The sequence below is a fragment of the Pipra filicauda genome, unplaced genomic scaffold (assembly GCF_003945595.2).
Source record: "Pipra filicauda isolate LSUMZ 115617 unplaced genomic scaffold, ASM394559v2 scaffold339_size799093_pilon, whole genome shotgun sequence".
NCBI lineage: Eukaryota > Metazoa > Chordata > Aves > Passeriformes > Pipridae > Pipra > Pipra filicauda.
The window spans coordinates 588,531-660,379 of NW_024104464.1; positions in this window are offsets into that span (position 1 = coordinate 588,531).

The following is a 71,849-nucleotide window of genomic DNA, read 5'->3' on the forward strand; positions in this document are numbered from 1 at the left end:
CACACGTTGCCAGTAAATCTCTACATGGTTTTATTTTAGTTTTTTAAAAAACAGAATCTCAGAATGGTTTGAGTTGGAAGGGACCTCAAAGCTCATCTCAGTCTAAACCCCCTGCCATGGGCAGGGACACTTTACACCAGAGTGGTTTAAGACAGGGAAACTGAGGCATGGAAAGAGGACAGGACCTGCTCACCCATCACTCCACAAAAAGCCACATCCCCATCTGGGAATGTAACCACAGAAGGTGGTGGGAAGACTTCCCTGCGCTCCAGCACAGCTCAGACCCCCAACTCCCCAGCAAACCCAACCCCGTGGCAATTCCCATCCTGACAAGTTTAATTTCCCCCCCCGGAGTCGTCAGAAAAAGCCTTGAGGGTGGCAGAGGGGGGAATTCGGCACTTGCCCTTCGCAAGGTCAAGAAAAATCCCTCAATATGTCAGAGAGTTTTGAGAGCCCTAAATGAAGAAATTGCTTAATCTACCTGGGGGATTGCAGCTCTTCCATCCGCTGCCGTAAACAAGCCGCGGCTCCGGCTCCCAAGGCTTGCACGGGCGGAGAGGAGCCGAGGCTAAATTGACAAGTTGTCTCTGCTGCCCTTGAAACTCAATTTGCCGTCACTCACCTCGTTTCAAATTAGCGCCGAGCGGAGCCTCGCCGGCCTCGCTGCTCTTTTGGGGCTGCTGCACCAGATCCCTGCTCCCCACACCGGTGCTGCGGGGGGGGGGGGTTATCCTGTTATCCTGCTGCAACAGGAGCAGGGAAACATGGAGGGTAAATGCAGACCCTCAAAGGGGATCAAAGCTACCTAAAGTGTCCAAGACCAGCTTGGATGGGGCTTGGAGCGACCTCGTCTAGTGGAAGGTGTCCCTGTCCATGGCAGGGGAGTTTGAACAAGATCAGGGAATCCCAGAATCCCTGAATGGTTTGAGTTGGAAGGGACATTAAAGCCCATCTTGTTCCACTTCCCTGCCATAGGCAGGGACACCTTCCACTAGCCCAGGTTGCTCCAAGCCCCATGTGCCCCAGAGGATCATCCAAACCCTCCTGGAGCTCTGGCAGCCTTGGGGCTGTGCCCACTGCCCTGGGGAGCCTGGGCAGTGCCAAACAACCCTCCTGGGGGAAGAACCTTTTCCTGAGATACAACCTAAATCTCCCCTGACACAACTCCAGCCATTCCCTGGCTGCTGTCCCTGGTCCCCCCAGAGCAGAGCTCAGTCCCTGCCCCTCCTCTGCCCCTGCCCAGGAAGCTGGAACTGCAGTGAGGTCTCCCCTCAGCCTCTTCTTCTCCAGTTGGACACACCAAGTGCCCTCAGTGGCTCCTCACACGACTTCAAATCAAGACCCTTCCTCATCTTCGTGGCTTCCTTTGGACACTCTCCAATGACTTCATATCTTTTCTTATCTCGGAGTGACCAAACCTGCCCAGAGCACAAACTGCACACAAGGGGCTCCATGTCAGACCATCTGCCCCTGCACAAAGGGCCCCTTGACAGCTGGGTCAGCCACAGCCTTCAGCCCCAGCCCTCCAGCCCACCCTGCTGCCATGGGCAGCACAACAGGGCTTGTGTTCCCAGGGCAGGAGGGGGATAAAGAGCCAGTGTTGGCTGTCGCCGGCATTCCCGGCTGACCCGCGCCCACCAACACCCGGATCCGCCACTCCCCCGACTCCCCAGCACCCCTTTATCCCGCTGCCACCCGGCCATGGGGCAGCAAGGAGCACTTGGAAGCTGGAAGGAGGCAGGTGCCAAGTTCAGCTCCCTGATTTAGGCTCTCCAGGGAGCAGGGAGAGCAGCACCAGCAGCACAAACCCTTCCCTCGAGCATCGCGGCGTCAACGCTCGGCCTGATCTCCACACCTGCAATCAACTCACAGCTCCTCTCAGACAGCACTTGTTAAGAGATTTCGGGTTGGTTTAGGTTTCCCAGTACCAAATCTTGCACAAAACTGGCATTTTCCTTCCAAAATAAATGACAGAGCACAGGGGGGGAAAGGAAAAAAGGAAAGCAAGAATGCAACTAAGAGCTCCCAGTGAATTCCAAGCTTTTTGGAGGAAAAAACCTGCTGACCAGCAGGTTGCAGCAGCCAGATGGGATTCATTCCGGGTGCAAAGCACGAAGTTGAGGCCAGTTGGTATCTTTTTGTGCTTCCCCCATCTCATTTTTTTTTAAATACACAGCAAAGGCACATTTTGTACTCAAAAATTTATATCAAACTGTTGATTTCCGCGGAAGAAATCTCTATCCTCTCCATCAGAAAACCTTCTTTTCTTCAGTGGCAAAAAGCATCTTTTTTGTCTACTGCAAAGCAAAATTATTCCCCTTTCTGCTCTCCAAGATTTGGACTGTGTATTTATAAGAAGTCTGGAGAGGAGCAGCATTTTGATGGCCTCAAGCAATAGTTTGGCCACTTTTGCTTTGCTACCTTGGTGTCATTTCCTTGCATCTGAACGTGCCAGTCTGCAAACACAAAGGCATGTCTTGTATTGCTCAGCCTTACCCATGGAATCAAAGGAAGAAGGAGGAGTTGAAAGTCACCAAAATATAAGGGATGTTCAAATGTGCTACTTTTGAGAGAGATGAGGGCGCTCCTAATATCAGTGAATAACCAGAGTTAAACCAGCAGAGTCTCTGTGCTGTTTTAACTCCAATCCCTTGCTCTGAGCCCCAACCTGCCCCAGCTCCCAGGTTTCAGATGCATCACGTCCTGCATCCTTTGGATGACAGCACAGCCCAGCTCTTTGGCACAGAAATCCTTCCCCTTCCACCTTCCCTCTTTAATTTATCCCCTGTTCCTGGCACACGGATCTGCCTTCACCCTGCAGCTCCTGCCATGCCAGTGGCCTTTGCTCCTGGCCCAGCAGGTGTGATCTGTGTTATCCACACCAGTCACTGCAGGAGAAGGCAAAACCGTGCCTGCTCTCACAGGTGACAACCCTCACCTTCTGCCACCACATCAAACCAAGTGCAGGAGCAGATGGAGGAGTGAACGTGAAATATCCCCCCACTGCTCCTGTTTGGATCAGCCACAGGTGATTCCTGGGCTCTGCCAGGCACAGGGGATGCCGAGCTCTTGGGGCAGTGGCAACAAGCAGCGAGGGGGGATTAGGTCCTGGAGTGGTGGACACCTGAGAAATAGCAGAGTTATCCATCCCAGAGTGACCAGCACACAAAAAGAACATTCTGTGATTAGCTGGAGAACATGAACATTAACAGAAACATTTGCCTGAGCAAATTCCCTTGGATAGCCACGATCTGAGCGCTGCCGGTGGAGGCAGCAGCTGGGCAGGGCAAGGAGGTGACAGCAGGGCACTGACACCGACAGAAAACCTGGGCTCTGCCAAAATGCCTCATTTAATGACCCCCTACTCCCTCCCAGGGCTTCTGGCCCTGATTCTGCAGCAAAACCCCGAAATCCCGCCCGGGAGAGGCTTGGGAACACGCTGCTCCCACACCCCACAGCAGCCCCACGGCTGCCTTCCCCCCAGCACAGAAAACCCAGGGCCAGATCCACGAGCAGCTTCCCAACCCCCCCGTTGAAACTCCTGCTGATTTACGTCGCTGAGGATCCTCCTACAACCCAACCCCGAATCAAAGCATTCCTGGGAGAAGCCCTGCGCCTCCCCACCAGCAAAAAGAGCTTTTGACCGCAGTGTGTGGTGCAGAATCTGACTTTGAGTGACTATCACAAAGTGTTTTCGTTTTTAAGCTGTTTTATCCCGTTTCCCCAGCTCACGGGGAGTGCACCTTGGTGTCAACAGGACTCTTTTGTCTTTGTAAGCTATTTTGAGGCAAAATATCTGTAAATTACTTCCCCAAACCTCCGCACAAGCAGATCATGCAGAGAAAATAGGCTTTGCAGGAATGCAGTAAATTGTTTCTGTCACACAAGGAAATATAACCAATGGAAATCGTTATGGATGAGTCATTATGAGAAGGACCGAAAAAATTAACCTTCATCCATTTCCTTCATCCCCGGAGCTCGTGCGAGGGAGAAGGAAGGTGGGGAGCACCTCCTAAGTGAGGGCATGATGCTGAGGGAAAAGTGGGATTTGCAAGCAGGTATAAACAGGAAAAACTGGAATATCTGGGAGAGGGTGCAAGGATTGGGGTGCAAAAGGAGCGATGCATCAGCCCACCCCCAAGATGAGGAGGGATGCTCCAGGGTGGGGAAGATCTCTGCTGATCCCATTATGCAGGAGGGGGATGCTCCTTTCCAGCTCTTGCACATTGATTTTGTCTATGCCTGTATTCAAATCCCACGAAAACATCAGGAGGTGAGTGTGTTTAAGGAGGAAGGCAAAGCCAAGCACAGGCTGTCCCCCCCTACTGCCACCAAAGCACGTCCCAACACATCTTCTCCCGCTTGATCCTCTGAAAAAGCAGCTTAAACACGCAGGTTGTGTATTTATCAGAGGGGTTTTTTGGTTAAACACACAGAAAATTGAGAAGAGATGCAGCAGTGTGGGCCAACGAGCGCTGCCTGCGTGGGAGAGAAGCGTCAGCTAGAGGAGGACGTGTGAACACGGCAGAGGAAAACATTGATTCCCACACATTTGGGATGAAAAGTGGTGGTGGTAACTCTGGCTCGTGCACCACCCAGCTCTGGCCCAGCCCCTCGCCCCTAATCAAGGGCTCTGCACGAGCGTTTCGCTCTGTACCTGCCAACATGTGTTGCAGAGGTTACAAAAAATAAGAAGCGAATCCCTGTGCAGAGTGGCAGATAACGATTCCTCCAGCCCCGCCGTGCAAACAAGGCGGTGGGAAAGGCTCAAGTGTTAAATGTTCCCTAATGTGCAGTAATTGATTTCCATGTGTGCAGTAATGGATTTGGTCACATCATGCAACAATGGATTTGACATGGGTTCTCGCTGATATTATAAACATAGTTAAGTTGTTAGCAGAGTGCCCAGGAATTAGGCCTTTAATAGCCTGACCCCCGTGCCCTGTGCCAGCTGCCCGGCACAGGCAGCTTCCAAAATCTTCAGGGCTGGTTCATGCTCAAGGACTCAGCCAGTAATTTAACAGCTAAAAGCCGCTCGGAGCGAAGCAAAACAAATCCCGAGTTCTGTTCCACCCATTTGCTCACACAGACACAATTCCCACCCGCTCTATCTCCTTCCCGGGCTTTTTGCATGGTGGTGGCACAGCCCAAGGTGTTGCCATCCCACCTCAGGGGTGGGCAGGGAGTAGTAGCATAGGATTATGGAATGGTTTGGGTTGGAAGGGACATTAAAGCCCACCTTGTTCCACCCCCTGCCATGGGCAGGGACACCTTCCACTAGCCCAGGTTGCTCCAAGCCCTGTCCAGCCTGGTCTTGGACACTTCCAGGGATCCAGGGGCAGCCACAGCTTCTCTGGGCAACCTGTGCCAGGGCCTCATAACCCTCACAGCCAGGAATTCATTCCCAATATTCCATCTAACCCTGCCCTCTGGCAGTGGGAAGCCATTTCCCCTTGTCCTGTCCCTCCAGGCCCTTGTCCAAAGTCCCTCTCCAGCTCTCCTGGAGCCCCTTTAGGCCCTGGAAGGGGTTCCAAGGTCTCCCTGGAGCCTTCTCTTCTCCAGGCTGAACATCCCCAGCTCTCCCAGACTGTCTCCAGAGCAGAGAGGTTCCAGCCCTGGGAGCATCTTTGTGACCTCCTCTGGATTTGCTCCAGCAGCTTCACATCCTTCCAGGTCTTTGTCTCCTCTAAAAATCCCCTTCCACATCCCAAACATTTACAGATTCCTTCACCTGTTTCAAGCACTGGTGGGAATAGGAGAGTTCATAGAATCAGGGAATGGTTTGGGTTGGAAGGGACCTTAAAGATCATCTCATTCCAACCCCCATCAACCACCCCCGTGTCTCCTGTTGTAGGAAACACCAGCTGGAGCCCCACACCAGCCCCTGTCAGCGAGGGCTCCTCGGGGGGACCGAGGCAGTCACAGAGGGTTGAAATTGTTTTTCATTGGGTATTTACAAGCCTTGCAGTGGTGTTAAAAATCTATTATTTTCACTCGGGCGCTGCAGCAGCGCTCGCCTTCTGTGGAGGAGTGATTGGGCTCCTGTCCGTCAGGACACTGAGCGATTGTACCGAGAAAATTGCATTCAGCAAGGGGGGATTTAAGAGGGTGCTTGTTCTCAAACAGGGCTCCAATTAATTAACTCAGAGGAAGGGGCTGCTGGGGTTTGCTCAGTGTTTTCTGTGTTTTCCTTGGTGCATTTAATTTATTGGCGGGCGGCTTGGTTTGCTTCTTTCTTGCTTTTCTGTTTGTCTTTAAGACTCTTTGTGGGATGATAAAGCACAGGGAATATATTTACTCAGCAGGGGATTAATTGGCAAGCAGGCAGGAGAAATGGCTGGGCCAAGCCCTAAATCCCAACCCTCACTCTGCACCTGCCAGCACCTGGAATGGAAAAGCCATTCCTGGCCAGCTCGTGGGATTTTGCAGCACAAGGGTGTCAAGATCCACTGGAAGCTGTAGCAGGAAAGGATCTTGGGCATGGGGCTTTCACTTCAACTCTTCCAACCCTGCATCAGGCAAAAATAGGGAAAACTAGTAAACAACAACGGCGTGGGCATGAGGAACATACCAGAACCTGGTGTGCAACAAGTGGGAGCAAGGCTGAGCTCTGAAGGAGCTGGGAAAGCCTTTTATTGGGATTGTGGCATCTGCCTGAGCTGGCTCAGCACTGTTCTACAGGACATGATAAGGTTTGCAATACCCTCCACTCTTCCCTCCGTGCTTTGGTCACCTGCTGGACAAGAAACTCCTCAGGGCATGGATGATTCCTTCATTTATTCACCAACAAAACAGGAGGGTTTGACTTCAGATGGAGCCCCATGACACAGGAGATAATGTTCTGTGTTTAAAGAGAATTAGCATTGCTGTGGCACAGGGAGAGTGGTGCACAACTGAGGGAACCACACGGATGGGCTTCAGAGGACAACAGGCTCAGGGAAGCACCACAGGGATGAACATGACTGTGTTAAGGGCAGGTCTCCACAGCTCAGTCCAGGCGTGGGATTTAGAGCAGCACAGCCTCCAGCATGCAATTCCCCAATTTCCAGTGCAAACATCCTCCTCAAGAGCAGATGGAGACCAGGAAGCTGGAGATGCACAGCCCATGGTGAACCACCACACAGCACAACCTCTGCTCCTTGGAAGCCCAGCCCTGCAGGGGAGCCCTCCCCAAACACAAGCACGTCCATAACCACCCGGCCCTGACCTTTCCTTCAGACCCAGACAGTTCCCTGCTGCCATTTCAAGGGGTGACAAAGGTCCCCACCTCGCCCTCAGCCCCAATCTTTCAAAGGAATTAATCTTCACAGCAATCTCGGCCCGGCTGCAGCACAGCCCAAGTTTTGATTTATGAGTCGTGGCGACAGCTGAGCTCCCCTGGCAGGGGAGATGGGAAGTGTTGGGAGGACGGGGACAGTGCCAGGAGGAACCTGCACAGAAACAGGCCCCAGACCACAGCTGGGCCACCCACCACCTCTTTGTCCTTGGGAAATTCCCACCTGCCTTGTTTTCTTCCTTCATCACAAAAAGCAAGTTTTTTTCCTCCCACTAAAATTTTTTAACAAAGAGTCGACCTCACCAGAAGCACAAGCTCATCCAGGGCTTTGTTTTCCTCTGATGACACCACTCCTTACTACAAATTCCAGCATCAGCTACATGGAAAACAAGCGACTGAACCGAGGGGATTTGGCTTCATTGAAATTAAACATTTTGATGGAATTTTAAACGAGAAAATGGTGATGGTCCCCATGAAATGATTTGATTTTGGTGAATCTGTGTTTTCATTTTGAAAACTGATTCATTAGATTTTTTTTTTTTTCAACCAGCTCTAATCAAAGTGCTTTAGGCGTTTCTGAAAATTTCAGTCTGAGCTTCAAAACAATTTAATTTGTGTTATAAAGCAGCGAAGTTTATGACACAGAGATCCAGCAAATGGAAGCACTTTTTGACTTTGCAAACACTTCAACTTCAAGAAATTAAATTAATGGTAATGTGGGAGAGTAATTTCAAAAGTTTCTTTCCCGACGTACAGAAAGTATTTTCCAAGTCATCTGAAGGCAGACTTTATAAATATAATATAAGGTTGTCATCTCCACGCTTACAGCTTGCTTTTCACCACCACCATCCCCATTTGAGTCTCTTCGGGTCGTGAGCAAATGAAATAAAAGAACTCGTTTCTGTTCGTGCAAACTCCGGTGACGGGATCATTATAGAGAGCATTTCCAAAGGGAAAAGGCATAGAAAGGGGAGAGGAAAAAAAACAGAGGGAAAAATGGAAAGAGAGTGAGAACATCACGGGAAATGCTCATTCCAACAAGGGCCCCATTCACCCGCTCTCGTCTCTCCCTTCAGGGTTAGTTCTTGTTTCATTACGGATTAACAGCATCTCTTCTCTCCAGCCTGGAGATCACTCCATCCATTTAAATAGATTTCAAAAGCCAGGACTGATCTATGCCAAGCTGTAATTTTGGATGTTAGCGTGGTGGGTAATTCGCTCCAGCCCTTGCAGAGAGGAGGAGGAGGGGTGTGAATCATTTCCTCGAGGCGACAAAGTCATGAGATAAAGGGACCCCGGGTAACAGGCACAGCACTCACAGAGCACCTGGTGGCACCTGCAGGGAAGGGAGTCACAGCAGGACTCATGGTTTGCATTAGAGCACAGAACTGAACCAAACAGAGTTGCTCAGGGGGCTGAAAGGGAGCTTTGGGTCAAGCACTCCTCCTTTTCCCACCCTGAGATAACCACATAATAATATTCCAACAGCTACTTGGTCCTGTGAACGCCCTCACATGGGAGGCACCTCAGGACACCAACCAGGAAGACTGTGGGAAAAATGAAATATCATGCCCACAAGTACAGGGGGAGCGCGGATCTTGTCTGAAATGCTGTTAGGCAGCTGGTAGGGATGTAAAAACTGGTGCCAGAAATCTGCTCTGCTGTCCAGGCTGGATGCAGAGGGTGGGGCAGTAGGTAGGGATGCACCATGGGCTGTGTAATCCCTGCTGTCCCATCATTTCCTGACACTTCTGTCTGCAAGCAGCAGGATCTCGTAGCTCACTGAGCCAGCCCTCCTCAGCTGGTGTTTAAATCCAGCTCCACTGCCACAGGGAAAGGAGCACGGCAGGCTCTGAGTACCTGCTCCGGTGGTTTGGCTCATGGAAAACCAGGACAGAGAACTAGGAGGATGCTTTGGCAGCCACACAAGTGGGACTAATAAACACTGGAGACTGGAGCAAAGTGATGGAAATCATCAGGATATTATAAAGCAGGAGAGTGAAAAGTGGGAAGGATGCTCTTCTGGAGAAGGGGAAGGAGCAGAAGAGATTAGGGATGCTAAAAACTGGAGAGTTTGGAGGCTCCAGCAGCATCTCCAAAGGCACTGCAGGGAGGCCACACAGAGAAGCCACAGAGCAGGGCCCTGCACCCCAGTGACACTCTGTGACCAGAGAGCAGCAGGTCAGGCTCGAGTTCTTACAGACCCCCTTTCATGAGGACAGGCAGGAGCACCCCCATCCTCCCTGCCCTCCTCCACCCCCAGAGCCACAGATCCACAACAAGCCTGATCCACGCAGGGAGGTGGAACTGGGCACACAGGGATTACCACAGCAGGAGAGCTGCTCACAGCCACAGGGCTGGCAAAGCCTCCCCACCCCAGCAAACGAGCTGCCAGGTTCATTTGGATCTCATGAATCTGCTCAGGGCCAGCTGGTGGTGCAGGGCTGCCGTGGGCAAAGCGGCACCTGACGCCCTCCTCCAAACCCTTGGAAAAGGGGAAAAGGTTTTACATGGAAATGTTCTCCCACCAGGAGCACTCCAGGCACCCAGGTGATGGAAATGTGGGTCCTGCATGCCCAGAGAAGCTGTGGCTGCCCCAGCCCTGGAAGTGTTCAAGGACAGGGCTTGGGAGCAAGCTGGGATAGTGGAAGGTGTCCCTGCCATGGCAGGGGGTGGAACGAGATGAGCTTTAAGGTCCCTTCCAGCCCCATTCTGTGATTGTATGATTCTATATCTGCACCATTAATTCATTTATCAGCTCACAGCTTATTTGGATTTCACGTAAGGTGATGAGGATAATGCAGTGTCTCCATCCAGGGAAAAGTCTTTCCTGCTCTCACTTGATTTATACACTGCTGTTTAAATTAAACATCCACTTTAGTGCAAGGGGATGGTGCTGTTTGATGGATAACAGGCCAGGCTGGGACCTGGGGTCCCCACTCTGACACTGCTTCAGTCGATAACCTTGAGGATGTAAAACCCCCTGTTGTATCCTCTCTGCTTTCTCCCAGGTAAAAGAGGGATGTTAAACAGAATTGAGGTCACCCAGTGGAAAGCACTCCATAATCATTATTTTAGGGATTGAGGAACATACAAAGGGGTCTGCAGCAAAGCCTGAGACACCAAAGGAAGAGACAACAAACCTGGAACCTGCAAGCATCACTTAATCAGCTACACTGCAGGAGCAGTCTCAGCTTAAGGCAGAATCACAGAACAGTTTAGGTTGGAAAGGACCTTAAAGCCCATCTCATTCCACCCCCTGCCATGGGCAGGGACACCTTCCACTAGCCCACATTGCTCCAAGCCCTGTCCAGCCTGGCCTTGGACACTTCCAGGGCTGGGGTAGCCACAGTTTCTCTGGGCAACCTGTGCCAGGGCCTCCCCACCCTCACAGGGATCAAGTTTTTCCTGGTATCTATTCTGAACCTACTCTCAGTTTGAAGCCATTCCCCCTTGTCCTTTGCAAGGACCAAGCCAAGAGCAAAGCTGAGACCACCAGAGCACAGAGAGGCTGCTTCCAGCTGCCACTACCCAAAAAGGACCCCTTGCTTTTGCTCACTGCAGGTCCTCCTGCTCCCTCCACCCCTCTGCTGCACTGATCGACCACGCAGTGCTTCACAGGGGCCTCTGCAGGGCACGAGTTCAGCTTCAAAGCACCTCAAATCCCTGGATGAGAGGGGCTGCTCCCAGCTCAGTGTGCACCGAGTTCATCACAGTTGGGTCCACGTCAATTAAAGATAAATTTAAGTTAATGAGAGTAAGTGTCCAGGCAGGGCTTTACATCGATTTGGTTAAACCAATGTAAGAGAGCAAGTGCACGTGTGGATATGTGGATGTGTGTGTGGATAACTCTATTGCCCCTTGGCACTTTGCCCCCAAAGCTTCCTTGGTTAATTCCCGATGTTTTTCACAGGAAAGCACCAAATTTGCAAATTTTTTTGTTTGTTTTCAAGTAATGATACTCACCCTGGCACTTCTAAACCCTCTGTGAAGCAGCCACTGTGTTCTCTTTTGTACAGAAAAGTTGGGAGATAAATTGCAGATGATTCAGTAAATAACTCAGCCTATGACCTTGATGCTTATTGATTCCTCGAGCTGTTTATCTTTCTTGTGTGCTCCCCAGCAAAAACAATTATCACTTAATTATAAAGCAGCTTGGCTTGAGGGAACCTCCAATCGGCTGGCACGGGGTGAGTTCATCCCTGCACAGCCCCGACCGGAGCAACTGCTTAGGATTCAGAGCCACAAACTTCATTATTTTCTTCCTAGCTCGTGTTTTTCCCCTCGTTTTAAAATCACTTAAGGATGTTTAGCCAATCCGGGCGCTCGACTGCCCGAATACTTACCAGGGAGGGGATGGAAACAGCAAGTGCCAGCACTGGAAAAGGGGAAAAAAAGAACCAGGATGATAAAAAGAAGCGCAAGGAAAAGCTTTGTTGGACTTGGAAATAAAATACCTGGGCTCTTCTCTCCTTCAGTGACCTTGGGAAAAGCATTTTTTTTCCACTGCCACCCCCTCTCTCTGTGCAGAATCCGGCACAAAGGATTCTTCCTGCTCTTCACCCCCAAGTTTCCCAATGCCACTGGGATGGGAAAAATGACAGCTTGGCAGTGCTGCAGCCATGCATGCTTTTGGAAAGCACTTAGTGACATCCATTAGCACGGGAAAGGGAATTAGCATCTCCACCCCAAGGCAGGAGGAGGGGAAGGAACCTCCCCCTTCGCTAGGAATGAAGGATTTGTAATTTTTATGCACTTTTAGGCTGTGCCATCCTCCAGTGGAAGGGGGTGGGGGGATCCACAGAAGGATCTGGACAGGCTGGAGGCTGGAGCGTGTCCAGAGAAGGGAAAATGGAGCTGGAGAAGGGTCTGGAGCACCAGGAGTGGCTGAGGGAGCTGGGGGGGCTCAGCCTGGAGAAAAGGAGGCTTAGGGGGGACCTCTATGCTCTCTACAACTCCCTGACAGGAGGGGGGAGCCAGGGGAGAGGTTATTACTCTTCTCCCAGGTAACAAGTGATAGGATAAGAGGAAACAGCCTCAAGCTGCTCCAGGGGAGGTTTAGGTTGGATAATTCTTGATGGAAAGGATGGCAAAGCCCCGGCACAGCTGCCCAGGGCAGTGGGGGAGTCACCAGCCCTGCAGGGATTTAAAAGCCATGTGGATGTGGCACTTGGGGACATGGTTTAGGGATGGGCTTCGCAGTGCTGGGTTAACAGCTGAGCTCAATGATCTCAAAAGTCTTTTCCAACCCAAAGGATTCTATGATTCACACTCCAGACTCCCTAAATGTGCCTCTGCCCTGCCCAGATACACACGACCCGGAGCAGAGATGTTTTATTTCCCAGCGCTAGAGGTTCTTTCACTGCCAGATCCCCCAAACCTGCCCCCCTCTCCTCCTTCTCAAAACCTCAACAGCAGCAAACTCAGTTCGGGGGCTGTGGGACCCTGACGTGATCAGAGGCTGCAGATGGAGGGATCCGAAACAGCATCAGCAACAGCCGAAAAAAATAAACAGACAAACATCATTACACACCAGAAAGAAATAAGAGACAGGGAAATACATGCCGGGGTCGGCCCTGCAGAGCTGCCTGGGGACACCAAGCCTCTGTCCCTGGGAGCAGGGGCCGGGACGAAGCCACACGATGGCACTGCGGTTGCCAGAGCCCTCCGACTCCAGCAGGTTTTGCAGCAGTGCCTGGCCCTGCCCTTCCCAGGGCAGCGTTTCCCTGCGCAAAACAGCTCAGGTGTGGCAGGAAATCCGTAAAGACCTCAGAAACTGCCTCAGGCTCAGCACAGGGGGCTCGGGAAGGGCTTTGCAAGGCGCCCACCCCCGAGTGCTGGAAAATGCTCCGTGTGGGGTCCCGGCTCAGCAGATTTAATTATCCCAGCTCTGACTGTCTCTCCAAGAGCATCATTTAAATTCCACTTCAGCCCAGGGCAGAGGTGCCCTCTGTCACACCATGGGCAGGAGGGAGCTCTGTGGCAGGACACAATCATAGCAACACGGACTGGTTTGGGTTGGAAGGGACCTTAAAACTCATCCAGTCCCACCCCCTGCCATGGGCAGGGACACCTTCCACCAGCCCAGGTTGCTCCAAGCCCTGTCCAACCTGGCCTTGGGCACTTCCAGGGATCCAGGGGCAGCCACAGCTTCTCCAAGTAACCAGTTCCAGTGGATAACCAAGCAGTTGGCATAGTTGCAGTAGTGTTTTCTAATGTCTCAAGTTGAATAAAAGGAGATTTTGGTCTCACCTGTGGGTACTCCAAGAGCTTTTATGCCTTTAAGGAGCTGCTGGTAAAACTCAGGACATGGATCCAGATTGTCTGCAGTGCCCAGGCTGTTGGTTTTAATTAATTCCTGCCTTACAATTGGAGCAGCAAGGATTGCAAACACATCAGAGCACAGGTTGATATCACTATTTATAATGAGTAGAGCTGCCCATAATTACCCCTATTCCTTACATTCACCAGCCAGGCATCACAAAAACCATTCCTACTCATTTTTTTGGGGTGTTTTTTTATATTTTAAAGCAGTTTAAAGAGTGAAAACAAGAAATCCCCTCCCTCCAACTCCTCTTTCCTCCCCATCTTTCTTCCATACAGCATGAGTGCCTTATACCCATTACAGGCTGGATACATCTTCCCAAAGGTACAAATATCCTCTGCATCTGCTCCTCAGCTGTTCAGCCACATGGCAGGAGGATGTTCCACCTCCTTGTGTTCCCCCAGACAGGGGTTTTGTGGCCCTGTGTTGCCCAGGAGCAATCCAGGATCCAGGGTCCCCTTGCAGGAAGGGATTGTCACATTAAAAAACCTCTAAATGCTTAAAAGGGTTTTCGTTCAGAGTTTCCTGCCATGAAGTGTCTTCGAGAGCCCCGGATTTATTATTTCATCAGGAGATCAGAGAGGGGAAGTTTGTAGGAGATCAAATAGGAATACATTAGAAGAGACACTAAGAGAAGCTGGAGAAACTGTTGGATTAAATAAAGTGGAACAGAATCCCTGCTGACCAGGAGGGTTGTTTTCCCTCACAGCTCCCCACCCTGTGGATCCTCAAACCCTGCCCAGGCACCACTGGCCACAGAGACACCAGCAGGGCCCTGGGGTGGGGAATAAAGCCCCCAGTGTCAGCAGGACCCTCTTCCCATCTCCTGATTCCTCACAGGAAAGGGGAGTGCATTTCCTATCAGATTTCACTAGAGGTGAAATATTTGGAAAACACCCTGAAGGAGGTGATGCAAGGGGAAAAAGATGGATCTTCTGGAAAAAAAAATGCCTTGAGATGGGCCTGAATTTGCTTTGTTGCTCTGCTGCAGATTCCAGGGATTTATTCTTTCTCTGTGCCACAGTTTCCATAATTGCAAGAGCAGCAAGTCTCATAACCTTGTTTTCCCACACTTAAGAGTTATAGAATCATAGAGGTTGGAAAATCCCTCTGAGACCATCGAGCCCAACCATTCCCCCAGCACTGCCAAGGCCACCACTAAGCCATGTCCCCAAGTGCCACATCCACGTGGCTTTGGAACACTTCCAGGGATGGTGATTCCACCACTTCCCTGGGCTTGACAACCCTTTCAGTGAAGACATTTTTCCTGATATCCAATACATTTCATGGGATGGAGATGGAGTTGTCGGAAGCTGGGAGGAGTGGTCGATAATCCAGAGAGCAGCGTAGCCCTCCAGGACCTCGACAGGTTGGAGAAAGGAACTGTCTGATGTTCAACAAGAGCAAATGCAGGGTCCTGCATGGGGAGAGGAACAACCCCAAGTACAGCACAGTACAGGCTGGGGGTGACCTGCTGGAAATCAGCTCCGTGGAGAAGGACCTGGGGGTGCTGGTGGACAACAGGCTGTCCCTGCCCAGCCGTGTGCCCTGGGAACCAAGAAGGCCGATGGAATCCTGGAGAGCATCAGGAAGAGCATCCAGCAGGTCAGGAAGGGGATCCTGCCCCTCTGTCCAGCCCTGGGGAGGCACATCTGCAGGGCTGGGCCCAGCCCTGCTCTTCAGCACGGCAGGGAAAGGGAGCTCCTGGAGCGGAGATGCCCAAGGGATGGAGCAGCTCTGGGAGCAGCAAAGGCTGAGGGAGCTGGGGCTGTTCAGCCTCCAGAGCAGAGCCTGAGAGGGGCCCTCCCCAGGGTGTGTCAGGGGCTGCAGGGAGGGGGCAGAGGATGGAGCAGGCTCTGCTGGGGGGGCACCAATGGCACAAGAGGAACGGGCAGGAACTGATGCCCAGGAAGTTCCACCTGGACATGAGGAAGAACTCATTTATTGTGTGGGTAACAGATTTCCCAGAGAGGGTGTGGAGCCTTCCTCACTGGAGATACTCCAGAACCATCTGGACACAATCCTGTGCCATGTGCTCTGGGATGACCCTGTCGGACCAGATGACCCGCTGTGGTTCCTTCCAACCCAACCCATTCTGGGACTCTGTGATATCAGCTGGTGCTTTGGCCCAGGAGGTTTTGCTGCAGAAAACAGCAACTTCTCCCGACGCTGCTCCGGAGCCTCGACTCCGGCCTGACTGTTGGGAGCTGCTATTCCATGCCGTGCCTTTTCCAACATTTGTGAGTTGAAACACGTCAGCCTTTCCGTCTCCTCGCCCCCCTCCCCATCCCGTGGCAGCTGAACAGGCTTCCGAGCCTTCTGTTCCCATCCCACCCTCAGCACCTCCCGGCTCCTCTGCAGCTGTCAGCTCACACGGCTCCATCTCGGCAGAGCAGTGGGAGGACATGAACACACACCAAATAAATATAGAAATGTGCACAGGAGGGCTCTGCTTCTGCTCGCACGTCTCGTGGGAGCGGGTCGGGAATGGGCTGCCAGCACGTCCCCTCCCTTCAATCCTCATTCACAAGAGCAACGTCACACCTCCGGGGTCAGGCCACGCCGCCTTTTAATTCATTAACTTCTGTGCTGGCTGAGCCTGCAGCCTGCAGGAAATTGCTGGTTTATTGGGGTGGGAATGGGGAAGCTTCGCTTGCTGCTACCGACTCACCGGAATTTGGGTTCCCACCAGCACCTCCTCTGCCGGTCTGGGCTTGGGCACTTCACCCACTCGGGGTGACAACCCCAACTAACACCAAATCTCTGCAATGTCACTGTGCCCACAGGACCAGCTCTGTGTCCTCTGCTGAAAATCAGCCCTTGAAACAGCAGGAACAGCCCCATCCCGAGGAATTCAGGGGTGTGGACAGTGGTGCTGCCCCCCCAGACAAACCAGCTGCTTCCACCTCTTACAGAACCTGCAAAGGAGGTGAGACAGGCAGGAACATCCCTGGGCAGGGCTGGGAGACACAGGGATGCTCCAGAACCTTCAAATGAGGTAACAAAGGCTGCAACATCCCTGGGAAGGGCTGGGATACACAGGGATACTCCAGAAGTTTCAGATCAGGTGAGACAAGCTACAACATCCCTGGGCAGGGCTGGGAGACACAGGGATGCTCCAGAACCTTCAAATGAGATAACAAAGGCTGGAACATCCCTGAGAAGGGCTGGGACACACAGGGATGCTCCAGAACCTTTAAATGAGGTGAGACAGGCTGGAACATCCCTGAGAAGGGCTGGGACACACAGGGATACTCCTGGTTAGGGCTGGGAGACACAGGAATGCTCCAGAACCTTTAAATGAGGTGACACAGGCTGGAACATCCCTGAGCAGAGCTGGGACACAAAGGGATGCTCCTGGTCAGGGCTAGGACACACAGAGGTGCTCCAGAACCTTTAAATGAGGTGGCACAGTCTACAACATCTCTGGGCAGGGCTGGGACACACAGGGATGCTCCTGGTCAGGGCTGGGACACACAGAGGTGCTCCAGAACCTTTAAATGAAGTGACACAGGCTGGAAAATCCCTGGGAAGGGCTGGGCCACACAGGGATGCTCCACATGGTGACGGAGAGTGGCGGGGCAGGAGGGAGGGAGGTGCTGTGACCGAAATACCGAACACAGTATCACCGAGTGACCTCGACCTCCAGCTGCCACACAGAAAAAGGGTGGGGAAAAGGAGTAAAAATAATGTTTTCACTCCTGGCAGCTCGGCAGAGACAGCACCTGCCTCTGCCTGCTCCAGACTCAGCAAAACTCGGCTTCCCTCACCCGCTGGTGTACACGGCGAGCCCACGCAGACACACAGAAATCAATGCCCATCGATCCCTAAGCCAGGAATTCATAAACTCCTTTAAAGGTCAAGGATTGATTTTTCACTTTCTGTAAAAAGACGAGACTCCCGCCATCAGCCTCCTGCCCCCAACAACCCGCTCGTCCGGAGCTTCCCCCTCCGGCAGCTCCAGGCAGCGACACCTCCCACCTCCCTCCGCCTGCACGGAAAACGGGAGGGCCACGGGTGGGAAGGTGTGATGCACTTGTGGTAGCCATCAAGTAGTAATGATGGGCTTGTAGTAAGCATTTAGTAGCAATGCTTGTTATCATTTAACTCCCTGCTTGCTGGAGGTGCTGTTTTTAGGGGCTTTGGGGAGGGATGAGTCCTTGCAGGCAGGGAACAGCCTCCCTTCCCACACTGATGCCCAGGGTCTCATCAAGCAGGGGCTGATTTATTAGTTTAAGGACCCCTATCACTGGTTATTTTAACTCTGTACACCCACAGGGACCTAAAATCATGTCATCCTACAGCAGCTCCTCACTTCTGGAAAACAGCAACAACCTGCTCCTCTCCCCACGCTTGTGTGCATTGAGCTTTGGGCCACGAGGACACCCCCATCTCATGGACACCCCCCTCTCACATGCCAGGGAGGGGTTCGAGCAGCCCACCCCAAACCAATCCAGGCTCTTCTCTCCTCTGCCTCTCCACTTGCTCTCAGCTCCCCTCCAAAAGTCGCAGTGGCAGCGACACGTGTTTGCTGTAAAATAGCTGCTCTCCATTTCAGGGGGCTGCTGTCTTTGCTGGAAGCTGGCAAATCAATCCTCCAGGGAATTATAACCACCCTGCCCTGGCCTTGTTCCCTGGATTTCTGGCCCCTTTCCCTGGCCCACCTCCTTACCAGGCTGGAAGTCCCTCTGCCTCTGCCCAAAGCCCCTTCTCCCTCCTCACACCATCACCTCTCCAGTCAGCACTTTGCACACAAATCCCTCATCCCTTTAGGTCCTGAGTAGCTAATTCCAGGAGGAACTACACTGTAGAAGCCTTTTCCATCCCCCCTGTCCCTGCACAACCCTGGTCCATCTCCACAACACCCACCCATAGTCACAGCCTGCTGCTCTCCACAGCTCCCACTCCACCCAGGTGTGGGATGCAAAGCTCCAAAATGCAAAGAGGTTTCCCCAGACGTGCCTCTTGTGTTGGAGGCACAAAACCCCATATTTTTAAAATGCTGGATTCGATTGATTTCTCCACATTTCCTCGATGGAAGCTCAGCAGGGCAAGTTGGAAGCACAATGGATGCAGAGGAGCAGCTGGGGGGGGGCTGCCCCACACCTTGGCACATAGGCCAGGCTTTACATTTACCTTAGCAAGTGTTAAGACAGTCCTAAAAACCACAGAGGGAGTTTCCCTCCTTGCAAAGCTCGGGGAGGCACTAAAAAAGCAGAATTTAAATGATCCTTGGCAGAAATAAAGGGCTCAGCATCACAACTCTGCAGTTCCCCCGAAGCTTCTTACTGAGACTTTCCTCCCCAAAGGGCAGTTTGTGGCAAAACCTCGAGAAAACTCCCAAATTGGTCTGGTTTATAGTAAAAAAACTCCATATTTAAATAAAAAGCACAAGTGCTGCTTTTTGGCCAGTGCTGATGGGCTCTGCTGGTGCTCATGGTCCTGGTTTGGCTCCTCACACACTGTCCCTCCACATGCACCCTGTGCCACGGCATCGTATCCGTGCCCAGGAGATGATTATATTGCAGGGATGGAAGGGACCATCAGCTCTCCCCACCTGCTTTGGGAGGGATTTTTAATGCAGAAGGAGGCTCGAAAATCGAGGGGACCATAAACACCCCTAATGAGCATAATTAGAATTCTGCACCCACTGCTGATGAACAAATAAAGCTCCTGGGAGGTGAAGGGGCCAGGATTTGCTGTGTTGGTTTTGTGTCCACGGCCCCAGATCCCAAATGCTGATGGATCTGGAGGGGAAAGATGCAGGAGGGTGTTTGGTAGGACATAAGGCAGCTTCAGATCGAGCACAAGCCCCACACCAGCTGCTGGATGACATTCCCAGTGCCTCTGGAAACTGGGAAGGGATAACCCCAAGGAGATTGTGTTAAAAAAGCCTTTCTGAGCATCACAGTTTGATGGGGAGAATCCCAGAATTATTTGGGTTGGAAGGGACCTTAAAGCTCATCTCATTCCACCCCCTGCCATGGGCAGGGACACCTTCCACCAGCCCAGGTTGCTCCAAGCCCCGTCCAACCTGGCCTGGGACACTTCCAGGGATCCAGGGGCAGCCACAGTTTCTCTGGGCAACCTGTGCCAGGGCCTCCCCACCCTCCCAGCCAACAATTCCTTCCCAATATCCCATCAAAAACTCCCTTCCTTCAGCTTAAGGCCATGAGGAAGAACAGCCACAGGAAAACCCAGCTCTGGCACATCTTCCCACATGACCTTGGCCAAGGCACTGAGTCTTTGGTGCCTCATTTTCCTGGTGCTTTGACTTCAGGCCTAGACTTTCTCTTACAAGGGGTTTGGCTACACTTGAATGCCTACTTTAAAGTCAGTAACTGCCAATTAAATCAACATGTTTAGCATACTTCCATGGGCTGCTTTTTCTTTTTTTTTTTTCTTTTTTTTGGCCCAGCTAAACATGTTCACCTTAATTAAAGGAGTCTGCAAGTCACTGCAAAGCCATCGTGTCCTGCCAGTTCAGTCTCAGCATCGAAGCATTTGTATGCCCAGGAAAGCAATTTTGCATGATTGGCACTAAGGGATGGGACCTCCTGTTCATTAGGGACTTCTAAGTGCCACTAGGCAGGGAAATTAAATCTGATTCAGATGGGAGGAGAAGGATGGATGACAAAGACAAGTATTTTCGGGAAAGGGAAAAGGAATAGGCTGGTTTACACTGCATGATGTGTGGGACCTATTCTGTGGCAAAAAGGGCAAAGTTGGCCGCAGAAGTTACATTTTCAAATCTATTCATAGCTTTTCTGCTTTCTACCACGATGATGTGATCACTCTATTTGTGGTTTATAAGGCACTCGGTGTGTTTGGGATATGATGCTTGATTCCTGCTCCCCAAACATGGGAGACACCCACAAAAGGGACCGACAAGACACTGATTTCAGCTCAGACTCTTTTGTCACATTGGAGGACTCAAATCTGGCAGCAGAAGAGGATAAAGGTGATGAAGGAAGCAGAGATTTACTTGTTTTTCCAAGAAAAACAGCTCACCACCCCATCAGAGCCCTTGGCAAGCCTCCCACTGCACAAAGTTGATGCCATGGGAGCTTGGATCCAGAAATGTGCCCCTTCTTATAAACCATGCAGCCACTTTTTATCTGTCTGTGCTTGGAAATCACTCCAGGAAGCTGCCAGTGGTGAACTGGGCTGGACTGGGAGAAGGCCAGACCCCAGCCAGTCAGCCCAGTGATGCAAAGGGACTGGGATGCAGACAGCAAGGGATTCAGCTGCGTGGGAAGGGTGGTGGGTTGTTACTTGGGGGGCTTTTAGGGGAGGAAAGAAGAAGAAATAACCCATCCTGCAACTGGGGGCACAGGGACACGTGTGAGCAGGGAGCTCATGGAACTCTTGGCTCCTGAACCTCCATTCCGACCTCCTCCAGCCCATCCTGCACAAACATGAAGTAGAATTTGAGTAACAAGAGCAGTGACATTGGGCTGTGCCCCACAGCACCCGTGGGAGTAGCCCAAAGCTGCCCCAAAATCCTGCTGGGATCCCCTTCACTGTAGGGCTGCTGGTGTCTTTTAAGGTAAAACCACAAAACTTTGCAGGAAAAGCAAAGAGTGAATTTTTCTTTTTTTTTTCTTTTTTTTTTTTTTTTTTCAGATTTGTTTCAGAAAAGCTGTCAAAAATGTTTAATTGATGAAAAGCTGGATTTCCAAGGAAAGCCATGTTCGAGAAGTGACACTGATAGCCATGTGAGTAGAGAGTCTGGGGTTGAGTGTGAGGAGTGGGTGGGAGTGCAGGGGATGAATACATTAGAGTTGCAAATGCAGAATTACACAAAGCCTTCCATCAGCTCAAAATCTTCCCTAAAAGTGAATTTTACTTCTTGGCCTGATCAACAGTTCACACAGAGTCAAAATGCAAGGACTAGAGGAGAGCAGCAATCCCCACCTAGTCCCTTAAACTCGCATTCTAAGGTCTCAGGGAGGGAGGACCTGACATTTCCCAACAGCAGCCAGGGCTGGAAAATTAATCCTCTGTCCCAGTGCTGGTGGAGACCTGGATTTCAGCTGCCCCCTGCTCTGAGCACTGACAAAGCTCATGCCACTCATCACCAAGCAGCTTTCCTGCAGATTCCCTGCTCCTGTGGCAGGTGTCACAACACTTTATACACATTACTGGTATTTTACCATCTCTTTTGAGCAGGAGGTGCTCATTCACAGAATTCCAGAGGGATGTGGGATGTATCAGTGCTGTACAACTGGTGAGAGCCAGCAGCCAGTCACAGTAGGATTCCAAATCCTGCAAACAGGTACCAGGAGAGCTCAGCTCCAGCTTTGATGTTGTAAAACTGGAGTTACAATGAGTGAGGGAACGCACTGAGAAAACTAAAGGATCAAAATATTCCCCAGTATTTTCAGAGAAAAACTTCTCTTTTTTTACCCCTGTGGCTTATAAATCATGCAACAAAACTACAAAGCCAGAGATGGCTGTGTTTGACTAATGGGGCTGAGCTTTCCTTGGAGAGGAGCAGTTTGACCTCAGGATGTCAGCATTAAATAAGACAAAACCATCAACCACGCTCTCCTTTTTCAATCAGCATCGTTGCCACTGTGTTTCACCCCTTTCAAAGTGCCTCATCTCTGCAGCTGCACCTCTCCAGGAGGCCTGTTTGCTGTAGGGCCCATAAAATTCCAGGAGTGGGTGCAGGAACTGCTCAGACACCCCCACCTCCATGCTAAGGTGCGGGTCCCAAAGCTCAGATTCCCACTGATAAATTCGTGGAGCATCAATTGAAGCTGAAACAGCCTTGGGATGAAGAGCAATTCCTAGGAGCTGGGATTACAGCCTTTGGCATGGGAAGGGGTTCCTGGCAGGGAGTTTGGGTCCAGAAATGTGCCCCTTTGTCATAAACGATGCAGCCACATTTCATCTGTGCTTGGGTGAACTGGGGTGAACTGGGAGAAGGCCAGACCCAAACCAGTCAGCCCAGTGGTGCAAAGGGTCTGAGAAGTGGGCAGCAAGGGCTGGGGGAGGCTTCAGCTGCGTGGGAAGGGTGGTGGGTTGTTACCTGGGGGGCTTTTAGGGGAGGAAAGGAAGGAGAAATCAAACAATCCTGCAGATGAGCCAGCTGGGGACACAAGGACGTACCAGCAGTGCATGGAACACCTGGGACATGAACCTCCATCCCAACCCTCTCCAACCCTTCCTGCCAGGAACTGTCAGCTGTGACCATGGGATGGGGCAGAGCTCTGAGCAGCCCTCCCTGCAGGAAACATCAGATCTGCTTAGTAAGATGTAGCAAAAATCTTCCAGAGCTGCCTGTAAATAACCAGGCTCAGCACAAAAACATGCCCAGACACTCTGCCAAGGCACCACAGTCCCCACACTCCAGGATTCCAGGTCCTTTCCTATAAGGAGCTGCCAGTTCCCAGTCTCCCAAGAAGACTCATGGGGGTGTGATATGAACCTGAAAGACTTTGGGGGGCAGACAGAGATGTCCTTCAGCTTTAGGTGGCCAAACAGCCATCCAAAGGTGACTCCTGGAGAAGCCAAGTGTTCAACCCCACCCCTGTGGTGACCTCGAGGTTGGTTCTTGTCTGGAAAACAGCTGGAAAACAGCTGGAGCAGGGATGAGCCTCAATCTGTGCAGCAGAAGGGTTAAGCTATTCTTTCAAAGTCAGTGGGTCCTCACATGGAAAAAAATAGCATCAAGATCATGCCTGGGGAGCTGCATCACCCAGGTCTAAATCTAAAGTTGGTCTAAAGGGATCCCTGACAGCGTGTGCAAAATAAGATAGTTCCTATTTTAATGTCTTCCCCTCAATTTTCCCATACAGGGAAGACATCCAGGACATTTGGCCTCCTGCTAAAACTCAAAAGAACAAGCCACCAGCACAACAGGTCAGTTAAAAACAAGTGCCTGTGTTTCTGGGGCTGAAAACATGAGCAGAACAGTTGAACCAGCTGAAACACCTCCCTTTCAGATGCCTTTTTTCTTTCAGCATCCCTTCAAAAAACCCCTGCACAGCCAGTTTTACAGAAAACACGGGCCATTTGGAAACAATTTGCCTCTTTTTTTTTTTTTTTTTTAATTTCTTTTTTCTTGGCTGAAAACATGTGCTGAATCGACCGCTTGGGTCAGCACAAAACCACGTTGAGGGATGAATAAAGTAGTTGCTGGGAGCAATTTGCCCAGCACCACTGCAGGCCAAATTGGAGAGTTAAACTCCCAGGCGCTGCAAGCTGGCCCCAAATTACTCCATGGACTCCAAGACCATTCTCTGGGAGTGAAAAACTAAATATTATTTACCAGGAATAATCCAAGAGGACGGTTGTGTAGCCCAGGCAACCTGGCCAGTGCTCCTGCACAGGCTCTGCAAGGTGAGGGTTGAAGGGGAAGGAAAATCCTGCCTGGTTTTGGTGGCTGTTTAGAGCTTAGAGGTGGATCCCATGGTCAGGTGCATGTGGTGAGGAAGAGTTTGGATGGTGTGTAATGGAAGCACCACCCTTGAAACTGCTTCTCTTCTCCCCATCCATCCCCTCCCTGCCATGAGCATCCATGGGAGGACTCAGCTGGAGCTGCTCCAGCCCCTTTCCTCCTACAAAACCATGGACAAACTCCTTTCAGGCCACAATTTCCCCCCCTTTAAAGCAAATGAAGCATTCAAAGTGCATCAAACCTCACAGCTGCCCACAGGGCAGCAGGGATGGAGAGAAAAGAACTCCTTCAAGGAGAAAGGATGGGTTTCTCCCTATTTTTAAAAGGTGGACCCAAAGCCAGGAGGACAGAAGAACCACCCTCCTCTCCAGGTGATGCTCAGCCCTTATCCCAGATACAAGAAGCCCAAAAAGCCCTTGAGAGGATGTGCTGAGCCAGGTGGGTCTGGGGAGAAGAAATCATCCCTTTTAAAGCAAAAGAGATCAAACACAAACACAGCTCTGATCACTCACCACAGATTATTCAGTTTAGTTCTTTTTACTCCTGTTCGTGCAAATTATAGGGGGGAAAATATTACAGAAAACATTTTGCCAGTGGATTAATTGAATGTTTAGCAAACCTGCAGCCAGTTTTCAAACAGTATCTTCAAAGGATCAATCTTCAACCAAGGGCTGGGCGCTTCCCTCCTGAAAACTGGGTCCATGCACAGGCACCTTAAACAAGATCAAGATGAAAAAGTCACCAAAGCACTTTTGGGCTTCTCGGCCTCTGATTACTCACGACTCATTATTTCTGAGCTCAGCATTCAGGATCAGTTCTGCTTCCTGATTTTCACGTGGCCAGTGAGAAAGGTTTCTCAGTGACTGGCCCTTTGGAGAGGAGCCAAACGGGGGGCAAAGAGGAGGGAAAAAAGAGCCCAAACGTACGTCGGGTTTGGTGCCTCGTAATCTGGAGGAGGAGCTGGATGATTTAATGGAGACCAAAGCAGCCAGATTGGGAAGGAGGGGGCGAAACCCCCCGAAAATGAATTCCCTGCGAGACGCAGCTTGCCAGTATATCTGCTTCGTGACACCTCCTGTAAACTCCAGAAATGCAAATCCCACCTCTGCGGGGAGACCGAGAGGCGACGAGAGCGGGATGGCACCGAGCGGTGCCCGGAATGCCAATGAGGCTCCGCAGGCACCGCTCCCGCAGCCTGTGCTGGGGGTTGGCATGGAGGGATGGCTTGCACAGGACACCAGTGTGCCCTGGCAGCCAGGAGGGCCGACCCTGTCCTGGGGGGCATCAGGCAAAGCGTTGCCGGCCGGGCCAGGGAGGGGATTGTCCCGCTCTGCTCTCACCTGCAACATTGGGGCAGTTTGGGGCACTGCAGTATAAGGAAGATATCAAACCACTAGAGAGCATTAAAAGATGGAGAAGGGCCTTGATTTGAAGCCGTGTGAGGACACTGAGGGCACTTGGTGTGTTCAGCTGGAGCAGAGGAGACTGAGGGGAGACCTCACTGCAGTTCCACCTTCCTGGGGAGGGGCAGAGGAGGGGCAGGGACTGAGCTCTGCTCTGGGGGGACCAGGGACAGCACCCAGGGAATGGCTGGAGCTGTGTCAGGGCAGGCTCAGGTTGGATCTCAGCAAAAGGTCCTTCCCCCAGAGGCTGGTTGGGCACTGCCCAGGCTCCCCAGGGCAGTGGGCACAGCCCCAAGGCTGCCAGAGCTCCAGGAGGGTTTGGCTGATCCTCTGAGGCACAGGGGGTGACTCTTGGGGATGGACCTGTGCAGGGCTGAGGGTTGGACTGGATGATCCTTGTGGGTCCCTTCCAGCTCAGCACATTCTGTGATTCTGTGGTCATGATGCTCTGTGGGGTGGTAAAGGATATTGTGGCTAATGCCTGGTTGAGGGATCATAAATCCTGCAGGACAGACAGCAGAGTGAGGACCACCTGCATGGCACCTCCTTAGGCTGGCAGAGGAGAAACCCCCACTGATTTTGAGAAGAGCAATCCAGGAGCAGGTACTGAGCGTGGTGACCTTCACATGGCCCTTCCCAGCTCCAAGCTCCAGCTTCCAACTGGAGCAAGGGCAGTGCTCACCCAGAGGGGCTGCTTGCACCCACAAAGCTCCCGGAGAGCCCAGCACACAGGGATGTGTTTCTCCAGCTTCTAAGGCACAACTGGAGCTGATTACATCACAAAACACCACCCTGACACCCTTTTCCCTCTAGTAACCATCTGACAAGATCTAGATCCAGCAGATCTCCAGCATTTGGAGATCTGCTGAGTTTAATGGTGAACACGGTGCTGGATTAACAGTTGGACTCGATCTCAGAGCTCTTTTCCACCCTTGATGATTGATTCTACAATGGGAGCACCAAGCAGCACCCACAACCCAAAACCCCACAAGCTCCTTCCTGGCACAGCAAACCCATCACTGCCTCTCCCAAACCCTCCCCATCTCTGGCCAGGGCTGAGATCTCCCCCCATCACGTGTCCACCAAGCCGTGGGGGAGCACAGAAGCCCAACAAAGTGTTAAATATTGCAGCAGGTGGGAACCCAACCATAGACCCTCCATCGCTCCCGCGCCGGCCCCGAGGAGACCAAAAAGTGACTGAATGACTCTGGCAATTAACTCCCTCAGTCTCTAACCCGATTCCTTTTAAGGTAAATTTGCTCACGTTAATGGAAAAGGGTATTTTGGTTTTCCATCACCTGCCAAGTCATTTAAAAAATTGTTTTCCCCCTTCTCCCCTCTGCATTCACGACTTAATTGCAACAGCTCTTTGACAGCAGATAGGTTCCAGTGGGCTGCCACTCCAGATGTCAGGAACATGTTAGCAGGAAGGGGCCCTGTAGGATATTTATGGCTTTAATTCCTCGGTAGAGGGTTTTGTTCTGTCATGCGGTGACACACGAATTGCTACTCATTTGATCCTGTATTTCCACATCAGTGACATTTTATGAAGGGCTCCTGGCTTTGCTGTACTGTCTCCAGAGTTATTGGTCCCTCCTCTGCCAGCACTGGCCTGGACAAGCTGGGTGGCTGGAAATGCCTGAAGGGCTGTTCAGCAGCAGGGCTCGTCCTGTGCAGCGCTGGCAGAGGATGAGAGAGCTGAGAACTTGCAAAAAAAAGACCCAAAAGTGGTTGGAAAGCAGCAGCACAGGTCATTCACCTCCTCCTCTGCATCCCTCTGTCCACAAAACCGAGGTGTTCACAGTGACTCCCTTGTTCAAGTGCCTGAAAGGCTTTCCCAGAGCTGAGCCCTCCTCTCATCCTGCACCAGGAATCTCCAGTCTGGGCTCCACAACCCTGAACGAGCTGAAGCTGAAGACACCAGGCTGCACCTCATAAAGCTACACCTGCAGCTCAGTAACACATAGCAAGTGATGCACAGCCCTAAACTGGTCATAAATAGAGGCAGGATCAACCCCCAGCTCCAAACTGCTGAAATATTGGCAGCTTGATCCCACATCTGGGATCAGCAGGCACGTTAAGCAATTACTCTTCCCACAGCACCACTCTCCATCATCACACTCACACACCAGCCCGTGACAAAGCACTCCATAAAACAGGGGAAGCCGAAGGGAAGGGATTCCAGAAAGCTGTGGCTGCTCCATCCCTGGAAGTGCCCAAGGCCAGGTTGGAGCAACCTGGGCTAGTGGAAAGTGTCCCTAAATATGAGCTTTAAGGTCCCCTCCAACCCAAACCATTCTGGGATTCCGTGATTCCCATTTGGACTGGAAATGGGCTAAAGCAGATTTGACAAAAAGAAGAGAATCCACCCAAAATCCCACCGTAGCAACCACTCAGCATTTTCCCTGTTATCTGACAGAGGGAAGGAGCACAGCTGCAGGAGGGGAACCATGTGTTTTGGGATGGCATTTCCTTCAGCTCTGCCAGAAACCAGCCCTGTGCTCACACAGAAGCCATTCCCGGCCACACTGGGACAGTCTGGGAGCCAACACATCCCCCCAGCTCCTGCTCCTTAATCAAAAGCCACCCTTTAAATTAAGAAGCATCCTGGGAGACAACAGATGGTGTGTGGCTGTGCCCATGCTGTGGCACAGGCAGGACCCAACCCCATCCCTCCATCCCTGGGCACCGAGGGCAGGAGCAGGGTGGGAATGATGTCACACTGACCTGCCAGCCCAGTGAATTCCCACCATTTCCCAGCTCTGAACTGCCTGAGAATAGCAGTAAAAAAAAAAAACAAAAAACCTGCTGATTTCTATTTGCTGCAGTTGATACACAACAAGAACAAATGCATACAAATACTTCCATTATTTTGTCAATACAATTAGCTCGGGAAGCACCAATCCAAGACCCTGCTTCCCTCGCGCTGTTCCAGGAGGAAATGGGCTCTGCTGAGTGCAGGGGTTTGATTTTCCCTTCTCCAACGTGCACATTTGCAAGCAGATTGGGCTCTCCCCCCTTTCCCTGGAAAAGCAATCTTGCTGGAGCATTGAGATTTCTCTGGCTGATGGAGCCACCCCCCTGGGAAGCGCGCCGGGGTCCTTCCCTCCATCAGCACATCCCTGCTATTTGCTTCCAGCAGGCAGCTCGTCAGCAAGCACCGGAAAACGGGATGGGGAGCAAGGAAAAAGGCTGGAGAGGAGTGGAGATGACAGCACAAGCCAGCCCAGCTCTAGGGCTTCTTGGAGCACATCAAAAATCCTGTGGTTGGATGATACAAAGAGCCAGCAAGGAATGAACTCACTGTGCCATCGAGGAATAAAGTCACTGTGTCATCGAAGAATAAAGTCCCTCTGCCACTGCAAATTTGCTCAGTGATTTCAGACACGTTGCCTTTGTCACAGCCCATATCTGTGTGTGCAGCTCGAACAGGAGGGAGAACTCACCTGACTCCTCACAGAGCTCAGGACCCCGCTGGCTCCAGCACATGGAATAAATCCAGGAAAAATGACCAGGAGAGGACATCATCCATTTTTGGTGGGGAGAAGGGGGGATGGCAAAGCCATGCAGCTCTTCCAACAAGTGTTTTGTGAAGAGCTCTGAGCTCCTGGGTCAGGTACAAGGAGATTGGGGGCTCTCAGGTGGATTCCTCCTGCCTGGGGGCTGTGATGCTAAAGGTGCTGCTGCTCAGTCCGGGGGAAGTGGCATCAGGAATGGAGAAGGGGGAATGGCTTTAAACTGAAGGAGGGTCGATTTGGATTAGATATTCAGAACAAATCCTTCCCTGGGAGGGTGGGGAGGCCCTGGCACAGATTGCCCAGAGAAGCTGTGGCTGCCCCATCCCTGGAAGTGTCCAAGGCCAGGCTGGAGGGGGCTTGGAGCAACCTGGGATAGTGGCAGGTGTCCCTGCCCATGGCAGGGCGTGGAACAGGATGAGCTTTAAGGTCCCTCCCAATCCAATCTATTCTGGGATTCTACGACAGCACACAAGTCCCATTACTCCCACAAGCACAAACTGGACCCACAGACCCCCTTTACCACTCGACCCCTCCAGCACCCTCTGTCTCCCAGGCACGGAGCCCTTTTGGGACTCACTGACTCCTTTTTCAGATCTCATCCCACCCTCACACAGGCCACACAGCCACTCCTCCTGCACAGGACATAGAAGAGCCATTCAGGCTTGGGCTATTAATTAAAACCCAGTAATGCTAATTTTACTGCCAAGCTGGAAGATCCTTACTGCATTTTATTAGGTAATTGCCACTTGTAAGGGGCTTAAATTGATGTCTTTATTAGGCAATGCAATACAGGATAGTTATGATAATAGTTGAAATCATATCCTATGAATGTTCAGTCAGCTCCACACGTTGCTCCTGCCTGTACCTTCCAGCTGAACTGGGAATTGCTTCCCCCTCAGAGACTCCAATCTGAAACCAGACAAATCCTCCAAAAATAATGTATTTCTGGCATATGTCTACGTGGGGAGAAATGGAGAACTAAAAGGAAGTCAGGACCAGCCTCTGATCACCCCAAAATGTTGCATTTCTGCCCCCTTTCTGTGTTCTCTTTTGATCTGCTCTCCAGCATGGAAAAAGCAGGTACCTGCAGTGCTGAGTCATTCAAAGCTAAGCTCTAAAGCCAATGCATTTTGTCTTTTTAGAAGGTTTTTGTCCTCATTCAGGGAGCTGATTTGTGTCAATCTGCATCTCCTGGGTCCCTCATTGTAGGGATAACCTATTTCCCAGCAGATCTAGGTCTTTCTCTTAACAGAGTCCCTTGGAATGTGCTTATCACTGGAGCATCTGAGCACATTCCAGCCATGCCTTGGATATATGTGACTGTTGATTGAAATGTTGGTTTTCCCATCCCTTCCCTAGGGAGAGGTACATGGGAATGATGCTCTGTGTAAGCAGGATTTGGTTTTCCTTGAGCACCAGGTCTGTGGAAGGAGGGACCAGAGGGAAAAGCTCTGCCAGGACCATCCCAAGGGCTGATGGCAAAGCAAGATGCTCCAATCTCAGAGGAGAAGCACAAAACCTCCTGAGCCACAGCCTCCAGTTTTCCCAGGAGGAATCCCAGGATGTCAGTTCCTCACTCCTTTTTTTCCTCTCCACCCTCTGGCTCTACCAGGGAATGTGAAATAAATAACCCCAGGTTTTTCAGGAATTAGAATTTTATGGACAGCTTAAAAACAGCCCTGTGAGCCACTGGCAGCTCAGAGGAAACAATGCCCGTGACCACTGGGTTTGGATCCTGCTGGAGCTGGGAAGGATCCAGGGGAGGTGACACCAATGTGGGTGGCACAGAGCCCAAAATAAGAGATCCCAGGAGGCTCCTGCTCAAGGCTTTGCTTCCCCACACACCATCAGTCTCTGCCTTCATCCCTTTGTCCTCCTCCTCACATCCCAGCCCATGAAAGCTCTCTCTTCCATCTGATCTCTCCACACGCCAACTTCCCTCCACACCCTCTTGCCCACCCTTTTCTTTTCCTGCCTTCCCCGTTTCTTTGTTCCCTCACATGCTCTTCCCTTCACAAAGATTAAAGCTGAGGATTTTTTTTTTCCCCTCTCTTTGGCAGGCTGGAATTGCTGGCCTGCACTTCTCCAGAGGAAAAATCCCCCAGCAAGTGCAAATGCCATTGCTAATCACCTCTGTGTGTGTGGAGAGGAGCAATGGTGGATTCACAAAGGGGGAGATGAGCATTTCCCCAACCTCAGCCCCAAAATGAGGCAGTGGAATAGCCTGGGGAGAGTAAGTTTTTATTTAAATGAGGCTATAGCTCCCCAATTCCCTGGTAAAAGGCAGGAGAAGGAGATTTAGTGGTTAATTTTGAGGGTGTGCCAGATGCACTTAGCCAAGGGACCTCACTTCCAGGTACAGAGAGGAGGGAGCAGGGATGCTGGGAAGAGAAGAGAACAGGGATGCCAGGGAGAGGAGAGAACAGGGATGCTGGGAAGAGAGAGAAAAAGGATGTCAGGGAACAGGAGAGAGCAGGGATGCTGGGGAGAGGAGAGAACAAGGATACTGGGGAGAGGAGAGAACAGGGATACTGTGAAGAGGAGAGAACAGGGATGCCAGGAAGAGGAGAGAACAGGGATACTGGGAAGAGAGAGAAAAAGGATGTCAGGGAACAGGAGAGAGCAGGGATTCTGGGGAGAGGAGAGAACAAGGATGCTGGGGAGAGGAGAGAACAGGGATACTGTGAAGAGGAGAGAACAGGGATGCCAGGAAGAGGAGAGAACAGGGATACTGGGAAGAGGCGAGAACAAGGATATCAGGGAGCAGGAGAGAGCAGGGATGCTGGGGAGAGGAGAGAACAGGGATACTGTGAAGAGGAGAGAATAGGGATGCCAGGGAGCAGGAGAGAGCAGGGATGCTGGGGAGAGAAGAGGGATGCCAGGAAGAGGAGAGAACAGAGATGCCAGGGAGCAGGAGAGCTGCCATGGTCACCAGGCAGCGATCACTAAGTCTAAAAAGCAAACTCAAATTAACCCAGGGGGTTTGAAACCTGGGAAATTACAGGTTCCTGCACTCCCAAGGGCCCAGGGTCTCCCATTTCCCATCAGGCTCCTCACAGCTCGTGGCAGAGTCAACCCCGACCGAGACATTTACAGCGAGGGAGAAAATAAACGCTGGCAATAAGAGGATTCACCTTCTTAGATGCTTAAAGCCTATTACCAAAATAGGTGCACGGTGTTGCCATTATGAATGTCATTCCTAACACCTCCTGATTTCCCCCTTCCCGCCTCCTCCACTTTCACACCCAAGTGTCCAACCTATTAGGGAACAAAAGGAAGCTGCCTTTTAAATCTCGTTCACTCGGGCTCCTTGCCTGATAGATGGCTTCCCCTCTGAAGCTGTGTTTCACATAAAAGCATCTCAGCACGGGGCTGTAAATCTGCTCTACACCAGCTTTTATGGGAGGCTGGGTTGGGTCCATGACTAAATTACCATTTCTTTATTTGCCGGCTTCGAGTATTTTTATAAAACACCACTTCTGCTCAGACTGGAGGGCTGGAATCACGACACGTGCTTTGCAAGGGGGCTGGATGGAGCAGAGCTCCCACCTCTCTCAGGAGGAGGCTGGGCTGAGCTGATCCATCCATGGATCTCTGTGAGGGATGAGCAGGATGCAGCTGATGTGGAGCCAGGAGTCTCCTGAGTGCTCATCCAGCTTTTATGCTCCCGCTGCTCCCTGAATAATCACACATTAAATAATTACCACTACTCTCTGAATAACCATGAGTTCAACAGCTGTCTCCAAGGCAGGGAAACTGAGGCACAGAGGGGTATTATTCGCCAAAAAACATTTAGTAAACGAGTAGTAGGTTTGCCCTTGTCTCTCCCCCACCCCTTTGAGGCAGCACCTTCACATCCAGGAGGATGAGGGGAATTAGGTTTGGGATTTAACCAAATGCTTCCCTTTCAGGCTTTTATCCTTTCCATTTGGTGGAAAAGGGAAAAGCAATGTTTCAAACAAAAGGTCAGTTGAACCAAAGAGTGCTTCCATTAATAATTGAGACTGTTATGGATTTCAAATCTGATGTTTTTCCCCAGACAAACCATGAAAAACGTCCAGGTGTTTGAGATTTCCCTCTGAAAAGCCTCACCTGGCTCCTGCCTCCATCCCAGGGCTGGTACATCCCACTGTAGAACTGAGGATATCCCAAACCCACTGGGAACCTCCTGGATCAAACACAGCCCCATCCTCCTCCTCCCCTTCATCCTTTACAGGTTCCTGCACCAAGGCAAAGATCCCTTTTCCCCCCAGGAAAAGCCTTCCCCCCTCCACCCCTTCTCATCTCCCCAGCTGCTCTTCACAAAAACCTTCCCTTTGCCTCGCAGGGAGTTTTACAGCCTCCTGCCCCCTCCTCTAATAATCAATATTGATTTTCCTGCCTGTGCTATTATCCCAGTTTAAAGATTTATTTCCTTGTTTTGCAGCACATGGTGGTTTATAGCACAAGCCCTGATTTTCCTCCTGCTCTGGATAATTATCCTGCCCCATTGACGAGCCATTATTTTCCATATTGGAAAATAATCATCAGTTGTTAGGGAGAGGTGTTTAGGTTGTGATCAGGGCACGCCAGGGGGGACACTGGTGCAGCAGAGCCACGGCACTCCTGGCAAGCCCTTCAAGCCCTTGGCCTTGTTTTTCTCCCACTTATTTCCATCATCTCACAAATTTTAGGCTTTTCCATCGGTCCCAGTGCCAGCTGACCCTGTGGCACCACGGGTCTGCCAGCCCTTGCCCCCAGTTAGCAGAACATGTGGAACACACACTTGACACTGATAGGATTTAACATTAATAACCAGGTTTCAAATATTTATTACAATGGCTGTTTTTAATAAATATTTCATGAACGCCAATTTTTTTCCATTTTTTTCCCCTCTCTCTCCATCCATTGCCAGCTTTGTGGGCTTAATTTGCCTTAATGAGAATAAAAATCACTCTGATAAATTGCTCCTTTGCAAATGCACACGACGTGAGAGCAACGCTCGCCTGAATTATTTGCCATGGAGAGCTGAGTGCTTGCAAACAGATTCCATGGGATATCCACGTTGGATGGGGCTTGGAGCATCCTGGGCTAGTGGAAGGTGTCCCTGCCCATGGCAGGGGGTGGAATGAGATGAGCTGTAAGGTCCCTTCCAACCCAAACCATCCTGGGACGATGCTGCTCTTCGGGACCGTAAAAAGTCCCAGACAAGCTGGAGCAAATGTGCAGCCTCACTATATAATATCCAGAAGAAGATAAGGTATCTCCCACTTTTATCAAATATTGATGGAAGCATCCAATATTTTCCTTGCAGCGAGAGCTCCTGTGTGTTTATGCCCTGATCCCCAGGAAGTCTGGAGTTAATACACCCAGCTCAGCATTAAGGGGTATTGAACTAAAAGCTTTATTGAGCACATGCAGCTAAAGCTGAAGCTTTTCCCCAAACTGACCCAAACAAGTCTTTTCCATTCAGGGACCAGGCTGGGGGGACCTCTGGCATCACCCCCAGCCCATCATCCATGTGCTCAGCCCATCATCCAACCCCAGTGGGAAAGACCTGTGGCTCCTGGTCCCCCAATCCAACAGGGGTTAATTTTCGGAGTTTGGCCAGCTCAGCAAACACTCTGTAGGTTCCTCCCTGCTCCAATATTCCAGGGAGACAATTAGAGCTGTCTGATCAGCAGTGCCAGGGGCAGGGCTTTCATGTGCAGGTGCTGGGGGACTCTCAGCAGGGGTTGTTCCCATCCCTGGCTCAGCTTTGCTCAGCCCCAGCTTTCTGCCCCCTCCTCCAGCCCCAAACCAGGAGGAAATCCAAGAGGGATGTGCAGGGAAAGCCACAAAAGCGCTTGAGAGGCAGAACTTCACTTTGTCTTTTGCTGCCTTTTCATTTCTTTTGATGTCTCGTTTTCCTTCCCTCCTTAGTTTTATTTATTCTTTTATATTTATTTTATAAGGCACTTTTTTGGTGCATATTACAACCCTCCAGCTTTCTCTCCGTGCACATTCCCCTCTTGGGGATGCTGTGGAAAGCAGAAAGGGGGGACACAAAGCCCATCCCATGGCCAAGAGCCCATGGCAGGGGTGATGAGGATCAAATCCAAACAAGGCCAGGCTGGACAAGGCTTGGAGCAACTTGGTGGAAGGTGTCCCTGCCCAGGGCAGGGGGTTGGACTAGATGAGCTTTAAGGTCCCTTCCAACCTATGAGAAACAGCTCCATGTCCTCTGCCAGCAGGGATTTTGAAAGCAGCACACGCTACTTGGAGCAATCAAAGATTTCCAATCTGTTTTCTTTCCCAAAACACTCCCCAGGCTCTGTGGTGACCCTTCCCATTTATGCTCTGCTCCCTCCATCAGGAAAGCAGGAAAACCCAAAATGAACCAAAGGAATTGAACTATGTCTCAACTCCTCCAGCTGCTTCCAGCAAGGACAGCAATTTTATTTTCCAGTATTATCCAAATTGAATAGTGCGGAATCAAAAATAAATTTATCAAGCTTTCTTCCCTTCCAGAAATCCCTCTCTCAGCAAACCCAAAAGGAGACAATATTTATTTATATAAAAGGATATTGGAACCACCTCATGAAACCTCCCCACCTTGGGAGCTCATTTCAATGATTGGAAAGTTTTGAGTGGAAAAGAGGAGAAAAAGCATCACATTCAAGAAAGTCCCTCCAATGCTTCAGAGATGCAAAACTCAAGGGGATCTTTGCCACACTAAGTACAAATAACCCCCCAAAAACCAAACCAATTTTGGGTCATAATTATGAACAGTGGAGAGATGAGGCAGAAACTGGGCAGGTTGGCTTTAATGAGAATTATCCAGAAAAAGCCATTTTTTACCCCTTCAGCAATCCAGCATTTTAATGCCTTGAACTTTTCCCCCCCCAATCTCACTTTTACCAGGTGTGCAGAAAGTTACCAAAAACATCAATTGGGAGATGTCAGAATGAAAAATCTCAGCATTTCACTTCAAAGCAGAGCGTTCTGCTTCAAAATGTCGGTGGTTTATAATTCAATAAGCCGATTTGAGGCATCTTATCTGGCAGGCCTCTGTCAAAAATGGAAAAATCGACTTTTTCTTCCAACAGTTTGGGTAAAACCCTATATTTCTCTGGCACATTTTCAGTCACATTCAATCACCTTTTGTTTTCGTGTTATCTCTGCTGAGGCTCCTTATAGAAAATCTTTCCCAGCTTAGGAAACAGGAGCTTGTTTCCAGTCAAATCCTACAATACTCTGACCTAAAACACTAATAAACAAGATTCCTGGAAAAACACAGCCAGCACAGGGATATCACTTATTGCTTAGGCAGGTATCAGCCACATTTTTGGGACAGTGTTGATGTCTTGTGTTCATTCTGGAGGAAAACAATTGGATTCTTGGCCAGCCCCAAGACACTGGGGGATTAAAGACAACCAGAAAAAGCAGTTTCATGGTTTCTAACAACACCACACCAGTTCCCCTTGGAAAAAATCCCACTTAGAAACCCAAACTTGCAGCAGGATTTAACGCCGGGGATGATCATTATGAAACTCAGCGGCTTCATGGAGGGAAAATCTGTTTAAAAAAAGCCTTTACAAATCCTGGCCTTGCAATCCAGCAGCCAAAATCTTCCCTTGGACAGGATAACACGTTCCAAAAAGACTGGAATGGCAGCAGCCAGGACTTGGATTCCAAACCAGCTCCCTGCCTGTGGGCAGCAGCATCCCAATGCCAGGGGATCTCTGTGCCCATCTGAACAGAGATCAACCTAAAGCAAGAGCAAAGGGACCAAAACTGGGGATTTTTTTGCAGCTGCAGAGCTTGGCTCCATTTTTTTTTTTCCCAGCAAAAGGAAGATAATCATCTTAACAGGATATTTCTGCATATGCACACGTGCAGAGGCATGAGGAAAATATGGACTTCATTTGATAAGCTCATCGAGATTCTCATCTCACAACAAATAAGCCGTGGCATCTGGATGGACGGCGTTACAGGAAAATCAATATTGATTATTAGGAGCAAAGATGCAGGAGAGAGCTGACAGTTAAAAATCCTTTTAAGGACTTGGGAGAAAAATGACAGTTCGACTCCAGAAATACGGCAGCGCTGATTCAACAGCTTCATCACCCAGGGGATCAATGGGGAGCCTGGGAGAAGTCTGGGGAGTTGCAGGAGCTTCAGCTGGGAGCAGCCAGGGAAGGGTGTATTGTCTGACGTGGGGGAGAACACCAGAAAATCATTAAGGCTGGAAAAACCCTGTGGGATCGAGCCCAGCCATTATCCCAGCACTGCCAAACCCATCCCACGTGCCACAATCACACAACTTTTCCATCCCTCCGTGGATGGTGAGTCCAGCACTGCCCTGGTGTGCTGGTTTAAAGGTAAACTGGCAGGGGAATTGAACCCAACCCAAAAGAGAGATTATAAGTCAGAATAACAATTTAATAAAATAATACAATAAGTACGATTATACAGCAAACAATTGGTTTTAACCCACAAACCCCAAATGTATAACCCAGTACCCTGGGGCATGGACAGAGTGGTGTTCGTTGGGCCCCCTGAGTCCAAAGGAAAAGGAGAGGGAAAAAACCTGTTGGTGAGAGTGCTGGTGCAGTCTGGTTGAAAGGTGGTGGTTGCAGTCCAGTCCAGAGTGGTGGTCACAGTCCTTCTGTTTCCCACAAGTGGTTAAAGAAGTCCCAGGACCCCAAGATTATATATCCTCAGGTTCAGGCAGGAATGCCCAGTGCCTCCCTCAGGGCAGGGAGTTCCACAATGGGTGTGAGGACAGGAGCACCCTCCTATCTCACAGTTCCACACTGGGTGTGAGGACAGGACCCTCCTATCTCCCAGTTCCACACTGGGTGTGAGGACAGGAGCACCCTCCTATCTCCCAGTTCCACAATGGGTGTGAGGACAGGAGCACCCTCCTATCTCCCAGTTCCACAATGGGTGTGAGGACAGGAGCACCCTCCTGTCTCCCAGGCCTCTGAACACCCAGTTTATAGCCTGAGGAGTCAGGCTCTATGTGCAGATGGTGTAAATGGTTCATTGAGAACAGTTTCTGGGCAATGGCATGGAAGGCTCTGGAATACCCAGTTTTGGGTTACACCCATCCAGTGATGAACTGGTCCCAGCTGTTCTAACTAGGACACCTGGGCAGCCTGTGCCAGGGCTGGACAACCCTTTCCATAAAGAATTTTTTCCTAATGTCCAACCTAACCCTGGTGAGACTTGAGGCCGTTTCCGCTTATCCTGTCCCTTGTTCCCTGGGAGCAGAACCCGACTCCCACCCAGCTCCCCCTCCTGTCAGGGAGCTGCACAGAGTGAGAAGGTCCCCCCTGAGCCTCCTTTTCTCCAGGCTGAGCCCCCCCAGCTCCCTCAGCCGCTGCTCATCAGACTTGTGCTCCGAAGGGGATTTGGGAATATCTGCTGCCCGAATCACCCAGAGCCCAAAGCCAAGTCTGTAGGTGCTACAGGTTGGAGGAACAACCAGTGGGAGAAACCTCAGGCAGGAAAGGTGCAGGAGCAGCCACTGCTACTCACACCCAGGGTCACCCTGTAGGTGTATATCCCTAACAAATACACCCGGTGGCAACACCTGTGCAGTGAACTCCAGGGATTTGCTCTCCCTGGCTGGGTTTAAATTTGACCCAAGGGAAGAAAATGAGTTTCCTTGCTTATAGCACAGGGAGCAGAGAGTTTTCCTCCCTTTACAAGCACCTGTTTTCCTCCCTGGGCACGGACACAATCCAAAACTGCAGGATTGCAGGAAGCATTTCACACCCTCAATTACCGACCCTCAGGAATTAAACTGCCACATCCCCCTCCTGCCTTGCTCCACAGTCCTGCAGCACACAAATGTCATCACACCCTGCTCAGCCTCTCATTAATTTTTATTATTAATTTCTTTCTGCATCCCGTGCAGCTGCATCCCGGCCCTCAGGCAGCAGCGGGGGGAGCCCTCCGCCTGGGAATGACGCTCATTCCAGCGCTATCCCTGGCGTTCCGGGAGGCTGCGGAGGCTCAGACCTCTGCGGAGCGAGCGGATGGGGTTTGTCAGCGCCCCGTGTGTTAGAGGAGAACACGTAATGTGTTCTGGCAGTCGCTCGGGTCTGACACGATAATGAATGTTAACATCGTGTGCACCCCCTGCCAACAGAGGGGAAAGTCATGTTGGATTACAGCGGAACACGGCGCGCTGGGAACGCGTCTCTCAGAGCCTCCTCCCCCTTCTCCAGCCTCTCTGTTTGCTCCTTTCTTTTCTGCAGCCTCCTCTCGCTGCTGCCCGGGGGTCACACGGCCAGGGGTGGTCTCCAGCCAGCCCCAAACCCACGGGTCTCTGCTCCAGGGGATGCACCCAGAGCCAAACAGGGAGGGTGAAGCCCTTTGCTCAGCCACCCTCAGCAAGGAGCCGTTTAGGGGTCCCAGAAAGAAAAAGAAAAATCATGGAATCACAGAACGGAAGGGACATTAAAGATCATTCTGTTCCACTCCCTGCCATGGGCAGGGACACCTTCCACCAGCCCAGGTTGCTCCAAACCCCATCCAACCTGGCCTTGGACACTTCCAGGGATGGGGCAGCCACAGCTTCTCTGGGCAACCTGTGCCAGGGCCTCCCCACCCTCACAGGGAACATTTTTCTTCCAATTTCCCATCTAACCCTGCCCTCCTTCAGCTGAAGGCCTGTCTCTCTTGCCAAGGCCAGGGCCTTGTCCAAAGTCCCTCTCCAGCTCTCTTGGAGCCCCTTTAGGCACTGAAAGAAACTCTGAAGTCTCCCCGGAGCCTTCCCTGCTCCAGGCTGAACAGTCCCAGGTAACAGAAAGGCTTCTCTTTACCCAGTTTGCATTCTCATCCCATCTTCAGCAAGGAGACAATTTAAGGTCCTAAAAAAGAAAAGAAAAATCCCAGAAAGCCCTGTCTTTAGCCCAGTTTGTGGCATCCCCTCCTATTGCAGGACTGTGGTGTCACTCAGGACCACACAGCACTGGTGCTGCCCACGAGGCTCTTCAGGGCTTGGACCTCTGAAGCAAAAGGCACCCATGGGATGAAATCAGCAGCAAAGAGCCTCATGATGAGCCAGGATGGGAAAATCAAGACATTCAGTGCTTCTGGTCATGCACCGTGTCCCAGTGGGAGCCAATTATGTCCCAGGGAGCCCTATAGGCTGCCAAATTCCCAAAGTCTTCGTGGAAACAGGTTACCTATTAAAGATGTTATCTTTCAAGCAATAAAGGAACAAACTGGGGGGGAAGGGGGGGTTGGTCCTACCTCTGAATTCTACAGCAGAGACTCTCCTGTGGGAACAGGGACCTGCCTGCTCAGAACACTTGACCCACCTGATCCAGCACCCCCTTGATCCCAGCTCCCACAGCTACTCTGAGGGAAAAGCAGCAGCTGAAGTGGGAAAACAATGGGGATCAAGTGGTTCTAAGGCAAACAGTGTTCAGGGCGCTGAGCTGATTAAGCTCCTCAGTTCACCACTAATTGGGATGGATGTTTAAAATAAAATAAACCTGATCGCCTTGAGATCCTTCCAGGCATGGCCATGGCATCCTCTGGAAGACTGGGACCTTCAAAGTCACCTTAAGGGAAGCAGCATCAGGATCATCTTCTGCCTATTGGGTATTTGGGCTTTTTAGCTGATTATTTAAAGGCAGAAAACCTTCCCTGCAGACACCCAGGCTGCTGCAACAACTGGTTTATCTGGGATTGCTGGGATGAAACGCTGCTCCCTGACGCTGCAACATCACACCCTGGACCCAGCATTCCACCCCTGCTGAGGACCTGGAATAATTGGGAGGCCTGGCTGCAGACACACCGTGGTGCAGACACATTGGGGGACACGCTGCTCACATTACAGACACATCGATCCCGCTGATCCCTTTGCAGGGACACAGGGATATCACATGGATGTCACACCCCTGCTCAGGAGAGGAGCTGGAGAGATCACAGCTGACCCTCAGAGGACACTTTGCCCTCTGAGCTTTGAGGAAAGACCAAAGCAGCTTCCTGTGGTGTTGGAGATAAGGACCAAACAACAGCCACGGAGATCAGGGAACCCACAGGGAGGGGATCTGTGCAAGGGATAACTCTGCTGTCTGGGGACATGTGGCACCTCCTTGGTTCTCCCACCATGATCCCAGCTACCCTTCCAGTCATCCCAGTGCCTCCACAGCACCAAGGCTGCCAGAGCTCAAGAAGCATTTGGATGATCCTCTCAGGCACAGGGTGTGACTCCTGGGGATGGTCCTGTGTAGGGCCAGGACCTGGACTCGGTGATCCCTTTGGGTCCCTTACCACTCAGCACACTCTGTGAATCTGTGAGAACTCCACACCATGGATGCCCTCCAACAGCCAGGATTCCCATCCCATCCCTTTAAAATACATCCCAGCTGCATTTGCAGCAAGGCACAACCGAAATCTTAATCCTACCCTAGGGAAACCCTGTCCCAAACCAAACCCTCACCTGCACACTCCACCCTTTGGTGTCACGGGTGGGAGTGGGAGCTTCAGATGAAGTTTATTAGAGAAGCCCTCCTGTTGAGTCAAGAGGTTCTGAAAGGACCCCCTTGCTTTCTAAACTCCTTCTCAGAGAGGAGCCTGAACGTAGGACTGGACTTTTATAGTGTGAAGGGACTGACTGCCAGTCCTGTGTCTTCAGGTCAGCTTAGCACCTTACCTGCCAAATCTTTGCCTCACTGTCAGGATGTTAATTTGGGGTTGATGTGTCAGATTAGTTTTAGCACAATTCAACACCAAAACCAGCAAGACATACCCTCTGTCAGCCCACCACTGAGAGCCTCCCAAAATGGTTTGGGACAGGGCTCCCATAGGGGATAAGGTTAAGATTTTAGGTTTTTTAGGTTGGGCCTTGCTGGAAATGCAGCTGGAATGTGTTTCCAGGGATGGATGGGAATCCTGGCTTCTGGAGGGTATCTGTGGTGTGGAGTTGATGTGTTGAGGCTGGGATGGAGGGGCTGTGGAGGCCCTGGGATGACTGGAAAGCTGTTTAGGTTCATCGTTCGAGTTGTTCGACCACATTCCAGGACAGAGCATCCTCTGCACTGGGCATCCTCCATCCCTAATCCCTAATCTCACACCCAGCCCTGCCAAAAGCAGCCCCGGAGATGAAGTTGCAGCCAAGTTTTCCGGAGTTCAGGCGGATCCAGCTGCCCTCGGCGCCGCCGGCACGATCCACCCGCGGCTGCCGGCTCAGTGGGCGTGAAGGGGCCGTGCAGAATACAAATGGACCCTTTCACTTAGCAGGAGGCAGGTAATTTCTTTTGTCCCCGCTGATGCATTATTGATTGTGATGAATGTCAGAGCAGGAGCCTGTTCCAAAAGCCATTAAACAATAATTTCATCTCCGGAGGGTAATTGATTGTCAGAGGGAGCAGCTTTGCCAGGCGCAAGGTGGTGGTGACGGGGAGTGTTTGTGTTTGGGTGGGGACCGAGGGAGTCTTGGGCAAACGACATGATTTATTAATCAGACGTGGAAAAAAGAGTTGGGAGAGGGAAGGAGACGAAAAGAAGAAGCCAACTTCTTCCGAGCTGCTGGGCAAGGCTGAGAGCCAGCCTGACCCCAGCCTGGCTCCGTCACGCTCTAAGAACATCCCTAATGGCACTTTCCTGGGGGCTCTTTGGCTCTGGTGACACATCCCAACACTGGCCCGTCACTGCCCCGTTATTCCAGCCTGTGACCCACACAATAAAGTGCTTTTCTGACGCACCTCAACTCCTTCCCTGCCTCTCCATTAATGCACTGCCAGCCCAGCCAGAGCAGCGAGCGACCCACAGCCCAAACTCCCCCTGCTCCACACCTCCAACACTCCTCTGGCCTCGGTTCATCTCCCCAGCACGGGCCTTCCACTGATTTCAGAGAGAATTTAAGGCTACATCCCATCCCCATGGAGAGAGCATGGGAAGAAACAGGAGCAGCAGGGTCTGGACTTGGGAGCTGGGATTGGATTCGCAGTTTGTGGCATCCAGCTGGAGAAGCAGCTTCAGCCACTGTGCAGCAAGGAAAGATGGGGAGGGACCCTCCCACCCCAGAGAGAGGGACAAGAGCCCAATGGCCCCCAAATTATTCATCACTGGTTAAGCACAAGGGCCCAACAGTCATTGAGCAGCACAGGAGGGACACATCCCCACAGAGGGATGTGGGGACAGGTCTGCTGTCCCCAGCCATGCCTGACCTTCCAGGAGGACACGATCCAACAGGGTGTGATGATGCACAGCCCCGTGTCTGTCTGTCTGTCCAGCAGTGCTGGAGGAGGACAGGGATGGAGCAGCATCCTCACCACGTCTCCTGCGACAGTCACAGGAGAGAAAAATCCCGCTGTCAGGAGCAGAGAGGGAGTTTATCCGTCTCCTCCACGGCACATGAGAGGTGGATTTATCATGGATTTCCCTTTCTCCTGTGCTTTATTTAGCAGTTCATTATCTTGTCAGCTGGAGCTGGCCAGCTCCCACGGCACACTCCATCACTCCCAGACCCCTGCAGGAGCCACTCAAGGCAACATGCTCACCTGGACTATCTGAAGGCCACATCTGACCTGGGAGAGGACAGTTCCCAGCTCTTGTAGCAGGTTGGAGTGCAGAATGAGAGAGGAATTCCTATCCTTTGGGTGTGAAGATATAGTATTGCTGAAGCAACTCACCTTTAAACACCCTCCCCAGGTTGGACTACTTAAAATAAAAAAAAACAGAAAAAAACAACCAATAATAGACCAAAACCACAAACAAGTTGATTTTTGAAGTCTTTGCAAGTGTTTCAGACAATGCATTTTGCCTTCATATCAATCACAAGGCCTGGAAATACTTCTAATAAAATAGGAGAGTCTGTCCTCATCACAAAACTCACAAAGGAGCAAGAAACAGCAGTGAATGGCTGTCCTAGGGAGGCAAGAATAATGCAACAGTCCATGGCCTTTCCATGAGCTGGGCTGGTGCAATGCCCTGTTTCCTGGGCAGACTTGCCAGGTATCTTGGTAACAGGGGGTTGTGATCAGTATTTACAAGCTGGTGCAAGCCCAGCTATAGAACCATGGAATGGGTTGGGATGGAAGGGACCTTAAAGATCACCCAGTGCCACCCCCTGCCATGGGCAGGGACACCTGCCACTAGCCCAGGTTGCTCCAAGCCCCGTCCAAACCTGGCCTTGGGCACTTCCAGGGATGGGGCAGCCACAGCTTCTCTGGGCAACCTGTGCCAGGGCCTCCCCACCCTCACAGGGAAGAATTCCTTCCCAATATCCCATCTAACCCTGACCTCTGGCAGCAGGAAGCCCTTCTCCCTTGTCCTGTCCCTCCAGAGCCTTGTCCAAAGTCCCTCTCCAGCTCTCCTGGAGCCCCTTGGGGTACTGGAACCTACTAAAAATAAATTTAAAAATCTGAAGAGTCAGATTGATGAAGAAACCACTTGCGCTGCCCTTTTCCAGCCTGGCAGAGCCCAGCAGCTCCCAGGGAAGGGCAGGATGGTACCCAGGGGACTCACTGCTCCCTCACCTGCTGAAGCACCATTGGCTGCACCATCTCCAAACTGCAGAGCCCACAAAGCTTTGGGCTGGGGCCTGAACTGAGCAGCTCCTGCAGCGCAGGAAAGAACAGCGCTACCACCACGGGGTGTGGGGAAGACAAGCCAGTTAATGTTTGTGCACTGCTTTGAAACGGGGAGGCTTTTGAAGCGGGGATTTGGTTCTTTGCTTCCCTTTCTTCTTTGTTCCCTCCAGAGCTCCGTGCAGAGTGTGGCTCCGTGTGTGCTGCTCTCAGGGTTTGATGGCCTCTTGCTCCCCGGGAGAATTACGTTCCCCCTCGATGGCTTCACTTCAAGGCAGACTGTTCAATTGGTATTCTCTGTGTGGCATTTGCTCTTGTACATAGTGCATTTTTATTCAAATAATGGTATTGATCGTGGGAGAAGGAATGGAAGAAAATAAATGAAAACAAATAAACACAGAAGATTTGTACTAAACTTCTTCAAGGGCTGGTTCTGAAAGTCAAGGAAGTGTCTGTGTCCTCTGGAGGAGCAGTGATGCAGCTGGTACCTCCTCTGGTAGTGTGGAGCTGTGAGATGCTTATGGCACTAAAAAGGTTTAAATATGCAAATGGTTCTTCCCTGGGAGGGTGGGGAGGCTCTGGCACAGGTTGCCCAGAGAAGCTGTGTCTTCCCCATCCCTGGAAGTGTCCAAGGCCAGGTTGGACATGGCTTGGAGCAACCTGGGCTAGTGGCAGGTGTCCCTACCCATGGCAGGGTTAGGGTTAGATTTCCAACCCAAATCATTCTGGGATTACAGATCTAGTGGAAGGTCTCATCTGGAACAACATCCATCTTCATATCAAGTCTGTGACAGCCCAAGGGTACTGTCCTGCCTTGCAGGAGGACACCACGGTCAAGCTAAGGAGACACAACCCCCCCATCCCACCCAAACCCTCTCTCCTGGCACTCAACAGCAGCAGGGAAATGCTCCGGCAGGGGCTGAGCCCTGGGCTCCTCTCCCAAGCATCCTCCACAAACACCCCAGCCTGCTGCTCAGCTTAAGAAATCAAAGCACGGCCACTCAAAGTGCTGCTTCCAGCTTAGCTTTCACTGCTGCTCTTAACCCCAGCGACCTTCCCCGCTCTGCCCTGCCAGCACACAGGAAAACAAGCCACTTGACAGGCTCCCTCCTGCTCCAGAGCAACATTTCCCCGGGAAAGGAAGATCAAGGAAAGCACCAGCTCTCTGTCTAAAAGATGAGGAGATATATTCCAGCTGACATTCAGCACTATCAACGTTTTATGAGCTTTGGAATCCAGTTAGTTAGACAATATTTTACTTAACTCCGGTTTAGATTTAAAAACTTGACCTTCTCCGAGCGCACGCCTGCATCGCATTTCACTTGGCTGAGTGTGCCAAGTACCAGATTATTTATCCCCCCTTTTTATTGTTGGGCTGTTATTTGTTCATTTGTACTATTCCAGAATCAGTAAAAGAGATGAGGCTCTTTAAACAGACTCCTGCAGCACCCACACGGCTCTCCAAGGTGGGTCTCCCACAGGGCAAGAGGCAAACGACCTGGAGCAGCTCCCCTGGCCAGAAGGACTGTAAATCAGGTCACAAAGTAGCCTTGACCCTTTTAATATGGTTCAGAGAATGGAAAAGTGCTTTTCACCTTGGAGTAGGGATTTGGATGCCAAGATGCAGATCAGAGCCCCTCAGGGGCTGGAAGTGCTCCAGGGGGTAAAAGGTCACCACTGATGGTCATGGGAAAGGCCCAAGGATGGACCAAGGCACCAATTCCAGCTCTGCCAGCAACAGAACACACAGACCAAGGAGGGAGAACTCCCAGGGGGAAAGGGAGCAGTGGGATAAACACTCAAAATATCAGAGCTGAAAGATCCTGCCGACCTTCCATCCCAGGATTGGGAGTGATGGGTGACAGCAGCGACACAAAACACTGACACAGTCACCTGCCTCCTTCATCTCCTCCTTGCAAATAGAAATATTGCAGTAACAAGGCTAATTAACACCCCATGACACTCAGCTGGCTGGGCAGAGGGCTTCCCAAAAGATGCTTCCCACTCCACCTGCCTGCCTGGAATACACACACAGACCACAGGGAACAACTGGCTCTGGTATGTGCTCTGACCACATCTCAACACAACAAGCTTTTGGTGGGTAAACAGCCCCATCCCCCTCCTCACACCACCTGCCTAAAGTAATACTGGATGAAAGAAATGCGTTTTAATAAAGAAAATTGATTTAGTTTGGTTTATTCATTAACACGTCGATCAGGAATGATTTATGGCCACAATTTGCCAAATTATTTCTCTATTGATCAGCCCAGGTTTGTTTTCTTGTAGGTTCAGTCAATTAGAGGGAGTAGCACTCAGGTGGGTAAATTAATCAGTCTTAAGTAGAGCCTGCCCAAGCAGAGGGGCTTGGCAAAGCCTGGTGCTGATGCAAAACCTCACTGAGCAGCTCCACTGAGGTGAGATTCGTCCCTGCAAAACAGCCAGGCAAGGTGTTCAGCATCATCTCATTCCCCATAAAATTTCTTTTCAAAAGTTTGTTCTGCTTCCCATCATGAGCAGAGTGATTCAAACCTGTCGGGCTTCGCACTCAGCCCTCTGAGCCCAACCTGGCTCAGCTCAGAATCCCAGAACGGTTTGGGTTGGAAGGGACCTGAAAGATCACCCAGTCCCACCCCCTGCCATGGGCAGGGACACCTTCCACTAGCCCAGGTTTCTCCAAGCCCCATCCAACCTGGCCTTGGACACTTCCAGGGGCAGCCACAGCTTCTCTGGGCAACCTGTGCCAGGGCCTGACCACCCTCACAGGGAAGAATTTCTTCCCAATATCCCATCTAGCCCTGCCCTCTGGCAGTGGGAAGCCATTCCCTGTGTCCTGTCCCTCCATCCCTTGTCCCCAGTCCCTCTCCAGCTCTCTTGGAGCCCCTTTAGGCCCTGCAAGGGGCTCTCAGGTCTCCTTGGAGCCTTCTCTTCTCCAGGTGAACCCCCCCAGCTTTCCCAGCCTGGCTCCTCAGCTCCTGTCTTTTTGGACATGCAGCTCCTGTGATGGACAAACCCTCCATGGAGGGTGGCCACCAGCCATCTGCAGAACAAAGGGGAAATTATAGGGAAATTAGAGGGAAAGAACCATCCACATGGATCAGGACAGGAAGCAGAAAATGCAGGAACAGCGGATTGCCACCTTCCCGGGGTTATCCCTGCAGGAAGAGCAGCCCAGCCCCTCTGTCAGGGCTCAGGGAGCAGGCACATAACGGGCAGCAAACCCTCTGAGCGTGGTTTGATGCCATCCTGCCCCCAGATGGGGCTGTGCACCCTCCTCATCTGCTCCAGCTCCAAGCCAGGCAGGGATGTCAGCCCAGAGGGGCTCGGGGAAGCCCCCACCGAGGCAGAGAGGGTGTAATCACACGGGCTCATCTCTGCTCCCAAAGCCGGCTTTTAAGGACCATTTAAGGCATTTTCCTTAATCTCGGTGCTCGCAGCAGAACCCAATAAATCACGGCACAGCTCCCCCACCGGCAGCCGCGGCGCCGCTCCCTGCAAATCCCGCTCGTCCCAGGTTTTTCCTCTGTGCCAGAGGGAAGCATCCCTGAACCTCACACCGAACACATGCTCAGGGCACCGAGTCCCTGCCTGAGCACCCCGAGCGATGCTCGGCGTGGGTGAGGGCTCGTCTCTGTCTTGGCAAATGTCAGGGCTTATTCTTTCCTGGATGAGATATGGATGTGGCAGCGTGATATTAAATTACAAGTCAAATAGTACAAAGGCTTTTAATTACACGCCAAACACAAGCTGCTGTCAGAGAGGAGACACCGGGCTCGATGGCCCATCAGGCTGTTCCGCTCTGGCAATTCCTATCTAGCCGGTAAAAGTCCAGGAAATTGGATCGGTAATGGGAACGGGGGCCTTTCACCTCCAGCACAGCCATTCACATCCAGCCAGGGAGGGAGAAGCAAAGTCATTACCAACCTGATGGCCAGGCTGAAACGAGTCAGTGGGTCTGCAGACCCCAAGGAAAGTGAGGAATGGGCTGCAGACCCTCTGAGCAACCCCAGTTTGATGCCACAAATCCAGTGGAACCAAGACAGAGATTCCCTGAGCTCCCAGGAAGCAGCACTTTCTGCCAGGAGGGAGCTGCAGACCCTCCTTCCCACAGCGTGGAGTCCAGAGCAGCCCTCTTAGGTGAGTTTAGCAGCATCTCCCCCCTCCCTGGCTGCAGATTGAGGATATTCCCTCCTATACACGGAAAACACTGGAAGCATTTTCACTCCTCTCCCAGCGAGGATGCTGCAACATTTTGGGCTTGCAGAGATGAAGGACACACTTTGATGCTGCTGTTTTTAACAACTTCTCACTGCAGAACTAACTCCTCTTCAATTGATGTGGTTGTATCCTCTCTGCACTCCCCTGGAGGTGGAAAAGCTCTAAATTCATCATTAAGGGCACCAAGAGATGAGGGACTTCACAGCCACCACAGGACTTGGTGGCAGGCAGAGAGCACCCACATTTCATCCCAGTCTATGAACAACTCTCCTCCTTGCTCCATCCCCCTGGTGAAAATTGAAAATAAATAAATAAAAGGGGAAAAAAGGCCCCTGAGTGTCCTTTTTCCTTGGCATGTTCCAGGAATCCCCCCACCTCCTGCTCTGGTACCCAGGCTGTAGCATCTGCAAGCTCTGCCTCCAATCTGTAAAGGCTAATTTGTTCAACAGCTTTGTTCTCCCCTGGGAAAGGGGGTCGTTGGTCACACAAGATTGATTAAGCTTTTGGTGAATCAACATTAATGAAAATCAACACTAATGAGTGTTTTTTATGGCAGCCCCATAAAAAGCATTAGGACAGGTAAACAGAGGAACAGCCAGGCCAATCAACAAGGTCCTGAGCTCCTACAAGCTGCTCTTGCCTTTGCCAGTCCCTCACATTCCTGCAGAATCATCCACAGGATTATTCACATTAAGCCCCTAGTCAGCCCTCGCAAGAGACACAGTGAATTTACAATTCCAGAATGGTTTGGGTTGGAAGGAACTTAAATCCCATCCAGTCCCACCCCCTGCCACGGGCAGGGACACCTTCCACTAGCCCAGGTTGCTCCAAGCCCTGTCCAACCTGGCCTTGGGCACTTCCAGGGATGGGGCAGCCACAGCTTCTCTGGGTATTGTCTCTGGGAATTCCTAGCCTGGGAACTGGGTGCTTTCCTCCTTACTTACCCCCATGGGGTAAATTTGATTTAAATGGCACCATGGGGTTTTTTTTTTGAAAACTCTCTCCTTGCAAAACGGGCAAAAACAGGAATAAAAGGCTGCCCTAAACTGAGGGTTTGGTTTTTAAGATCAATCAGGCCACAACACAGCAGCCAAATACCTGCTTTAGGGCAAGCAGCACCAGACCAAAATCCTCCCTGGCTGCCCTGTCAGCTCCAAAACGATGCTCAGTTGGAGAAATCACATTGTAATCAAACTGTTTCCCCCTTCCAGCCTTCAACTGTGGCACCGGGGCTGCAGGACCAGCACTGCCACAGCCTGGGAATGCCTGGCAGAGGGGTTTTATTCCTTCCCGAGGTGCTCCAGCCCTTGGTTTTCCGAGCCGTCCTTTAGAGGCTCCAGATCTAAAGGGGATGATTGCAGGAGGCTTCTTGTTACAGGACATCATTAAAAATAATGTCTGTGCTTGAAGTGCAGTCGGCGGGGCCGTGCCGGGGCTGAGCGAGGGGAAAGGCGACTCCTCTGATCTTGGAAAGAGAGAACAGCCCATTAAAAAGGAATTTAGGTTCTCACATAGAGCCATCAAACTCTTGGAAAGCCCTGCTTGCTGCCTCAGGGCACTTGTACCTTTCAAGGACAGCAAAACTCCAGGTTTAGGCCCTTCAACTGTATTTGAATATTTAATTTTTTCTTTTTTTTTTTTTTTTAAATCAGCTCTTGTACTGCTTTGGCACCAACTCATTCGAGCAGGAGAGTCAAGGCACTGACAGCTCCTGCAGTTTTAGCTCAGTGAGAGTTTCTTCCCCTTAAAGCACCAGCTCGAGTCACCCCAGTGGGACAAAAATAATCTCTTTTGTTAAACATACGCAAAAAAAACCTTCCAAGGCTGAAACGTCTCGCTGAGGTTTGACAGGGGAGAGATGTAGGAGGTGCCCAGCTGGGAATTCCCTCCTTGTCACAGGGATGACAGCTGGGAAGCAGCTCAGGGATTTCTCTCTCATCATCGCTCCCTCGCAGCACCCCCAGCACCAACACGAGCACTTTCTGCATTCCAAAGGCTCCTGCAGCTCCCACAGAGATCCCAAATCCTTGGGACCTCAGGAAGAGCTGCTGGAAATCTTTATGGACAGAAATAAGCCCATTTTTTGTAGCCCAGAGAAGCTGTGGCTGCCCCATCCCTGGGAGTGTCCAAGGCCAGGCTGGATGGGGCTTGGAGCAACCTGGGCTAGTGGGAGGTGTCCCTGGGCTAGTGGGAGGTGTCCCTGGGCTAGTGGGAGGTGTCCCTGCCCATGGCAGGGGGTGGGATGGATGGGATTTAAGGTCCCTTCCAATCCAAACCAGTCTGATTCCATGATTTTTGATAGGCATTACCAAGGGAGAAACGAGCTCCTACACCACCTTGGATCTTTGTCCACATCTCCCAGCCTCTCCTAAGGAGCCCACCCAGCACCATCCTCACCTCCCCAGTTTCCTGCAGCCCTGCACACCCCCTGCCCAGCCAAAATCCAGCAGCACCCTCCTTGTAGACACAGCATTTTATGGATGCCACGAGTCCCCGTGCACACACAGCCCCTTGCATCTTGTTGGCCTTGGCAATGCATTATTCATGCTCTGCCTTGTTCCTTTAAAAGCTGAGAAGAATGGAGAAAGATTAATTCCCAGGGAAAAAAAAAATTAATAATAATAAAATAAACAGGCAGGATTGCTGCCTCTTTTTTTTTTTTTTTTAAAGGACTTGGATCCATTCAAAGAGCTGCCTTCTCCAGCCCTCCTGTGTCACTGCTGATTGAGTTTCTTCCCTCCTCACCTCCTGGTTCTGTTGGAGTATCTTGTCTCCTTAGTATTTCTGTCGCACTCCCTTTTCATACGCCTGAAATACACACCATTGTGTTCCGACTTTTAGTTTTTGTGCAGGGATCCCTTTCATGTCTCATCTTCTGTAAAGTCCTTTTTTCTTGGCAGTCAAGTGCATGAATGTTTGCTGCCAGGAGATTTTGCTTCTATTGTATTCCAGACATATTATAAGAATTTTTATATACATTTTTTTTTGTTCTATATTGCCTATGAGGTGTTGCATGGGTATTTTTTTTTTCCATGCTAGCATGACTTTTTCCATGTGGAGGCTGCCTTGCTCTTGCCCCTGTGCACATGAGAGCAGCATCCTCAGAAATGAGCATGTGAAGGGGTAAGAGGGCAGGAACCAGGACAACCCTGCCCAGGGTCACAGTGGAATTCATTAGATTTCCCCACATTACAAGTGGGTTTATTGCCAGAATTCTCTTTGCAGAACTGGGAAAGCAAATAGAGTGGTCTGTACCAGGCCAGACTGGAAATAATACCCTAAAAAATTAACAACCAGGAATTTCTGTCCCAGTGTCTGTGAAAGGTCTTCTCTGCTAATCCTGACTTAAATCGCCACTGGGTTGTTTTCTGCTGCCAAGAGCCACTTCTTAGAACTTCAGTAACAGTTTTCAGTCTTAACAACAGCTTAACAAAGTCCCCAGATGAGTAAAATGAAAGAGGAAAAGTGTTTTTAAGGAAAGCCTAGGGCATGAGGCTCTGGAATGCTGAGGTGGAGAGAAGAGCCCAGGAGTCCCACCAGCCCTGCCAGCCCAGTCTGCCTCCCCAGTTAAACTGGGATGTTGAACCTGATCTCAGCAGGAGGCTCATGTGACCACAGGAGCCACCAACAGTGGGTCCCCATCCCCCTGATCACAGGAGAACAGTCCCAGAGCAGGGAACAGGCACAAACACCAAGGGCTCCAAGACCTCCAGGCTCTCTGGACAAGGCACCCCCAGTTCCCATGGGAAGCAAAGAGAAAGGAGCTGCAGCCACGTCCCCCTGGCACACTCAGCACTTCCCTGCAGGCTCAGGGGGCAGAGGGCAGGCTGTGCCCTCCTCCCCTGCCCACACACTCCTCATTCCACCAGGCAAGGTTGGACAGGGCTTGGAGCAACCTGGTCCAGTGGAAGGTGTCCCTGCCCATGGCAGGGAGTTGAGATTAGATGAGCTTTAATATCCCTTCCCACCCAAACCATCCTGGGATTCTATGAGCTGCTTGAAATACTGTGGATAAAGTTTTGCTGCTTGTGCTGCGGTGACTTCTCTGTGTTGCAACACAGGAACACACGTTTTGGTTACTCAGCAGCGTCAAACCTTCACTCTTCATCTCTCTGCCAAGCTGAGGGAGCCCTTCCTGCAGCTCAACCTGGTTCCTCAAGCTCTGCTCTTCCTCACATCCCACATCCCACCTCTCCAGGTCACGGAAAAACTCTGCAACCCCTTTAATCAGCCCACAAAGTTCCACCAGTTCAACCCAGTCACGCATCAAGAGCAGCAGCCTCAACACATGGGGTGTTTCTAATCCTCTAGAAGTGAAAACATCAGAAAACCCAGAGTTTACACGACTTCAAACAACTCTACTGGGGACCTAAAGTCAGAACAGCTTCTGGAGAGATTAGTTCTCCCACAACACGCTTGTGCCCAGGCTTTCTGATCTCTATCAGCATCCCTCAAAGAGCAGCTCCTTTTTCCACCCGTTCTTTGCACCCCTCTCCTCAAACTCTTTGACTAATTACAGTTTGTTGGTTGTTATGGCAACTGTGGATTTCTCTGGGCACCCAACTCTCATTATTTGGCCGCAAATTGCAACGGTGGACGAATGCAAATGGGGTTTTAATTTTTGCTTCCTGGTAAATGCCCCCACAATTAAAAGCTGTCCCGTTGGCTTGGTTGGATTGTGGTTACTCAGGGAGCCTGCAAAGCCAGAGAAGAGCCCTCAGAACTCCATGGTAGGTAAGGAATGACATCCTTGGAGACTCCCAGCACACTCCCACCCAAAAGATCATAAGCAGGACCTTGTTTCAAAGTAGACATTAATGTACAACTCACCCACTGCATCTCACACCTGCTGGGAGCTGCTCATTAATAATTTAAGCCAGACACACCCCAAAAGTCAGGCTGGGATCAGCTCATCCCATTCCAGATGAGGTTGAATGCTCCAGCAGCACCACAGAACAGAGCTTGGCACCACTCAACTCAGCCAACACAAGAGTACACCAAGAAAGGAAACCTACAGCTTCCCTGCCCCTCTCCCCATTTGTCCTTATCACCTTGTGCACACTCAGATATTGGATTTTAACAGCTCAGGGATATGAGGCTGATTCCACCAGCAGGTACCAAGTCACCCTGCACTGCCGAGGAACACAGTCCTCCTCTCTGTTCCTCACCCCAAGGAGAGCAGGAGAGCAGGAAGCCCCTGGGCCTCAATATTTTAATTAAAGTCAGTGAAAGCACTGCTGCAAACTCCATTTCTTAGTGGACATGGGTTTCCTTGGCTGTGGTGGATCCTCAATGCCTGGGATCAGCTCCACCAGAGTCTGGAAATCTCTGCTCATTCAGCACAGTGGCCCCTGCAGGTGGGCAGAGCAGGGAAGCAGCTTTCCCACAGCCCAAGGAATCAGCTGGAAAGCAAGCACTGCACCCTCCTGATTTCCATCCACAGCAGCAGCACAGGCTGAGCAGAGTGACAAAATGAGGAGAAAAAAACCCATTTGCCCTGGGCTTGCAAAGACAACAGCACCTTCCTGAGCTGGGATGCAGCTCCCGAGAGCAGGAGGAGGTTTCCAGTCAGAGGTTTGGCAGATTAATATGCCCCACACACTGCAGGGTTTGGCATGGTCAAACATTGCAGACTCTGCACTGCATTACCAGCCAGACAACAATGCAGGTCTCATCCACCCCTGACCCGTCGTTATCCATCACACTTGTCTGCTCTGAACTTCCAGCATTCCAGGAAGGATGTTCTGCTCCCCATCCCCAGGGACCTGCCCTGCAGCCAGGGCTTTGCAAGTGATGCATTGTTTTGGCTCAGCCCTGAAAGCAGTAAAGGCTGGCACACACCAAACCACACCCAGCTGTGGGGTTCTCCTCTTCCTCACCAAAAGTAAAGCAAACCTGGGATTGCTGGGGATGGAATCCCTTGAGGGCAGAGCAAGGAACTGAATTTCCAAGCATGTCATGCAAGGCAAAAAAAAGCTGGACCCAACTTGGACAATGGACCACGGGCCACATCCCATTTTCCTTCTAAACCAGAGCAAGGATGACCCAAAGGGTTGTCCAGCCCAGGGCAGTGGCAGAGTCCCCATCCTGGAGGGATTTAAAAGCCATGTGGATGTGGCAGTTGGGGACACAGGTTAGGGATGGGGTTGGCAGTGCTGAGAAAACAGTCGGACTTGATCTTAGAGGGCTTTTCCTACCTAAATAATTCTGAGATTCTTCCACCACTCCACGAAGGTTTTCTCTGTTGGGCAGCACTCACTTTTCCCAGGAACACATTTAAGTAACCCACGGAAAACGGGAAGCCCCATAAAGTGCCATCAACAAGTTGCCACCCCCCAGCACAAACAGGACCCAGTCACCCACCCACTGCTTGCAGCCTGCCACGGGCATTTTTCTGGCAAAGAAATCCAGTTTTAAGGCCACAAAAAATGCCTCGTGGCTGTGGAAGGAGCCAAATTCTTCCTGCTCCTCCCACGGTGGCCCCTCCTTTCCTGGCAGCACTCTGCCCTCTGGATGAGGAGGAAGTTGCTCCGTGACATTCACGGAGTGCCTGCTGATGGAGAGCTCTGTTTACCGAGGCAGCCGGGGAGGGACCCACCATCAGCTCCCGGCGTGTAGGAGATCAATACTGTAATTGGGACTGTTTGTAGCACATGAACTATTGTAGCTGTAGGGGCGAGGAGGGGGGAGCAGGGTGGACTGGCTTAGCAGGGCCTTGCTGCCCTCTGCTGTGCTCGGTGGTTAATTTTGGGATGGGTGATGGAGATGGGATTGCATCCCAAAGGCACTGACAGGGAGCACTAACCCACACCCCTCCTGCTGCACACTCAATATCCCCCCCATCTATCCCAGCTGTGGACCCCCCACGTTCCCTCTGCAGGCAGGTAAAGGGTTGAATCTCTCTTTTTTTTGCAACTTAAATGCAGATTTAACACATAGGAAATCACCAAAAAAAAAATATCTTCAAAGGGATTTCAGAGGGGCTGGGAGGAGGGAGCTAACAACTCACCAGCTGGTTGGATTGGAAGGAAAGGGAGAAAATGAAGAAATGAAGTGTTCCAAGTGGCAATCAATAAAGCATCAGGAGACTGACACTGAGCCCTGGGCTCAGCCTGGGAGAGCAATTAGACAGCTAATGATGGGAAACCCCCTCAGCAGGCAGTGCCTCCTCAGGGCTCCCCTCCAAAGTCCATCTCCATGGCAGAATTCCCAAGCAGGCCCCTCAGCCTGGATACAAGAGGGAATGAGGATTAGCTTAATCTTAGAGAAAATAAGGTGATGGAAGGTCCTCTTTGTCTCTCTTCCCATCCCTGGAAGTGTCCAAGGCCAGGTTGGAGGGGGCTTGGAGCAACCTGGGATAGTGGAAGGTGTCCCTGTCCATGGCAGGGGGTGGAATAAGACAAGCTTTAAGGTCCCTCCCAGCTCAAACCATTCTATGATTCTTCACCTTCTCCCACCTTTTGGGATGCAAAAGCAGCTCCTGACTTCGGATGTGCTAAAAGAGCCCCAAGTGCTGGGGTTTTGGCCAGTCTGGGAGCTTAGACCGAGGTGTGGTTTCACCCCCTGCTCAGCTGGTGGGTGCTCAGGTGCCTTCGTGGGCACTGTCTGCCACCTCGTGGGCACTGGGAAGACTTTTCCCCCGGGGTTTATCTCCCCTCTTTATCCTTATCAAGCATTTATCCCGAGTCCAGGCACTCCCTCCTGCCCCAGAATCACTTCAGAAGTCACTAAGCCAGCTTTACATTGAGAGGAATTATTCATAGGCCAGTATCAAATATTAAAAGCAGAGCTGTATTGACATATTCTGTGTATATTCAACACTTCCATCAGTAAATTGCCTTTTTCCTTTTTTTCCTTTGGACTTTCCTGAGCAGCCTGAGGGGCTTCCTGCTGTGTCTTGCCGTTTAATTGCACCTTTACACTCCCCCCACGCTCTCTCTCTCTGGCTGGAGAATGGTTGGACCTTGCTGGGAGCACAGAAATCACCTGGGCCAGCAGGCTGGGAAGTTCTGGTCCTCTGCAGCGAGGAAAACCTTCCCTGCAGCCTCTCCCACCTCCCCTGCTCAGCACAGCAGCCTCAGGAACAAATCCTGCTGCCAGGATTTAAGGGAAATGTGACCTCTTTAGCATCACATCTTAGAGGTGACGAGGTCTCCTGTTCTGCCCTGGAGAAGACCAGAGGAAAATCCACACCACCACCTATTCCAGCTGCTTCTGGTTGCCTTTCTACCTCCAGCTCCAGGAGCCTCAGCTGCAAGTCCCAAATCCCACCAGCATCCCAAGAAAGCACCTCAGACTCTGCAGTGGGGTCTGAGCCTGCCTTTCTTCCTCCCTGACACCTGCAGAAGCCTCCAGTGGAGGATGGACAAGAAAAAGGGAATAAATGAATATCCCAGGCATCCTTTGCAGTGCAGATGGCCTTGGGGAGGCCACTTCAGCCTGAGCATCACCCAAATCCCAGCTCCCAGTGATGGGTCCAGGCAGCATTCCCTGCTCCCGGAGGGATGGGAGGGGAAGGGCCCAGGAAGAAAGGGGCACTAGTGGTACTGGGGAGTTTGGCAGCTTTTGTACAGCTGGGATGAGGAGTTTCCCTCCTCCCAACCAGGCCACGGAGCTGCTCCCTGGCAGGTGGAGACGCAGCCCCAGCCACTTATCGGAACATTAAAGTTCTCCTAAGCTGCCGAGTTAATTCCTCAAACGCCCTTTCAAAGGCCTAGATAAATACAATCTGGGAGCATCTCCGCTCCCTCGGCTCACATATCTTTAGTCAGGCAGAGAGATAACATTTCCTCCAGATTGAGACAGTTTAAGCAAAGGTTGCTGGTTAACCTTTCCAGCTATGGCTGTTTCCAGGGCTCCAGTTTCCCTCCCCAGCCAGGAGAACCACTGGCAGCCCAGCTGCTGCCTGTGCAAGTGCCCCCAGGAAGCCCTGGCAGGATTCTGCCTCCCCACACACTCATTTCCAAGGGTCACAAGTCGTCATGTGTGTTTTGTGAGTGCTGTGACACAGATGCTTCCAGGATGGAATGGTGAGTGTTGTTATTCCATTATTACACCATCCCCAGCCCTGTGTGGATGTGCCTTCGCAGTTCACTCCAACTCAACCTACCAAGTCATCTTTACCTGGTTTTCAGTGGTTCAGGCCAGAGTGTAACATCTTTTTTCTCCCAGTCCTCATTCCAGTAAGGCTGTAAATGCCCTCCACAACCCTGCTCACACCTCACCTGGGCAATGGGAGCTGGGGACCACCCTGACCTTGAATGAACTGGGCTCCAGAAGTATCCCCCAAGCTCTTCCCAGATGCAGCAGGACATTGCAGCCTCTGCTGAGCACCACAACCTCAGTATGGCCCGTGGAGAAGATCTTCATCTCAACAACATCCAAGCACAACCCAAATCCAACTTTCAAAACTCAGAGTTGAGAGGAGTTTGGAGAGAGGGTTTTAGCTGAAGTTGGCATCACAGGGTCCAAGCAGGGCACAGCCCCATCCCAGACTCCTCTGCTTGCCTGGGATGGCCTCCAAGGGCAGCAGAATTGGATTCCTTTGTCACTCACCCGTCACCACAGGAGCCCCTGGACAAACATGCAGCACCACAGCGAGATGGGGAACATCTCCAAAGCCATGGCTGGCAAGGGAGGGAAGGAGGAATACTGGCAAATGACAGAGCCCTTATCTTAATTACAGGCTTATTTGCATTTAAATGAAGGTTATTCTATAATTACCACCAAATGTTTTGTGTTGCAGCTGAAATACCTCTCCATGGGCTGTCGAGCTCCTTCCCATTTTCATTTTCTCTTGCCATTCTTCTGCTTTCTAATCAGCTGGCACATGCAGGGAGGGATCCAGACAGCAGTGCCAGCCTTCGGGGAGGGGTCTGGGTACCTCCACAGCCCAGAATTCCTCCCTGAGGGAGGGAAAGGATGCAGCTCCCTGGCTTCCTCCACAAGCGCCGTGGGGCATAGGCAGCTCTGAAGTTGAGGCACTGGGTTTTTGCAGACCTGAAGTGTAAAACCAAAGAGTTTTCTCCGAGCACACACACACACAATTAACTCGAACTTGTTGCACCAGGGCGCTGTGAAGGGCACAAGTGTGGGGAAAGGCAGTAAGAGATCGAATTCAGGGAGAAAAGGCGTTTGGAGGAAGAGTCTCCCACATCCATCTCGGAAATTCCCTAACCCACAGGATGCTGGAAACCAGCATCCAAGGGCGTCTCCAGCCTCTCCTGTGCTTCTGCTGCCCATGGTTTTTCTTGCAGGCAGGACAGGTAAAACAGAGCCCAGGGAGGTGTGTTTGCACCGCAGCTCCCGCTGCCTCGCAGTAGGCAAAGCACTCCCGCAGAGAAAATAACACCCAATTACATCATTCCCAACAATCACAGTGAACAAACCCATGCAAATGGCCAAATTAAGGCTGAAAAGGAGCATTCTGCCATCTCCTAAACTGTAATACCTTTCATCCAGCCCCTTTAACAATCTCCCTGAACCTTTTCTCCCTCTAGCCAGGAGATCCACATTAACCAACCAGCCCGTACGGGGCTGAACACCACAGCAGCTCTGAGAGACACAAAGTCTCCTGTTTACGAGCGGTAGTAATGCAAATAGACGGTTATCTCTCACTAGACCCATCTCTCCCTGCTCTTCCCACTGCTCAATCCCAGCTCCTGCAGGCTCTGCCTCCCCCTGCCAAACTCCAAGTCTCTGCCTCCATCTCATGGAGAGACTGGATCTCTTCAGCTCTGTTAAGCTACTTTTTTTTTTCCTTTAAACCGGATAAAACCCACCCCCTCTCCCCCAATTTCGTGTAGCCCCAGGCAGACTTTCTGCATGGAAATTTTTAGCCTGAACAATTATCGCTTGGCAGAGAGTTAACTCGCTGCAAACAGGATCTTATAATGGGCAGTCCTGGCTATAAACAACTTGAGTGGCTTCATTTAAAGCAAGTTCCACACCTCGGGATAAAATCCCCCCCCCTCCCCTCCCCTCTCCCGCAGCCCATTTCACAGCTATTTATGTTTAATAAGAGGCAGCAACAGCAGTATGGGAAGTGAGCAGCACATCCAGCGCGGGGCTTGGGTGCTGATGAACGCACCAAACCCATTCGTCTGCTTCCTCCCCCGGCACAGATTTAAGGGCAGCGAGCCCCAGTCCCCACAGGATAACCAGCTCCTGCTTTCCCAGCAATCCCACCAAGGGATGAGACAGCCACAGCCCCCGCAGTCAGAGTTGCCTCTCTGGGATTTCCAAGGGCAGATTCCGGGGCTGAACCCAGTTTCCTCCCCACTGTCAGCCTCCAGACACGGGTGCTTTCCCTTCTGGAGCTCACGGTGCCAGCAGAACCTGAGGAAGAGGCTGTTTTTACAGCCCAGCTGCCCCTCAGCTGCAAGACTCGGGGCAGGGAGGTTTGGAGGCACTCCTGGAAATCTGCTGGAATTTTGAGAGGAGTATTTTAGCTCTGTCCCTGAAAACTCCAGCAGCTCAGCATCCAGTAACATCCTGAACTTATAGAATCATAAAGATCCCTCTTCCTTTCCCTCCCCCTCCAGCAGTAGTTTCATTAGTCCACACTGATTCCTGTCTCTGGACCAGGAGAAGACAGTCCTGCAGTCCCACATCCCATCACAGGCACCAGGAAAAGTCCCAGGGGATTTCCCAGGGCTGGGGATGAGCCTTCAGCCAGGGACTGCTGGGGTGGAGCCACGGGCTGGTAATTAAGTGACAACATTTCCCTGGTAGAGTTGGAGCTGGGAGAAGTATTAGGATGGAGGAAGGATCTGCTCCAGGAGATGCTCCGGACGTTGGGAGGTGGATACAGCTGCACCTTGCACCTCACTAGGTCCAGCTCAGCACCATCTTTAGGCTGGAAAGGATCTGCTGAGGCAACATAAGACCCACCCTCAGGGAGAATGACACCTGGTCCTGTCCAAAGAAGGAAAAACAGGCAGGAGAGAGTCATCCATTACAAGTTTTATTCCTTCCCGTTGTGAAAAAAAATAAATCTGTGAAAATAATTTGGATTACTAACCACTGCCTTCTAAACCATCCGCTGTGTTAGAGGGCCTGGAGGCAGATTAATTTTGTTTTTTTCAGAAAGTTTTGGAGGGTCTTTCAAGAACAAATCACCAGATTTCCCGACACATCCCAGTTTGGGGAAATACCTGCTTTTATATCATTTGCTGTAACAAAGATTGTCAACACCCCCATATGGGCCATTCGCTTAAGAGCTGGACTTGATGATGCTTGTGGGTCCTTTCCAACTCAGAATAGTCTGTAAAATCTGTCAACATGTCATTGTTACATGAACATAAGTGTTCATGCAGTTTTTATATACAGATTAATGTGTGGCAGGAGTGGCCAGTGGAGCCTGTGTGATGCCAGCAACATTGGGATGGAAGGTTTTGTTTCAGAGCCATCTTTAAGACACTGGTTTATACAGAAAGCAGCTTCTCAATGTTCTACCTGGATCCCTGGAAGAGTCCAGCGCTGCAGGAATTCCAGACATCCCACCCTGGAGTCAGTGTTATGTTCCCCTTCGCTGCCAGGGCATTCAGTACAAAATGAAACTCTTCCAAGCTTCTAATCTAGTTAAAAATCTCTTCCAGGCCTTCACTCCTCTGGAAAGGGGAAAAAAAAAAAAAAAAAAGAAGGAATAAAATATCACATCTCTCTTCCTCCTGCATCTCCCTCCCCTCTGCCTTCAAGTGCTCCTTGGAGTGTCTCTGTGGAATCATGTTTATATGCAGTGAGTGCTGTTGTTAGTTAATAACATCGCGAGCGCTGAACCTCCCTAATGAAAGAGAGAGACAACATAAGCTGTCATTTCAAACAAACATGCAATCAGGGTCCCAGCAGCTCTGAAAATATTATCTTCCCCAATTTCACGGGCCTCATGCAGGAAATAGGCTGCTTTCATGGAGATTCTGGTGCGCGGCTCCTCGCAGGCGGGATTTGGGAGCGGTGGGGCCACATGAAAGCCATGAAATTGGCTGGGCTGTGAAGGAGGAATTGTTTCAACAGCTGGAGCCAGGGAGGACAAATAAGAGCAGTGATTGTATCTTCATTGCTCATGGTAGCCAATGCACCAGACAAGTTGTAATTAGGCTGCAGAGAGCTCAAGGTTTGGTAGCGAAGGCTTTGAGCTCATGATCAGACACAGCATGTTTGTCCTGCCCCAAGACCACCCCGTCCCTTTGAAAAAGGGGGGACAGAGCTCCTGTCAGGCCCTTGGAGCTGCTGGAAATGCTCCTCGACCTGCACACGAGCAGTGCCTGGGATACTGTGGCTGCAAATTGTGCTGTTTCCTCCTCCTCTTCCTCACAACCCACATGTCAAAGGATCCCAAGGGGGTTTGGGTGGGAAGGGACCTCAAAGCCCATCTTGTGCCATCACCTGCCACGGGCAGGGACACCTTCCACTAGACCAGATTGTTCCAGGCTCTGTCCAACCTGGCCTTGGACACTTCTCTCTCCACAGCTTTAAAAACCACCCTGTTTTCCAGCCTTGGGATGATTCCCAGCTTTGAGATGATATCCAGCTTTAAGGAGTAGTGGAGAGGAGTGGTTGAAAGCTTTAAGGCTACAGAGTAATGCTGATTTAGAGCAGCTGGTCAGCTCCACGTTTTTAAGACCTCAATAATCTGAAGCATCAACTCTCCTGAAGAGCCACGCTGATGATGACAATGCTCCTTTCCATGCAGACAAAGTTTCTCCTCCAGGTTCATAGGACTACTAATGAGGGTTTGGCAAACCACTGGGGCTCAGAGACCTTGGGAGAGCATGAGTTGCCTTCCCAGACACAAACCACCTTGCTCAGACCTGATGGAGGCAGGAGGAGACCTGCCTGGGTTTATCCAAAACCACCTTACACAGCCCTTCTCATGGGAGCCAAATCCAGAATGGATTCACCTCACAGCTTCATGGACCGACACAGCCTTTTGGATCTGCTTGGATGAGCTGCTACCTCTCTCTTATTCCAATCAGAATTTGTCTCCTCCTGACAGCCTGTCCTCCTGCACAGCTTCCAGAGACACCAACCTGAACGGAGAGCAGGCAGAGACAGACCTGACAGCTTCCAAGGGCTTTTCCTTGGCTATTTCCCCCCATGAGGGATCCCTCTGGAAAGCAGGTTTGGAAGATGAAACCTCCTCTTCCTCCTGATGCCATCACCACCAAGTGATGCCATCATCTCCAAGGTGAGTGGAGGACAAGGACCATGTCTCAGCTTGAAAGGGAATGCATTGGAATTACTCTGGTGGAGCTTAGGGAGAAAAATATCGAGAAAAGGGGTTGAGTTTTCCCTTGAAAATCATTTATTTTGGCCACCCTTATAAGTAAAAGCACCTTAGAAAAAAGCCATGTTGCACTTATCTACTGGTCAGCTCTGGCCATCATGGGACAGAAGGAGAACAGGGTGAGAACAGCCCAGCCCCACACCAATGCCTATGGAAAGGAATAGAGTTCAGGGAGGCAAACCACAGTAAAAATGTCTCCCTGCAGGTAAAAAAGGGCTCATTTCCCCCCCAGATCAACATTTTAATAGACCACCACAGCCCAACAGGACCTGGTGGGAGAGACGTGAGGGAGGCGACGGCGCTGCTGCCCCAGCTTGGCAGCCCAATTCCAATCAGGCTTAAAAACTCTTGTGACATTTAAGAAAAATCAACAAGCATCTCGGGTGCTGAGGGGACGAGGCACATCACTGGCTGAATGTCACATTTCAAGCTGCAAAGATAGCAGCTGCTTTATCTCCTCAAGCAGGTGGTGGGGCTGGTAAATAAGGCACCGAGGGCCAGATCCTGCTCTTGCACCTGCATCCCTCCCTTGCCTGCTATGGAGTGACTCTGGAATTGCACCAACACGACAGACAGCCAGGATGGGACTGTCTGGAGTGTCTATTAAACTTTAATACCTCTGAGCATCAACAACAAGTGTGCTACCAGCCCCCTGCCCCGGCTTCAAATATCTCTACGGGTCACAGTCACACCAGTAAAAGTTTATTGATTTAAATTGGCAGTGCCCTTTTGGAATCGGCTGTCGTTCTGACTGATGTACAGATATGAGCAAAAGGACATTTGGAGCATTTTAATACACTTTTTACTGCATTATCTCTCACCAGGATCTTCGCTGCTTCATGGAAATTACTCACATAGCAAGTAGAAGAACCCAATGTAATTAACGACCTGGCAACTCTATAATGATCCTTTCTACATAAAAAGGTCTTCCCTATGCTATGAATAGACTTCAAGTAATTTATTGTGAGCCATATAAAGAAGAGACTGCTTTGACCTTGGGGATTTTAAGTTGTGGTGGGGTTTTTTTTTAACAACCATAATTGCAAAGAAGATTTTAAGCGATGGCTGTTAAAGAAAAATTTTTAAATGCAATGTGAAAAGTGAGGAATCATCGGGAGCAGCCTTCCAAGAGAATATTAACAAGCATCCTGTGCATCACTTAGGGGTGAGATTTAAAGACTAAACAATAGAATCCTGCCTTTTCTTATGGGCGTTACTCTAAATCTCAATGCACTAAAACACAAATCTGGTTTTACTCCTGTGAGTAGCTCCCAGGAAATTATGAAAATACAGGGAAGCCAAGAACCAGCAGTTTCACTGCACTCTCCAGGTTGTCCCATGAAGCTGATGATCCGCCTTTTATGAACTCAGCCAGGATGAGCCATGGTTTTTATAGAATCACAGAGTATCCTGATTTGGAAGGGACCCACAAGGACCAGAGTCCAACCCCTGGCCCTGCACAGACACCTCAACAATCCAACCCTGGCCCTGAGAGTGTTGCCCAAACCCTCCTGGAGCTCTGGCAGCCTTGGTGCTGTGCCCACTGCCCTGGGGAGCCTGGTCAGTGCCCAACCACCCTCCAGGGGAAGAACCTCTTCCTAATATTCAACAGAACCTCCCCTGACCCAGCTCCAGCCCTTCCCTCAGGTCCTGTCCCTGTCACAGGGATCAGATTGGTACAGCCCCTCATGAGCAGGCTGCAGACAGTCTGTCTCCTCTTCTCCATGCTGGAGAAATGTTTTGCACATATTTAGCCTGTAAACCCTCCTCCAGCAGCACATCCAAACCTCTTTCCTCCCCACCCTGAGCTGCCTCTGCCCACACCACTGCTCCTCACCCTTAGATGAGCTCACCCATTATTTACTGCCACGGGCTGTCAGTGAACTGTTGGTTTTATGTCCACCCTGATGGCTTCAGATTGGCTTTTACTGTTTGCAGTAAAGCCTTTCCTCTCCATCTCACTCACACGCCCCCTGCCCACGTGTGCTGTTTGCTTTCCCCTTGTTTCTCATTTCATCTGCCTCGGGCTTCTTTCAGATCCCCCAGTCCCCTGCATTTTCACAGGGACGGTACCACAGGCAGGTGATTTAAGCAGGAGTTGAGTTCAGTCTATCAGGGCTCTTTTCAAGGTCTTTGAGAGAGGCAGGGACACCTGGGAAGGGGTCACATCACACGCTGGATTAGCTGTCGCAGGACATCTAACACGATGTGCTGGAGTGACTTCCAGCCTTTGAAGTACCCGGAGCTGTTTTGATTCCTTTCCCAGAGCTTTGGGGCCGCCTCGATTACAAGGAAACATGTTGAGAGAAGGAATAAATCTGGCCCAGGAAAAGGGTAAGTCGCAGGTCTGACTGGAAAAGGCTGGGATGGAACCGCTTCCCGTCAGAGAAAGGAGATTTGTTGGAAGGGAAGAGCTCTGCAGACTCAGGTTTTTTTCCTGCAGAAATTTCATTTCACAGTAGACAGGGGGGAAAAAAAAAATCACATCTGACAACTTTGAATCATCCTGCTTTGATACTCCTCAAATCCGGTATTTGCATTGTTTCAAAACAACTTTAACCTCAGACTTGTTTTCCCTCAATTGTTTCCCTGCTGTGCTTTTGCAATAAAGACATCACTAAGGTAATGCAAACCCAAGATATGTCCCTGTCTGTAATGTTTTAAAGGAGTTTGGAAACGCAGTATTTTGCTCCCATTCAAATCAAAGCCACCGTCACCAAAACTCTCAGCTGAAGACAGAATTTTGCTGGTGGAAGGGCATAAAAATATGTTTTCTTTGTATTTCAAAATTCATGCCTTTGGATGAGAATAAAGTCACCCTTTCCATCAAGTGGAAATGCTTGAAATAGGCAAGAAGCATCAAACTGACAGCAAAACACAATTTGTTTCACCTTTTCCTTATCATATTAAATATACAGGATTAAATTTGTATATGATTTAAGCTTTAATTAAATGTGAGAATGATATTTAAGAGAAACAAAGAAGTGACAAGCCAATACCCACTATTTTGATTTCAAGTCACTTCAAATGCCAGGAGAAGTGATGAGGCTCAGCAGGAGCAAAAAAAAAAAACATCTTCCAGAAGGAAGTTATTCCTCCCCCCCAAAAAAAAAATAAATAAATAAAAATAAAACCCCTCTGCCATCCTGCTTCCTATTGACTGCCAGATCACATCACTCTCATAGCTCACATTAAAAAATTAAGTCCATAACTGCAGAGAAACATCTCCCCATTTCTTTTATAGCTTCTTGCCACAAGGAGCGATACATCTCCATTATCCCCCCCCACAACGGAGCTGAGCTCGCATCATAAATAACAATTCCCTGTAACAAAGTTACACCGAGCAGCGTGGGCATAAATTAACACTCAGCCGTGTAACTCTAAATAGTATTTTAGGCCTTGTCAGAAACCAATTATGCAAAATATCCTCCCCTCGAAGACCCCGCTCGTGATACTTCAAAGAATTGCCTCGTTCCCAACGCCGTGGTCAAGGCACGGGGAATGTGGATTGGGAAAGGAGGGCTTAGCTGGGGGATGCTGGGTGGTTAAACCTTCTGAAGTCATCTAATTACTGACATCATGCCTTGAAAGCATCTGTGCACTTCCAAAAAATATTCTAATTTGCCCTTTGTGATGAAGGTGCCTCCACTCAGAGCTGAGTTTGCTATCCCAAGTTAGTGAATATCCTCAAACCTGATGCTCCTTGTGGGTCCCTTCCAGCTCAGGGTGTTCTGTGATTCTATAAATAAGAGGGACTACCAGGAATGAGATTTTCTAGGTTTAATCAAAGATATTACCAATAAAGCTTGTGCTGCCTGTTATCTTCACACCGTTCTGGCCACAACCCAAAGGAATACAACATCACCTCATTGCAGCCAGGAGTGAAGATTAAACACCTTTCTCAAGGTCACACAACCCAGTGGGAGAGGTGGGCAAAAATGAGAAGCATCCATTATCTTTCCATCCCAGGTTGAATATCCAAGCCTGGAACTAGTCAGAAATCACTGACTGGCTGTAAAAAGCTTGGCTGCTTTTCCTTCAAGTGAGGAATGGGTCTGAAAATCCCTAAGGATGTTTACTGAAGTCCTTGGCAATTGTTTTCAGCATGGATGTAATTGTCCCAACAGCCCTGTCCCTAAGAAACCAGCAGCTGGGTTTTTTAATCCTCTTTGTTCTGATGTCCCTCCCTCGCCCAGCAGCCATTTAGATTTTATGATTTCCACGATTCTCCCCCAAAAAACACATCCCAAGCACAGCTCCTGTGGATCCTCGGGCATCACATTGGCTGCTCACACCTCCCTCAACTCCGAAGAGTTTGCTGCAGATCTGCCAGCAGATGTGATTTCCAGCTGGGTCTATAGACCAACCACAGCAGGTTCATTAATAACAATTATTAAGTGCTTTATGTTACAAATTAGGCCTGTAGGAATACAAAAATATCCAGCAGGTTGGTTTACAGGCTCATGTCGGGAAGAACTGTAGATTCCCATTGTCACAACAACATCACCATGGCAAAATGGGGAGAGGAACTCATCATAAATAAGGCTTTAAAGTAGCTAAATCATCACTGGATGCAAGGGCATAAATTAATAGTCAGATGAAACACCACAGAAGGGCTCAGATAACAACTTCCATGCATCAAACACAGAGATTGTTGGAAGCTGCATGGAAAACATCTTCCTTTTGCTGCTTCCCAGCACCCAGAAACAACACTGGGCCAGGCATTTTGCTTGTAATATATAGCAACTCCCTGCCAATAACCTTTGAGAATTGGAAAGTCGGGAGAGAGAGGGGCTGGTAAAATGATGGAGGAAGGGAACAAATCACCCTCAGCCATGTCCTCAAGAGCTCACCCTCAGCCAGCACTGGCTGGGAAATGCAGCAGAGCAGGATGACAGGAGGAAACAATTAGAAAAACGTTCATTTAATTATTTTATTCCCCATTTAATTATTTCATTCCTACCAACCCCAGGGACAGTGTGCCCTGGAGAGATGACAGGGCTTCTGCTCCATCCTCCTGCTAATAAGCTTCAGCTCCCCAGTGCGTGGCACCACATCAGCAAGAAAGAGGACAAAAGCCTCAAAACCAGAAGAAACCGAGCTTTTTACCCCCAGAAAAGACGGGGGAAAAAGCATTTCCCATCTCCTCACCCAGGAGTCCCCACAAAGAACCGTTTCCAGGATGCTCTCGAGGGTGCGGCGGACACAGATAAAACGGATCTGTGAGCACGAAAGAGACGCCGAGGCCGCAGATCCCACCAGGGACATCTCAGGCATCTCTTTCCAGTCGCTTCTGCCCGGGGCTGGATGCGAGGCAGCAGAGGAGAGGGAGCTTCTTCATCCCATTACTGGGCCCTTGAGGCATCCAGTTCCCCCCACCATGAAAATTTTAATAAAACCCGGCGCATCGACTTTCAATTAGGAGGCCGTAAAACGGTTCATTTTCATCTGTTTGTTGCACAGTAACACAGATCCTCGGGAGGAAACAGCGCCTTTTCCAGACTGTCTGCGACGCACAGAGCATTAATTGAATATTCTGTTGAAACCACCTTCAATTAGTGCCTCTGAGTTCCTCATGACATTCATCACTGCGGCTCCCCCCACTCGCGTTTGGGGTTTGGTGGTGCTCACATCGCATTAACTTGCAGCATTTGCCCGAAAATAACAATTTTATTTGCTAATGAGACGCTGGTTGGCGGAGGGAAGGCTGCTGCACGAGGCAATGGCTTCGTGGCATCCAGCAGAATGGGTTCCCCGAGCACAAAATAACCAGTGTGGGTAATGAATTCCTCATCCAACCCAATCCACAGCATTGCTCTTCCAGTTTGCTGTATGGAAAAGTCAAGGCCAAGCCTATGGCTGATGTTATGTGATACGGATGCAGCACCTTCATTGGCATTCCCCCACCAGCCTGGGAATCAGAATTAAGTGCATTCACACCCCAGATGGAATTCAAGCTATAAAAGTTTGTCCTGTGCATCCTGAAGCGCCATCAAGCCATAAATTTCTCTCTTTTTTTTTTTTTTGTTTGGCCATACTCTTTTTTGAGACAAAATTCAAGCCAGGAGACAGCTACAAGGACAAAAATCTCACTCCTGTTAATACTGCTGACTGCAAACCTCCCCCACACCGAGGGACAGCTGAAGCCATCCATCCCAGGGCTGATTTCTCCAAAAAACACCAAGGAGTTTTGCAGAAAACACTGTCACAGACTCATCAGTTCACAGATCACACGAGTCTCTGCTGAGATACCAAAACTTCAGTGCTCCCCCTCCCTGCCAGGCAATCCCTCAGCGTGGAGCAGAGATGCTGGAAGATATTCTGGTGGAAAGGTGCTTTCATCTCTCTCAAAAAAAAAAAAAAAAAAAAAAAATCTCAGATTTTCTATTCATCTCTGCTGACTGGGGGATCTTTTTCTGCTGAGTCCTAACACACAGCGACCTCCTTCCCACTCGTTTCAGCGACTGCCAGAGTCTCTGCAGACACTGATGCAGGAGGCAAAGGGGAGCCAAGGTGTCTGTCAGGCCCCAGGACCAAACAGCCCCCGGCAGAACAAGGACTGACAGGCCCAAGGAGACTCGGCGGGCGCACGGATGAGGGATTTCGACACGTTCCACATGGCTGTGCCTCCCACAGAGGATGGAAACGGTTCAGCTGGCTCAGGGCATTACAGAACAGCAGTAAATCCTCACAGAATCACAGAGTCATTTAGGCTGGAAAAGACCTCCAAGATCACTGAGCCCACCCTGTGCCCCATCCCCACCTTGGCCCCCAGCCCAGAGCACTGAGTGCCACAGCCAGGCCTTCCTTGGGCACCTCCAGGGGTGGGGACTCCAACACCTCCCTGGATAGTTCCAGTGCTTAACTACCCATTCCAGGAAGAAATTTTCCCAATATCCAACCTAAACCTCCTCTGGCACAGCTTGAGGCCGTTCCCTCTCCTCCTGTCTCTTGTTCCCTGGGAGCAGAGCCCGACCCTCCCCGGCTCCCCCCTCCTGTCAGGGGGTTACAGAGCCAGAAGGTCCCCCCTGAGCCTCCTTTTCTCCAGGATGAGCCCCCCCAGCTCCCTCAGCTGCCCCTGGTGCTCCAGCCCCTTCCCCAGCTCCGTTCCCTTCCCTGGACATGTTCAGCCCTCCAATGTCTTTCTCGTCATGATGGGCCCAAAACTTGACACAGCACTTGAGGTGCCTCACCAGTGAAAGCCAAGCCATGCAAGGAGGATCCATCAGTTCCCTGGGGCACAGTCTCAGCTTCCCCAACTCTACAAGTGCTGGAGCATCATAAAAAAAGAGAGAAGGAAATTTTGTGCAGCATACTGTCATTTAGGAGAGCACGCTGTCACCTCCTGAGAGCACACTTGTCACCTCCTGAGGTGACACACTCTATTAACAAGGTGATATTAATAAGCAGATTTAACATGCAGAATTTTACCCACAGAACTGCAGTGACGTTTAACCTTGTGCCAAGTGCGCAGCAAACTGATTATTTTAATTACAGGGTGGGTTGTTTTTGTTCTTTCCCCCACCTTGCAGCTCCGTTATGGGCTTCAGCCAGATCACTGGGAACCTGGAGGCAAGGAGGGGTCCATCACAGCATCCAACATCCACGTGCAATTAGGAGTTGGTCACTTGGATGAGCATTTCCAAGGCTACGACCACACATGCACTGATGGAGGTCCCCTCCCAGCCCCAAATTGCTGCTCCAGCCTCAGGCTGAGCAGTCCCAGTGCAAAGCACTCTGACATTTAAAGCTCAGCAGGGGGCAAATTGCATTTATTGCACGTAAACCATCCACACTTACACCAGGGCTTGGAGTTGGGTTCTGGGCTTCCACCAAACACAGGGGAAAACCCACATTTGCTTCAAACATAAACCAAAACAGAGAGGTTTTGAGAGACCCCACACACCGGCCAACGTTTTTTTTAATTGTTTCTTAACTTCCTATCAGCAAATCTGCACAGCACTCTCATATAATCAGGTCCTCTGCACAAGGGATTAGCAGGCTTATATCCCGTGGATCCAATCAGGAAAGTCTATCAGCAAAACATACTTATGTTGATACAGCTATTATAATCTGCATAATTCTTCCAAGTTCCCATATTTAATGGATAGCAAACAGAGTCATTACTGCTGCAACTTCCATCCCTAGGATCTCTCCGAGCCATTCACTGCAGTGTTTTTTATTATTCATAGCTTTAGTTATTGATTTTCAGGAGAAGATACATGCTTTTAAACACCATAAAAGCAAGGGAGGAAAACAAATAGCACCATTCCGAGATTAATGCGCTTGCTCATAATAAAAGTATGGCTGTCACATTGTGCTGGGTAGAGCTGATGGAGCCTTGACAAATTCCATGCAAAATGGCTGAGTTGCTTAAGCAGCTTGTTAAATAATTTAGAGGCAAGTTTTACTGGAGGCAGGAAAGTTCTTTCCCCAAATCCACTTGCTTCGATTTATGAGTCTGGAGTGTGTTAATCAACACAAGTGTGGGATTCAGCAGGGGTGTTGCTTTTCCCAGAAGGGCACAGACTGTGTGGAGGGTTTTTGGGGACATGAAGGGTAAAGTGTGATCCCTGTGTGGTTCGTGTCTGCAAGGTCATCATAGTTCAGCTGACAAGCTTGGATGCAGTGATTATCCATGGTCAAATCCTGGGACACCAGGAATCCTCTGAGGGGAACTCAAACCTGGAAAGCACAAGAATCACCCACCCTGCCCCTTCCCAGCTCTCCAGCACAGGACTGATCCCAAACTGAGACAACTTGATTACACCCCAAGATCCCCCCAGGGTCAGGACTGGCTACAAAGGTTCTTCACTCCTTGCCCTGATGGATTTCCATAGGAAACTCATGGAATCATTTAGGTTGAAAAAGCCCTCCTAGATGGAGCCAGCTGTTTCCC